General features: G+C 34.5%; 1 protein-coding gene, 1 long non-coding RNA gene and 1 pseudogene across 2 annotated transcripts; all 3 read right to left on the reverse strand.

Moving 5' to 3' along the window:
- Positions 1-7,044: 7,044 nt before the first annotated feature.
- Positions 7,045-8,667, reverse strand: LOC149200658 (phospholipase A(1) DAD1, chloroplastic pseudogene; annotated as a pseudogene).
- A 15,986-nt stretch (positions 8,668-24,653) lies between these two features.
- Positions 24,654-25,941, reverse strand: LOC149200659 (elicitor-responsive protein 3-like). Its single transcript, XM_089399616.1, has 3 exons — positions 25,825-25,941; positions 25,585-25,702; positions 24,654-24,932 (listed from the first exon to the last, which is right to left on the reverse strand). Exons 1-3 carry the CDS (start codon positions 25,869-25,871, stop codon positions 24,864-24,866), a joined length of 234 nt encoding a protein of 77 aa, XP_089255742.1. The 5' UTR covers positions 25,872-25,941; the 3' UTR covers positions 24,654-24,863.
- A 5,232-nt stretch (positions 25,942-31,173) lies between these two features.
- On the reverse strand, positions 31,174-32,206 carry LOC149200660 (uncharacterized). Its single transcript, XR_016253379.1, has 3 exons — positions 32,082-32,206; positions 31,658-31,924; positions 31,174-31,473 (listed from the first exon to the last, which is right to left on the reverse strand). It is a non-coding gene; the product is annotated as an uncharacterized LOC149200660 (long non-coding RNA).
- Between the last annotated feature and the right edge of the window lie 39,883 nt (positions 32,207-72,089).

Raw genomic sequence — 72,089 nt, forward strand, 5'->3', positions numbered from 1 at the left:
TGGTGGAAAATATTTCAGACAATTTTTTTTTGAACTGGCTTCCTCTTATTTACCTTTAGCACCATTCAATTCAGTGACCTTCTGCTTAGAAGTGGTGAGTAGGGGGTCTATATTCTTCTCCTTAGAAGTGGTGAGTAGGGGGTGTATAGTTCTTTGCAAAATAACCCTGATAATGGGAATGCAAGGACAACTGCCACTATGGAGCTAAAGCCAATTTAAGGACACATCAACTGGATATTTGAAATGGGTGCAGAGTAAGAGTTTTGCTTAATGCTTAAGGATGAACACCAAATGGGATTTATCAAACCTTTTGAGACGAGGAATCATTCATTCTCTCAAGATATAATAGGTTGTAGTCTAAAGAGGTAATTTTTTTCCCTTTTCTTAGGCTGAATTTTCAGTTGATTTTATTTGAAATTTAGTTAGAACTTGGGAAAAGTATAGTTGCAAGTTGTTGAATCCATTCATTTCAAAATTTGAAAACAAAATTTAATTAACAATGTTATAAGATTAGTATTTCCTGATTACATAAAAAAAAAAAAAAAAAAAAAAAAAAAAAAAAAAAACCAAAAAGTGGCAACATTTGTCTAGCTTCTATAGTCGCTTTCTTCCAAATGATAGCCTTTTGATTTGAAGACCTTGTTTGACTCTCTTTCTCTAGAAGAGGGTGCAAGTTAGCAGGGAATTTTTGTATTTAAATAAGGCAATTTCCTGGTGTCCATGGTATTCCTCCAAGGTTCATCGAACTAATTTTGTTCTAATTTTAAATGGTCTACTATATTTTTATGAAGAGGCTATATTTGGCAGCAAGGATTTTATAATTTTTTCCTAAAGCCAAATCATAAATTACTATGAATTGCATAGCCATTACGTTGCTTCATGTCATCTTATAAAAATTTTGTATTCTACCAAAGAGGATGTATTGAAATTCTAGGAACAGGTTATATTTGGGGGCACTTTGACTAGAGGTCTTATTCTTACTAAATATATTCCCAAGCCATATGATGGATTAGTTAATGTTTCTAACAAATTTTAAATGTGTAACCCTCAGTGATTATTTTCTGTCAAAGTGGCTTTGTTTTTATGATATTATTCTTTTAGGAACTCTCATTCCTAGTTAAGAGGAAATGTATTAGGTGAAGAATTTTGATTACAATGTTGCTTTAATATTGATAGATTTTGAATAACGTTTTGATATGATTAAATAAGGTTTTTTTTTTTAAATGCTAGGATACAATATACTTAATATTTGGATAAAATTTTACTGTGATCATATTTACTTTAAGGATAGACTTTATTGAATCTAAAATATAAGATTTAAGATTTGAAGAAACTTTATAATAATGATTAGTGTTTTGTTCAAAGATGTTTCTACTCATTTGGAAATTAATGACAAGTTACTAATAATGTTTATCTTCAAAGATCAATCAAACAATGTTGTCTTCTTATTTTAGTGTTTTGTTTCATATGTCGAAGCTCCACATTATGTCTCAAGAGATTTATTTTTAGGGCCCAATTTTATTCTTACCTAATTAGTAAGAGATCCTCCCCTACTAATTTAGATAGAAATGGATTACCCTTCTATATATTACGCCTATAATTGTTTATTTAAGAAATTTGCTACAAAACTCACTAAATGGTATTAAAAGGTTTTTTAAGTGGCATCAAGATTTCAACCATGTTTAGAAGTCATATAATCTTTTCATATCAATTGTGCTTCTTGTTGGTTTTCAACAATTTTTCATTTTAAAAACCAACAATTCTCATTATGGTCATTTTGAAAAAATAATAAGGAACTATTTTATTTAATATTGGGTTGTTTTGTTTCAATTTTCTAGCTCATGGCCTTTCTCAATAAAGGCTGTCGGATACTTGTTAGATTGGAAAGCTCACTAGGTAAGGTGAACAAATTTCTATTTCTTGGGTCAAATGTCAAAGACTTAAGTCATGCTCGCTTTGCAAATGATCCCCCTTCCTCACAAGAAAAAGGAGATTGAGTGTTTAAAAATGTGATGAAATTCCTAGATATCTTTCATATATCCTTATGGTCTAAAGATTCCATCGACCAAAACTATGTCATATAAACAATGCTAACGAGATTCTAAAATAATTAATGTAAGTTGGTTGTAGATTCAATTTAGGTAGATCTTTAAATTTCTAGGTATCCCTTTCTTTTTAGGCCTCAACAAAAGAGTTGTAGCAAGTTTTAATTGAATGAAATGAGCAAATTGTGACAAAATGGATTATGAAGTATAGGTTCTCAGTAGTTAGACATCAAATTTATATGAATGTACTAGCTTCTACGCATGTTTATTATTTCCTATGTTAGTGTTCCTTGGCCTTGATTTATAGTATATTGGAAAAGGTTATGAGATATTTTACAATCTTAAGCCCAATGCATGCCTTGTCATATAAAATCACATTGTCCAAGGTAAATCAGTATGTCAAATAAATTTTGCATCTTTTGGCTAAATTATGTTAGGGTAGGTAGAATTTGCCATGCATATCTTCTCTTGAAATCTTCAACATGCAACCATAAATAACTATGCTAGAAATACCGTCTATATCAATAACATATGATCACATGATGTGTCACCATTGGCATACCACCCAACACCACCCAACAACACTGCATTATGATAATTGCTAGCAATATTATACTCAATGTATATTCGACACTTTTTGTAAAATTATGTTTGATATGAAGAAATGAATCAGGAAGAAATTCAGTATGTCTTATGAAAATGTCACTAACTATCCACGTATGTTTTTGCTATGTATGCACCCTAGATACACTAAACAAAAAATGATACACATCAAATATTTTACTAATCCCCTCTGCTTTTGCATTTGTCCATTTTTCTCTATCAAACACATGCTTGTCACAAAAGGCAAGTAATTTCTTATGGTTGCAGTCACACGGTTTTTTATGAGATGATTTGTAATTAGTGTTACAAAAATCAGTGCAAGAATAGAGTCCATTCGAGAAACAATGGAAACAATTTACATCTCTCACAATAATTCCCTTCTTTGTGATCATCAGAATGAGCTTTGTGGCATTGTGGCAACACCCAAAAACGTGAAGGTTCTTGGTAATCTGGATAGTTGATTTAGGCATCTGTTGATAACCAAAAGCAATGGCAAGCTTCTCGATGTGGCCATAAATTATTTGCTCCTTGTCCTAAGCATATACCTCCTTGACAGAGAGAGACCCTTCTTGTAATTATACCAAACCTTTATCACTATAGTCTCACTGAATTTCTCATTGTTGTACCGAGAAAGAGTTTCACCCTTGACAGTGAGACAAACCTCCCATTTTCTATTGCCACTCATGTACTAAACAATCTCATTGCTTAGTTTCGTCATTTAGTAGACATTAATAAACTTATATTATCTTATATGCATTTATTACTATGTAAATGCACATATAACATGGGGTATGTACTCTATAAGTGATATTTCTTACCTTATCCATTATCTCAAAAGATTCATATCTCAAGGCTTTGATTTTATTCTATGGTCTTATTGACATGGGAAAATGTTTCTTGTCAACTTCACAGGATTATTGAGCAAAAGGCCCAACTATTGAAATAGCAAGCTCGTTGGTTATGGAGCAACTACCATAATCTAGGATTGATGGGCTAAAAATGAAATGCAACTAATAATGCAATGCAAGTGTGCAATATGAAATGTAGCCTAACTAAATCCTATGTAGAAGTAAAGAATAAGTTGACATGAAATGAAACTAAACACAAATGCTAAAAGAAACAATCCACTCACTACAACCTATGATGATGAGGATGGTTGGGCGATGCTCGTCATGAAGCTCGTGTAATCGGTGCATCACGTAGAGTGGGTGTGGACAACTTTCTTGCTTAAAATCATCTAGAATACCTAGAAAAAAGAGGTGAGTCATTTTTTTATCTCGTCATGTGGTTTATAGTTTGTTGGAACTTTGAAATTTATCAATTACACGCTTCCATTGCAGAGGCTCTGAATTTAAGTCTGGAGGAAACTACTAATGCTGATATTAAAATGATGAAATTGACTGCATCTCTAGAAAGAAAGAAGCGAGAATTAAATCTTCCTGAAAGAATATGCAAGTATGGTTGAGCGAAGCTCGATACAACATCCATTTAACTAATTCTAATTTTAACTCGTCCTCCCCAAATATCTATATCCAAACTTTCTTCCTAGATTCCAGGAAGAAAGAGTTTACATAGTGGATATTGTTTTGCCTCTTAAAGTCCCCTTGCCATGATCTCATGTTTGCCTTTATGGATTCCCTCACCTAGATCTAAATCAGTTGAAGAGGAACAAACATATATGGATTTATATATACATGCGAATAACAGGTAGATTGGTTCTAAATGTTATCTAGTAATTTCTATCATATAAATTTGTTACCATCATGTAGGCTCAATATCGTATCATTCAAGGCCAATATACATCAACCTTAAACAAAAGTACCCACACATTTCCCATGTAAAGTATTAATGTATTAACATGAGGCTTAGGCATCACTCGTGAAGCTACCAACAAAATGGAGATGACACCTTGGATGAATAGTTGATTAATGAGCTACCTCCTAGCTTTCATGATGAGGATTCATTTATAGTTTTTAGGGATCTTTTCCTTCTATAACAAAAATTGAATGGAGGCATGAAATTTGCAATTGAAACTACAAACTTAATTGTGCTTAATGTCAAGCAAGCAAACCTAATGGAAATGACACTGTTAAGATAGGAATAACATAGGTTATTAGAGAAACATTTTTTTGAGATGACACAAATTAAAACAAAAAAAGGAGATGATACAAAATTTCATGAATCAAGACTCTTAGTATAAAGTTTTCAAACATATTGTGAATGAATTTGTCCTTTACATTCACAATTGTGAGGAACCAATTGTGCCGCTTATTATTGACTTCTTGAATGATATTCTCACGAACAAGGATTATGATGCCAATATCATCATGGTCAAATAACAATTAGAATGGGGAATTTCACGATTGTGAGGAACCAATTGTGCCACCTATCATTGACTTATTAAATGATATTCTCATGAACAAGGATTGCGATGCCAATATCATCATGATAAAAAACAATTAGAATGGGGAATTCATAAGTGGCGAGAAAGATTCAAGATTTAGATGACATCATCAGATGGTAAGAGCAATACAATTTTACCCCAACCAATGTACACTCCTTGCTACAAAGTGAAATATATTGGTTTTCCTCCAACATTTATTAAACCAAATTTATGAAATGCATTTAAACACATTGAGTCACTATGGAAAGAGAATGATGGGCACTTATTTGAGAATATGAAAATGATTGAGTTAGATAAAATAAAATGGTCTTAAGAGACAAAAAATAATACCATTCTTTTATAGTTTGGACATTTTACATGAGGGAAATAAGGATAAGAAGCAACAAGGAACTAAATTAACAACGTTTACCTTGTTATGAAATGTTTTATTGAAATCATTTACTTATAAAGGTTCTAGAATATTAGTGAAGAGCATTTTCATAAATCCTCCACTTTGAACATATCTTGGTTGGAATCTCCCTGAAACATAACATATGATAAAAAAGAAACACCAGTAAAGAAACAAAATTGCATAAAATTTTGACTTCTTTCTTCTATGCTATTGTTTCTTATGTCATTGCCTTAACCGCATTTCCTTTGCAAGATGTGGTGCAAATGCTAGTTTAATTTAATTTAATTTAATTTAAAAATATTTTTGTGGTGAGAGGTGTTGTAGCCTAGTATGGAGGTGATGTTTTAATGATGTAAATTTTTGTATGATTCAATTAATAATAAAAAATTAAAAGTAATAAAATTCAATTTGTTATAACATAATAATGATTATAATAATAAAATTAAGGATAAATTTATAACATATGAATAGTAGCTATAAATGAAGATTCATTTACCATACAAATTAAATAATGATTTTGTAACATATTTAAATTTATTAATAAGCAAATAAAAACTTAATATTTACAATAAAATTACAAAATAACAAGATTTTTAACTATGGATATTCAGCCCCACCTTACTAGGGATATTATTTACTTGTAGATAGATTTTGTTCCAATACTATTGGCTAATACCATGGCTTATCCATACCAAATGCCCAACAACCATAATACATTTCACAATCAAAATTTTTTATTTTTTAATTACAATTTTTAATTAAATCCAAAAGAAAAAAAAAATCATTAGTTTTGAGATATATCTAAGCCATATATGGTCATTACTACTAAAAATATTTCATCAATATTAAATCAGGGTTTTAATAAAATTAAAAATGAAAATAATTTTTTATATATAGAAATGGTGAAATTTATATAATTGAAATAATATCATTAAAAACCATCATGAATTCATTTAAAAATCTACCAAGTTGTAAGAAAAATCCAATTTATGTAGGAGCAATTTTTTCTTCAATTTTTGCACTCAAAAGAATATTTAAATCTTAAAAAATATGATCGAAAAAAAAAATTAATCTTTAAAAAATTGATCCACTTAAAATTAAAATTAAAATTAAAATAAATACATACTAGTTTTAAAACTAATCCATCATAACTATAAACATTTATCAACCATTTAATTATTACTCAACTACTAATAAAATGCCTTAAATTTATATACCCCTTAAACCACACATACCATACCCTATAGGGATGGGTAGTTCAATAAAACCCGTGCAAAATTGTTATTTACACAAAAACATATACAATATTCAAACTTTGGATGGTCATACGATTTTGTGCCACGACCACATATAGCTTGTCATATAGTCTCGGATGGCTGGATAGATCAGTGAGTTTACTTCGGAGGTAAAGATTAAAGAGGTCCACCATTCCCACTCGAAAGCCACAATTCATATCATATTTCGAAGGTTGCTGTTGCAGACTCACTTTCAGAGGTAAATATTAAAAAGGGGGCCACCATTCGCACCCGAAATTCACAATTCATATTATATTTAGGCGGTTGCTGTACAAGTCACCAAGCCTCTTCTTACACAGAAGGCACTTAAAGCGGAGATAACATAGGGTGATGATTGAAATTGGGACTGAAATCGGTATCATAATGGGCTGACAAATTGTGCCAATTAGCAGGCACCCTAAGTTCATCTTTCAGTAAATTACAGGTTTTATTAACAAGAGAATAATCCCGCTTTGCGTTGGGTCGAAATGGAACTCCAGAGCTTTGAAAGCCATCGACCAGGTGCAGATGGGCTTCCAGATTGTGACAGCAACTCACACCAGCATTCTCTTTCAGATATGGAGAATCCAAGTGATTGATTCTCAGCTCAGCCCCCACATGAGTAAATGACATCCTCTCCATTGCTTCGACCAATGCTGTTGAATTTAATATTTCACGGCACTTCTTATGTAGCCATTCATTCATAAAAATCCCTGGCATTTGAGGGATCCAATCATGGGTATTGACAATTCTCAACGTTTTCACGCCGATCTGCTCAAGCCTCTGTTTGAAATCAGGGTTTCCAACTCTTGGTCCCCCAAAAGAGAACACTGCTACTGGTGTACTATTTGAGGTTGATGCCAAGTTTTCTCCAATCTGATATGCACTTAAGAGCGCCAAAGCTGCTCCTAGACTGTGCCCTGTAATGGTAATACTCAACTCCTCGCCCTCGTATAATTCTAACAGTCTCTCCACCTCTTCCAGAACCTGTTCAGATGCGCTCTTCATGCTATTATTATGAATGTCACTATGGCTATTGCCCTTAGAAGAAGTATACAGACTTAAAAATCCATTTTCCACCTTCGGGTTGAGATCAGAGTGATGAATATTATCAGAGAGTTTAATTGGTATTAAATCTGTCTTGAGATTTTCAGCCCATTCAAGCGGAGTCATGGTGCCTCTCCATGCAATAACTATATCTCTTCGACCTAATCTTTTGATCTCTTCCAAGTTATCACTCACAGCAACAAATCCCATCCAGTTAGACTTCTCACATTTTAGGCTTTCATTCGATAGTTTCGAAAGCCAGTTGGGAACATGGACATTGGGAGTTGCATGGAGATACTTGGTCACCCTGTAACCAGTGTTCCTCAACCCTACTCTTTCAAGAAATGAATTAACTTCACCACATGGGATGCAGCAGCCACCATAAGAGCTCGATTGGGGATCAGAGTTAAAGGCATCATAAGTTGCCTGCGCAAATTCTCCATACTTCACAATCTCTCTTCTTAGGTTTTCATCAAGGGGATCCAGAAGTTCTCTCCACTCGTTGGCACCATGATATTCCCTCCATTTACCCGCCAGACTCTGCTTAGGAGAAGGATAGGGTCTCCGCAGCTTGCTCATCCAATCATCACAGTTCCAAGAATTGCGTATGTCGTTGGATTTCCTCTGATTTGAAAGCGTGGAGTCTAATATTCTGTTCCTGTTAGGACTTCTAGGACTGGAACCTATGAATGTGGCTCCTAAGCCCCTGTCAATTAGGGATGTGATTTCCAGTCGTTTAGACCAAACCAATCTCCTTTGTGAAGGGTTCTTCACCAGATTTAGAGTGGATGAAGAAGCTCTAGAAGTGCAGTTTGATATATTCTTGAGGCCTGTAGTGGAGTTGTGTATTATGGCGGGTAGGGAAGATGAGGTAGCCTGTTTCAAAGACCCAAGGAGTTCCATATGCTGTTGAAAGGATTGACAAATAGGGAATCTCTTTGGGGGATTGCAATGAAGTGTGAAATTAGGGTAGCCATGCCACTGATTATATATTCCGAGTTCGTGCTCTAACAGCATCTGTCCATTACTCGGATTTTACTCGCTTTTAAATCGTTCACGTGAGGATTCAGTTCGCTTTTGAAAACCTAGCGGCTGAACGCGGTACAGGGAATAGAGTGGCACGCGGTGCCGACCACAACATTGATACAGTGAACATAAGTTTGAGAGGAAGCCTATCTACTCCACATATGTGGACCAACTCTTTTATGAGCTCCATCCTCCGCTCACGATCACTTCCACTACGCTGCCAAACAGTTTGGCATACAAATTGAGGTGCCCCCCTTATTAGGGTACCTGCTCAATTATTTTTTGACAAACTCACCTTACGAGAGTATCTCCTCAATTGAAGCATCCGTTTTCATTTTTGTTGGTTGCGTGTCCAAATCTAAATGCATTTAAATTTCACGAGGGACACTTCTCTGTCTCATAAACACGGAACTCTCAGTTTGCAGATATAATTTTTTTGATAATTTAAATTTAACTTTTTTTAAAATTAAGTTATGAAGTAGTTTTCAAATGTTAATTTTATATTTACATATATATTTGTATTTAGACAAATCGGCGATTAAGTTGGGCTAGTACTAATCATTTAAGCTACTATGGAAACTTATTGATATTTTATTACTCCCACAATATAAATGAAATTTAAAATAAAATTGAACAATATTTTTATTCAATTAAATTATAATAAATTAAAAAATATTATTGTTTTTTTAATTATTAAAATAAAATTATAAAAATTTGGTTTAAATAATATTTTTACTTTAAAAAAGTTGTTATAAAAATTATGAAAAAATATTTTTTTATTATTTTTTTCTATATTTATTAGTCTTTGTTAAAATTGGATTTTTATAATAAATTTGCCTACATCGAGCAATGCAAATTATAATATTTAATTTTGAAAAAAATATTGATTTTTCAATATTATTAAAAATATTATTTTTGAAACATTTGATTGGGCCATAACTTGAAAGTATTATTTCAGCCTTAGCATAATATAATACCATGTGGATAACTATTTGGCATATTTTATGTTATAATTGAAGGATATGGTTGCAATATTGATTCATGATTTTTAGATACTGCGATATTTTATTCTTAAGTTTTCCAATTAAGCCATCCAAAAATAAATTATTTCAAAATAGCTTATTCTCAAGTAAAAACACATTTATTATAAGTTGTATGGCACTCCTTGATGTGAAGTCATCGGGGTGATATATTGGCCATGATGAAGATGTTTACTATAAGTTACTTCCCACCATAATTTAAGAAAGTATTTCCTTATTCGCTAATATTCATGGATTTCATGGAAAGTACCCAAAAATTCCTATTGAAATTCAATAAGGGCTTTTGATTTATTAAAGTAATGATAAGTAAATCCATTTCCCACCATATAAATGGAATTATAAAAAAATTAGTCAAATAATTTTTTTATTTACAATTAATTTGTTATAAAAATCATGAAAAAATATTTTCCTTTATAATTATTTTAATAATAAATTTCGTACTCACCACTATCAAATTATATTCTAAACTCTTTGTTACTCAAGTCATTTAAAACTTGACCCTAACTTCTCTAAATAAGAAAAGAAAACAACTTAATAACTCCCTCCTAATGAATAGTTGATCCATCTCTTAAATTAACAAAACTTTCACATAACCCACTCCTTCCACTATCCTACTCCTAACACTAATTTCCCTCATGTATGGAATGTCATGACACATCATGATATTTAGAAGATTTATTAAAAAATAAACATTGAAATTATTTTTAAACCTTGCAATTTTTTTAAGTAGATAGCTTTTCTTACATTGAAATAACTCAAAAGCCAATCAAAATTTATCTCAACGAAAATATAGTTGATATACTTCATGATTGAATCACTAATTCAACTATCTAGGAGCACAGCAAAAGTTTAAATAGATAATTTATTATGACCAAATGAAAATCCTAAAAATGAAGAACCTATTATTCTTATGTTATAATTAATTATAAGAATCTCTTAAACCAGAAAAACAACTTAAGCTTTTTAATTGAGAAGATAGCTACAAGTCTAGTCATTCTTAGGATTCTATTATTAATTCTTGACATCAAGAGACCCTCTCTTTATTTTTAATCTTTTTTTGTAATAAATTCTTATTTAGACTTCATTTTTCTAACTAAATTAGATTTCTAATTTTATTTGCTCCCTCTTTCTTTTATTTATTGAACTTTCTCACCTTTTCTTATTTTCACATTATAACTAATTTATTAATTCTTTTAATAATATAAGTTATATTTTACAAGGAAAATCCATGATATAATTTTTTTTTAAACATTTATGTTAAATTTAATTAAAACTTATATCTATATATTTTAAAATTATATAAAATATTATAATATATCATATGAAATTTATTTTTAAAATTAATAAAAAAATTATGTCTATATATTATTAAATTTTTGGAGAATTAAAGGCTTTCCATGTTCTTCAAATAAATTATATGAAGTATTTTTTAAAATAATCTATATAAATTACTAATTATATAAAATTGAAGTTTGCTAATTTTTGTTATATATTAGGTAGATTTTGTTTTTATATTTTTCTTTTTAATCATATCTGGTAGTACAATAATATTTAATTAATAATACAATGTACATTTAAAGATACACTGTATTAATTAATTAAAGATCATTTCTATGATCATTTTTTAATTTGGAGTTTTAGCGTTTCCGGTTTTAAAATCTTATTTCTCTCGTGAAATCCATTTCTAACTCGATCTATAACAGTTGAAAGGATGAGGATGTATGCATCCGAATTCCTTTTTAAAGTTATGTTAATGTGACATGTATAAAAATCGTGTATTTCACATTCTTTTCGTGTTGAGTGTGCCTGAAGTTAAACAAAACTTCTTTCACGTTGATATTCTGTATGAGATTCGTATTGTAAGTACTGAAAGAAGTGGAGAAAGCAATCATTAGCATGCCAAATACACTCATGGCCCTTTAAAGGGTTACGCATATGAGAGATGCACAAATTTTTTGTTTCATGGCAAATAATATATATATATATGTATATGTGTGTTAAGGTTTTGTGAATTCTTTATTAAATTAGAAAACACTATAAAGTTTTGGAAAATCTTTTAGAAAATTGGAAAATATTGTAAAATGTTTGTTAATCATTGATAACTATATATAATAATTATAGAAAAATTCATTAAATTTGTAATATACTTGTTTTCCATGTTTTGGAAAAGCAATGTCATGGGTTATGTTTGTTGAGCTTTTTAGTATAGAGTGTGATAAATCTCTTTGTATGTTTTAATCATTTTTTTAGGCAAAGGTCTTATTACCACTTAATGGGAAACTAGATGGGCAGGAACCCCCAAAAGTGTGTGACCCTAAACTCCAGAAGTTATTTTGCTTAATCTAGGAGTTGACATATCAAACTAGATGGGTAGGAACCCCCAAAAGTGTGTGACCCTAAACTCCAGAAGTTATTTTGCTCAAACTAGGAGTTGACACATCCAACTTACTTATATTCCATGCAATTCATATTTTAGAGGCTTTCAATGAAAATAAGATATATTATTAGCTATCTCAAAATTGTTAATCTTAATATCAAATTATTTTTCTTTCTTATACATTGCTTCTCTAATAGCTAGATACTTATCCAATTCCTTGGTTTCAAATAAACCAACAGTTTTACGATTTGGTGCTTTGTACGATTTGTAGGTACTTCATCTTCATCTTGGCTCCTAACTATTTTAGTAGTTATAGCACTTTATTCCACAATTCAAAACTCTAATAATGTTTAATCAACAGAGAATTACTGAATAAAGAGAAAAAATGAAAAATACGATTGACGAAAAAATAAATATGCATTAATTTTATTTATTTTTAATGAAGAAGAAAAGGTGATGAAAAATACACAATTTATGAGTTTAAAAATATAACAAATAATTCAAAAAACTACTCTCTCCATATTGTTTACTTGGTAGAAAATGTCACAAATAAAATAGTGCACTAAATATTTTGTTAGCCTCGGCTCATTACATGTGATGCTATTTTAGTGTCGGCATCAAAAGTATAATTACTTTGAAGGAAATCCAGTCTCTTGATAATAAGTCTCCTCTCATCAACAGTTTTCTTAGTTATGAAAAGCTCATTTTCTTTTCTTAATAGCCAATAAACCTTGGCTAAAAAAACAGTATAGACATAATAGATTCTAAAAAGGTAAAAATCAAAATGCTTCAATCATACCACAATAAGAAAAATCAAAATGCTTCAATCATGCCACAATAAGATGATAAGGTAGCCTGTTTCAAAGACCCAAGGAGTTCCATATGTTGTTGAAAGGATTGACAAATAGGGACTCTCTGTGCGGGATTGCAACGAACTGTGAAATTAGGGTAGCCATGCCACTGATTATATATTCCGAGTTCGTGCTCAACAGTAACTGTCCTTTACGCTCATTTTACTCGCTTTTAAATCGTTGGCGTGAGGATTCAGTTCGCTTCTAAAAACCTAGCGGATGAACGCGGTACAAGGAATAGAGTGGCACTCGGTGCCGACCACACCGGTGTGATACTGTGAACATAAGTTTGAGAGGAAGCCTATGTATTCCACATATGTTGACCATCTCTTTTATGAGCTCCATCGTCCGCTCACAATCACCTCCACTACGCTGGCAAACAGTTTGAAGTACAAATTGAGGTGCCCACCTTATGAGGGTACCTCCTCAATTATTGTTTGGCAACTCACCTTACGGGAGTATCTCCTCAATTGAAGCATCTGTTTTCGTTTTTGTTGGTTGCGTGTCCAAATCTAAATGCACTTAATTTTCATTAAAGAGACACTTTTATGTATTCATAAACACCGAACGCTCAGTGTGTAGATATAAAATTTTTGATAATTAAAATTTAAATTATGCAATATGTATGTGTGATTTCTAGATAACTTCTTTGAAAATAGTTTATATTCAAGTAAATAACATATTTATTATAATTTTTCCACAAGGTCTTGGTGCTAGAAACCATTAATTCCAATTAGCTACATTAAATGCATAGTCTAGTTCTTTCTCGAGAATTCAAGAGGAATTTTCGAGAGTCAGATAACTTCCTGAAGAAGCCACTGTCACCAACTACAGAAACTTTTCCACTATGTATAAAAACCATCTTTAGTGATCGAATGAGCAAATTTTTGTGTTTGTGTTCAGTTCTGGTTTTTTGTCTGCGTTCTTTGATTTGGTATCAGAGCTCAGGTGAGTTGTGAGGAGAGGTGAGCTGTGAGGAGAGGCCGAGTGGTAAATAGTTGGGTGAGGCGTTCTTTGTTTTTGGTATCAAAGCGAAGGTACTTTTACGGATGTCCATTAAGGACAACATTATTCCACATATTAGAGAGTGCAAAACATCCAAGGAGACATGGGACACTCTCAAAAATTTGTATGAGATGAAGACTACAAATCGAATATTGTATTTAAAGAGTAAGCTTCTTTCAATTAAGATGGAAGAAAATGAAAGTGTTAGTAATTTTATTTCTAGAATTAAGGATCTAAAGGATAAATTAGGTGACATTGGTGAAACACTATCTTGTACAGACTTGGTTACTCTAACATTGAATGGAATTCTTGATGATTATCAAATGTTTATCGCTGGTTTTTCAGCTAGAGAGAAGGCTCCTACTTTTGGTGAGTTGGCGGGTATACTTATGTAGGAAGAAGAGCGGAGAAGAAGTCTTAAACAAAAATCTCCCAGTTTAGATTTAGCCTTGATGGCTAAAGGGAAGTAGTCCTTCAAAGGCAAATATTGGGAGAAAAATAAAGAAAAAAACCACAAGTAAAATCATTTCAAGGTACACCTCTACCAAGGACAAATGCCAAATCAAGTATTGATGATGTGTGTTATTACTGTGGAAAACCTGGTTATTTTGCTAAGAATTGCATGAAAAGAAGGTCTGATCAATTTAAACAAAGAAGACATTTAGGAAATTATGTTGATAGGGATGAAGCAATTAGTCATGACTTTAGCAATCTTAAATTGTTTGTGTCCAATGTTGCTTTATCAGCAAAAAATGATGATGATAATGCTTGGTTTATAGATTTTGGTGCATCAATGCACATGTGATGCAAAAGAGTTTGGTTTGATACTTATCATGAGATTAATAATGGTGGAAACATCTATTTAGGAGATAATTGTAGGAATTTACAGGGTAAGTTCCTCAGACAGAACACCAAAGGACACCGCTCACAAAGAGATCATAGATCAATACACCAGTATTCTTGACATGGTTAAAACCCTCAAAGAGGGAAACAATCCACGACCTGAGCCAACATGGCCACTTCAAGCAATTTATTAATAAAAGAATGAAAATTTACATAAAATTCTCTCATGAACAGTTACCCTACAAATGACCCTTCGTGCTCTTTAAATAGAGATAACGGACCAATCGGGTGTGAAGCCACGGATCAAGTGTCGATAATACCGAGGAGAGAATGAATTGTCGGATCACTAGATATCATGACCATCGGATTGTAAGTTACAAAAGTACATAGTAAAGAAACACACTTTACCTAACTCTACCATAAGCCAAGTTATACTTAACTATTTCCTATGTGTTGGAATATCCTAACATCCCCCCTTAAGAACAACTTGGGATAGGATTGAAGGATGTACAAATGTGACACAATAGGAAAAAGAAGGAGGCATTAGAGCCTATCCCCCCTTAGTGACAACTTCCTGAACTCCAACCATAAATCGAAGTTTAGAAAACTTTGCCTCTATGAGAGCCTTTGTAAAGATGTCTGCAACTTGATCATCTGTTGAACAATATTGCACTTCAAGAACATGGTCATGAATGAGCTTTCTGATGAAGAGCTTGTGCAGTTCAATGTGTTTGCTACGTTGATGTTGGACTGGATCTTTACATAGTTGAACGGCACTTTTATTATCACACCAAAGTGTAGTCGGATGTTGCTACTAAAAACCAAACTCTGATAGGATCTGACGAAGCCACAGGGCTTCCTTACTAGCTTCTATGGCACCACGATACTCTACTTCTGCTGAAGAAAGAGAAATGGCACTTTGTTTCTTGCAAGCCCATGTAACAGGTCCTTAACCAAGAGTGAACACATAATGTGCAGTATACTTCTGATCATCAGGGTCACCAGCCCAATCAGAATTAGTGAAACCAACCAATAGAGGAGATGCTTCTGAACTGTAATGAATCTAAAACTTAACTATACCTCAAACATAATGAAGTATTCTTTTAGTTTCTTTCCAATGACTTTCATGTGGGTTTTGCATAAACCGAGCAATAAGGCCAATAGCAAAGGAAAGGTTAGGACGAGTATGGGTCAAATACAAAAGTTTTCCTACAAGTTGACGGTATAAGGTAGCATCAACTTCAGGGTAAGTACAAGTGACCGAAAGTTTGGCTTACAGTCTTCCATGTGAAAATGGCGTAGAAGACCACAGACATACTTGGACTGGGAAAGGGAAATACCTTCCTTGGATTGTAAGACTTGAAGACCAACAAAATAATGCAAGTGTCTTAAGTCTGTCATTGCAAACTTATTTTTAAGGCTGGATTTCACATGATTTATAAGGTTGGGATCACCACTAGTAAGGATAAGATCATCGACATAAAGAATAAGAATGATAAGAGACTTTCCCACTTTGTGGTGTAGACATTATTGTCAGAATGACACCTAGAAGAGCCAATTTCTAAAAGAAATCTATCCATTTTGGCATACCAAGCCCGAGGGGCTTGCTTGAGACCATAAAGGGATTTCTTAAGCCAACATACAAGGTTGGAGTCTGTTTGTATAAAGCAGTAGGTTGTTCTATATAGATTTCTTCATGCAAGTCCCCATGCAAGAAGATAGATTTAACATCCATCTGATGGACTTCCCATTTGAAAGAGAGAGGAAGGGAAAGAACAAGGCAAATAGAGTTCATTTTGGCAATAGGGGAGAAGGTTTCAATATAGTCAATGCCTTCTACTTGTGAAAAACACTTAGCAACAAGACAAGATTTATGTTTATCAAATTTTTCATCTGGTCCATACTTGGTTCTGTAAACCCATTTGCATTTAACAAGTTTTTGTCCCTTTGATAGAGGAAGAATATGCTATGTATCATTTGCCAATAATGAACAATATTCTTCATTCATAGCTGCGCCCCAATTTGGATGGCCTAAAGCTTCTGCAAAGGTGTCAACATCATAATTTGCTAAAGCTTGAGCCAGTAAAGAAGAGGCTCTATCGAATTGAGAACGTGTATGTCACTTATCTGTAGGATCACCAGCAAGAGCACTTGCTGCATCCCGAGTAGCATAGACCCATTTTGGAAGCTGAGGAGCTGAAGGAGGATCCTAAGAAGGTGGGGGAGGATTGTCATCCTCGCTGTCATCATCTGAAGAATATATATTTTCAAAAGTAGAAGGGATAGAGAGAAGTGGCACATCCGTAGAACTAGACTCGTAGGCCGATATATTTTCAGGAAACTTTACATCTCTTCTAATGATAACATTTTTGGACTTAAGTGGAATAAGTCTATATCCTTTGACATCTTCAGAATATCCAATAAAAATACATTTTTTCACTCTTAGGTTCTAAAGATTTATGTTTCTCATCTAGAATATGGGCCCATGCTTCACTTCTAAAAACACGAAAGTGACTTACATCTAGTTTAATTGAGCTCCATGCTTCTTTTGGAGTGATATTATTTAAAACCTTGGTAGGAGTGTGATTTACTATGTAATTTGCACAATTAATTGCTTCTGCCCAGAAGGTAAGACTAAGTCCTTTAGATTGAAGCATACAATTAGCCATTTCCTTGAAGGTGTGATTCTGCCTTTCAGCTACACAACTTTGTTGTGGAGTATATGGAATAGTATGTTGCATTTGAATTCCATTCTCAGTGGAAAGGTTGATGAATTTATTGTTAACATATTCTCCACCATTATCAGATCTTAGCTTAAGAATTTGATGTCGAGGTTGTTTTTGAACAAAGGCCTTAAAGGCCAAGAACATGTTAAATACATCACTCTTGAGTTTTAAGAAGTATACCCAACTGCGTATGGAGAAATCATCAATGAAAGTTAAGAAATACTTATAGCCAAAGAATGAAACAACTGGAAGTGAACCACATAAATCATTGTTCACAAGCCGTAAAGGGGTTGAGGCATGCTAGGAGGCACATTTTCAAAGATATCCCGATAATGTTTTCCGAGTACAAATCTAGAACAAACACCATCTCTGCAAGATACCATTGGAAGAGTTGTCACCAGTAGCTCAAATCTGTCTAGGATCTCTTAGGTCCTTAATTACAACAACGTGAGGTGAAAATTCAATGATTTTACCTTCACCTGAATGAGTTATCTAATATACAGTTAGAAGGTTGCAGGATAAGGTTGGAACACATAATACATCATTAAATTGACCATTGCCTATATGAACAGTTCCAGTCCCTACAACAGTAAGAGATCTATCATCACCAACATATATATTTTTGGTGTTACAATCATTTAAAGAAGAAAACATGGCTTTGTTTTTGGCCATGTGATAAGAAGCTCTAGAATCAATGAGCCACTCATGAGAATGAGAGGAATCAAATACATTTAGTGCATATCTAGACCGAGATGCTCGAATACCACATGCAGAAAGTGTTATTCGTGAAGATGAAGTTGAAGTTGAAGAGTGCTCCAAATGGATGTTATGCTTCTTCATTTTTTCTTCCAAGGCTTCCATCTTCTTAAAGCATTTGGATTTTAAGTGGCCAACTCGATTACAAACGTGGCAATGTCTATTAGTCTTATTCCCTTTGTTTTTATTTTCCTTATCATTTTGTTGAAATGACTTTTCATTTTCAGACTGAAATTACTTAGGACCCTTTTTCGGTTTGGGACCATTCTTTTTAGGATACAACTTCTTAGGATTATTTGAATTGGGTTGCTGCTGGGAGGCTAAGGCTTTCTTGGAAGAGTTTCCAAGATTAAGAAGACCAAGATGTAAGAGTTTTTCTTGTTCTCTTATTAAAGAATCACAAAAGGTAGCAAAGGAAGGGAACTTATAGTCTTTTCCTTGAGAAATGAAGGCTTCTCTTGTAGAATGGAAGGTTGAAACAAGCATAGAGTAGGCTGGTCCCAACTTAGTAAGAATAGAATAGATAAGGCTACCATATTCTTTCCTAACCTTAACACCTTCCAAGAGAAGTCTAAGGGTCTTGAACTTGGACAAAAAATATTCAATGGAAGAAAAATTATTGGGGTCCAACGTAACCAACCCATTTTCAAGTTGATGGGCTCTAATTTCATTTTTAATTCCAAAAACTTTAGTGAGTTGTTTCATTGCTTCATTAGGGGTATCAAGTTCTGTGATATGGAATCTAAGGTCTGGAGAAATAGACACCCTATCAACCCATGTGCTTGATCTTGCCTATTTTCACATTTGGATGCCTTATCTTCATCTTTACGTTTGGTTTCTTGGCCTGAGGTATTCTGTAAAGACCTTTACTTCTATGTAAATCCAATGTAGGACCACCATTGGAAGTAATTGTTGTTGTCAAGAATATCTTGGCATGGACTTTCCATTTTAACATAAATTGAAGCTCTAGATGCTAAAAACAAGTGTTCCAATGAAAATATCTTGAAAAAATAAGCTATTAAAAAAAAGCGGCTCTGAAAACGGCTTCCGAATGAAGAAGTTATGGCTTTTTGATTAAAAGTTGTTGAAGATGCCGATGAAGTGCGTGAATGTGCGAAAATGAATGATAATGTTATATTAAAAAAAAACCCCACTTTTCTAGAACTTAATCTAATTAGCTCACTTAAAAAAAGACTTTATGTGACTGACTTTTATAAATAAGTGAAAGTCACTTTTACAATGGTACTTTATGAGCTACCCACTAAATTGTAACTTAAATAATAGATAAAGAGACTTTAGAATTATAAGTGACTCACTTTTTCTAATGGGTGAGAACACTTTTGCATAAAGTAACTTTAAAACATAAGTTACATGTGCTTTTTGAAAAAGTAACTCAACTAAAAGAAGGACTTGAACTCAAGACCTCTATTCTCATAAAGTAACTTTGGACCAACTGAACTAGTTTAAAAGTTCAGTAATTTTTGGAAAAGAATAAGGGTTTTTTTTTTTTTCTTAGTCACTGAAGCTTTGAGGTGCGTGCTTAGTTTAAGAAAGCTCTTTTTTTCCTACAAAACAAAAAACACAAAACCCAACATGGACATACAAAAAAAGATAAACCTTATGGCTTGAAGTTAGCTTTAGCCAGAAACTAAATATTTTCCTCAATGTTTATGATTTTCTGAGATCACACTAAGGCGCAGCGGAAAAGAGCATACGCATGAGAAAAATCATTCCTTTATGTTTCTAATTTGCCTATATCATATAGATTCGCGGGGCAAAGAGCATACGCAGAAATGAAAGGTATAGACCCAGTAATAAAAAATAAATAGCTAAATAAATCGAAATAAACAGAGAGAAAATAAATAAAAACTACAAATAAACATTGTATACCTCCAAATGTTAAAAATGGCGTAGCTAGGGCTACTAGAACCCTTTTCTTGTCAAATGAAAGGGGTTCCTCACTAGAACAGATTATCTTAACACAAAAGAGTAGTCAGAAACAATAGATCTAGGAAACGATAGTCGGATGCACTTCTACCAACTTCAGATTTGGATCACCAATGGATGCGGCCCTCAAATAGCTCTAATACCATGTAGGAATTTACAGGGTAAGTTCCTCAGATAGAACACCAAAGGACACCGCTAACAAACAGATCATAGATCAATAACCAGTATTCTTAGTGTGGTTAAAATGCTCAAAGAGTGAAACAGTCCACGGTATGAGCAAATGCGGCCACTTTAGGCAATTTATTAATAAAAGAACGAAAATTTACATAAGCTTCTCTCAAGAATGGTTACCATACCAATGACCCTCCACGCTCTTTAAATAGATATCATGGACCAATCGGGTGTTAAGTCATGATCAAGTGTCAGTAATACCAAGGAGAGAATGAACTGTCGGATCACTACATATCATAACCGCCGAATTGTAAGTTACAAAACTACATAGTAAGGAAACACACTTTACCTAACTCTACACTAGACCAAGTTATACTTAACTATTTCCTATGTGTTGGAATATCCTAACAATAATAGATCACATGAAATTAAATGATATGGTGATATAAGTGTTATGATGCCTAATGGACAAGAAAAAAAAAATTCAAAATGTGGTGTATGTTCCAGGATTAAAAAAGAACTTAATTTCAGTCTCTACTATTGCAGATCAACATTTAAAAGTTGAATTTGTGAAATCACATTGTTTGGTAAAATATGTACAGGACAACTATAAGGTTGTTGCAAAAAAGGAATAAGAGTTGGAGGATTATACAAGATGGATGTTATGAAGAATGAGCATCAAGATTTCGCATCAACAGACATGTCAAATATAGAGCTTTGGCATCAAACAAAAGAAAAAATGATCCTAATTTATATGTTAGGATAGATATAAATGGGTATATAGTATTACTCTCTATATATGTTGATGATCTAATAATAACAGGGAATGCTGATAAATTGATTAAAGATATAAAAATGAAGTTATCAAGGGAATTTGAGATGAAGGATCTTGGTCAGATAAACTATTGTGTAGGCCTTGCAGTATGGAGAGATGCTCAAAGGACTTTAATCACACCAAGCAAATGTACAAATGAAGTACTAAAAAGATTTCATATGAATGGATGTAAAGTAGTAAGTACTTCATTGGAACAAAATATCAAATTGAGAAGTGAAGATGAAACAAAAGAGGTGAATGGAACATTGTATCAACAATTAGTGGGAAGTCTAAATTATCTCACTACCACTAGACCAGACATTGCTTATTCAGTAAGAATATGTCAATTCATGGCTAAGCCTCATGAAAGCCATTGGATAATTGCAAAAGAGGTCCTTCGATATTTAAAGGGAACTATCAATTTTGGTATTGAATATACTAATGCTTGTAATGTTGAATTGACAAGTCATTTTGATTCTGACTAGGCTGGAAATCTAGATGATAAGAAATCCACCACTGGATTCGTCTTCAATATAGGATCGGGAGCTATATCATGGAGTAGTAAGAAATAGGAAACAATTTCCTTGTCATCAATTGAAGTAGAGTATAAAGCATTATGTACTGCCACCTATGAATCTATATGGCTCAGAAGAATACTTTAAGTTGTTGGTGAAGGTCAACAAGAACCGAGAGTGATCAGATGTGATAATCAAAGCACCATCAAACTGGGGAACAATCTTGTATGTCATGCAAGGTCAAAGCATATAGACACACAATATCATGTTATAAGAGAAAAATTCCAATCACAAGTAATTGCCCTAATAAACTGTAATACAAATGAGAATGTAGCAGACATATTCACTAAGCCACTTGGGAAGGAAAAATTTGAGTTTTGTACAAGTAAGTTATGTGTTGCAGAAAATCAAGATTACGTTGAAAGCCTAGTTGAGACTTAGACCAGCAGGCATGCCAATTAACAGTATGTTTACAGTGTCTTATGTATTGTGCTATAACATATTTTTCATATCGTTGGAATTAAGGGGGAGTGTTAGAAACCATTAATTCCAACCACTTGCATTAAATGCACAGTCTAGTTCCCTCTGGTGAATTCAGGAGGAAGTTTCGAGAGTCATATAGCTTCCTCAAGAAGCCACTGTCACTGACTCGAGAATCTTCTCCACTGTGTATAAAAAGCATCTTTGGCAATCGAATGAGAAAGTTCCTAAGTGTCTGTATTCCGTTCTGGTTTTGTGTCTGCGTTCTCTAATTCTTGGACAAAGGGTGATAGGGTGTTCTATTAAGGCACTCTTTATGTGAAGTGAGTCATTCAATTATGTTCCCTTATTAGCATGATATATTGCACATGATGAAGAGATAGTCCCACCAAGCTTACAACAAAAAAAAATGTTTATTATAAGTTACTTCCCACCATAATTCAAGAAAGTATTTGCTTAAAAAATGGATAGGAATAAGATGAAATAAATATACCTATGAGAAGTTAGTTCCCACCAATATTTATATTTCCTCAACAATTACGTAGGAGTAAAAATATAAATGTGTAGACTTACCAGTGGTTAATATCCACCAAAATTATCCACTTCACATCGCAATTTATTATTTCTTGCTAATGCAAGACTTTATGATTCAATTTGCCTATTGGACAATATTAATTTTGCATTAGCCGATGTAACTTATAACTTTTTATGCAATTTTTTACAAAGCATAATTTCTAACTTTAGTGACATGGACTAAGTTTCCCTATATGTATTAGGAATTTCCCAATTCTACCTTTCCTTATTCGCTAATGTTCATGAATTTCATGGAAAGTACCAAAAGATTCCCATTCAACTTGAATAGGGGCTTCTTGTTTTATTGAGGCAATGATATGTAAATCTACTTCCCACCATATAAATGGAATTCTATAAAAATGATTTAAATATTTTTTTTATTTACAATTAATTTGTTATAAAAAACATGAAAAATTATTTTCCTTTATAATTATTTTAACAATAAATTTCATACCCACAACTATCCAACTAAAATCTATTCTAAACTCTTTCTTGCTCAAGTCATTGACCCCACTTCTCTAAATAAGAAAAGGGAGCATCTTAGTAACTCATTCCTAATCAATAGTTAATCCATCTCTTAAATTAACAAAACTTTCACATAACTTTCTTTTTGAAATCAAGAACATCTCCTTCCACTATGCCACTCCTAGCACAAATTTCCCTCATGTATATCCATGGCATGACACATCGTCATATTTAGAAGATTTATTAAAGAAAAACATTGAAATTATTTTTAAACCTTGCAATTTTTTTAAGAATATAGCTTTTGTGCAAAATCTTACATTGAAAAAACTAGAAAGTAAAATCCTAGAATCAACAACTAATTATTCCTATTTTATAATTAATTATAAAAAACTATTAAAATAAAAACAATTTAAACATTTTAATTGAGAAGATAACTACAAGTCCAATCATTGTTAGAATTCTATTATTAATTCTTGACATCAAGAGTCTTTCCCCTTATTTTTAATCTCCTTTCCAGTAAATCCTTATTCAGTCTTCATTTCCCTAAATTATAATTCTAATCTTATTTACTCATTCTTTTATTTATTGAATTTTCTCTCCTTTTTATTTTTCCTCATATCTTCTTTTCGCATTATAATTGATTTATTGTTTCTTTTAGTAATATAAATTATATTTTACAAAGAAAATCCATAATATAATATTTTTTGGTGAAACCCTTGGGTTAAATTTAATTAAAAATTATACCTATATATTTTAAAATTATATGAAATATTAGAATGTATCATATGAAATTTATTTTTAAAATTTATATCTAAATTAACTAAAAGTTAAGTCTATATCATAAAATTTCTGACCATTAAAGCCTTTCCATATTATTCAAATAAATTCTATGAAATATGTGTAAGAATAATCTATATAAACTATTAGTTATATAATATTAAAATTCGTTAATTTATCTATATATTATGTAGATTTTTTTTATACTTTTCTTTTTAATCAGATTTATTAATATAATAATATTTAATTAATAATACATTATATTTCTACATAATCTTTAAACATATAATGTATTAATTAATTAAAGATAATCTAATAATACAATAATATTTAATTAATAAACTAGCATTTGCAGCAGATGTTGCAAAGAAAACGCCATAAGGCATAAAGTGCGGAAATCCATTCTGTATAGTCTCTAGAGAAATCACAACGTTTCCATGAAGAGTTTCAATGATTGGTAGAAAAGATAAACATCAAACCACACAAAAAGTGTCATAGTCCAAGAACGATGTGGATACACTATTTCAGAATTTATGTGTTAGATGCGACACTAAAAGAGAGTCATAGGCGAGGAAAGATGCAGATATATTCCCAATAAACATTATTTCAGAATGATATACTCCCAATAAACACTATTTCAGAATTTCTTGCGTTTGATGCGACAGTACATTCGATTTCTTTGAAGGTTTTCTATGTTATGTGACCTACTGAACATAACAATTGAAAGGAATGGTCAGTAGGAGCTTGCTTTCCACCCTGCGACCTCCTCCGTTGCTGCTTCCTCACAGCGATCTTCTTCTTCCTACAATTTCCAATCACCATAATATGAAAAAACATATTTAAGTTCATAGGATTGAAGTAATTTGATGGGAATTTATATGAAAAAACACAATTACATGTTAGGGTTATGGAATCTAAATTAATTTGATAATAAATTCTGGGAATATTTTAGAATTTGAGAATATGATAGAATCTGTCTGGTCAATTTGTTTGCCCTGTTTCACCTTAATCTTATTTGTAATCTCTCTAAGATTCTCATATTCTACAATATTCATGGATCTTGAATATACTCAAAACCTACCATATTCATGGCTCCATGAAATTCTAGAAAAGTATTTAACTTTAAAGTTTAAACTTTGTATTGCTCCCTAAGATTTTCAAATTCTATTATTCATATATCTTGAATATTCTCAAAATCTACAATACATCCTTTATATCCATAGATCCTTTATATCCTTAAATCCATTAAATTCTAAAAAGATATTTAACTTTAAAATATCTAGAAGGAATAAGTTTAAACTTTTTATTGAGATTATCTTCTTACATCTGTAAAACAAAATTTGAAAATGAAATTTATAGTGATTGGTCAAGATCCAGAGCTAATATGAATCCATCCTATTACCATGCAAAAAAATGTTTCTGATATAAAGAGCCTATGCATATATAGAATCTACCTTAATAGTGAATGTGAGGCCAACTTTTATCTCCCCACAGTAGTTCTGGTCTGGAAGGACAACATTGTAGGAAGTCGGGGGTAGGCTTCCTTCCATGAATACTCCCTCCAGGGGAATGCTATGCACCACAATCAGAAATATAAAGATATATGATCAAAAAATAGAAATATTGAAAAATGATGAAAGACTGTAGGATCTGAAAAAATGACTGAGATCATAATGCTGGAGACTCATCTGCACCTTGCTTCCCCAACGAAGTCATCCGCGTTTCCACTATCGTTGTCCATTATTTTTAAGGTGAGTTGAGCAACCCCATCGGCTACAATGAAAACAAATTGTTCATTCCATTCGGGATTGCTACCTTTACCTGCAATTTCAGAGATCCGATCTATTAATTTTTAACTCTATATATTTTTGGGGGAAAAATTTGTGAAATCTCCCTACTTCCCCTGCATATAGAAAATATTTGTGTAATTTCTTCTTCCCACAGATAATCCAGAGGCACTCAGTCATAACTAAGACCTCACCACGAACTCTTTCTTAAAACGATGTAACCATTTTCTCCATTGTTTGAAAAGCATTTGAACCCTTGATACCTATAAACAAACTTAAAAATTATGCGAACGGAAGAATTTTATCAGAGATTGGGAATCTATTTATCAGGGACTAGTCAACGATGCTCTCAATAATATATGTTCTCAATACACGACTAAAACCATAGGAATATGCATACTCAAGATAAAAACATTTATATTTTAAAGAAAGGCAAGACAAAATTTCTAGCTGTCTCCCCTGACTTGTTCAGATGGGGGAGCAGAGTTATTGGTTACCTTCTACAAGAGTAAGGGCACAGGGCTTCAAGGTTGCAACATCTGATGAATCCCTCAACCTGTTGCCATGAACCTGGTATAATTCAAGCTTTTACCAAGTCATGGATACTTCAAGAAAACTAAGATGGCCAATGTTGCCATGGTCACACTTAAGCTTTACAAACCAATAATAGAACCAGTTTCACTGTACATAGATATTTCTATCTTGACACAAACATCTGTGTTGTTAATGCAAGTAGGGTCATACCACATAATATATTGAACCGAACCAGTCAATTGCAATCCACCAGCGTGTCAAACAACCCCTTTATTTAATGAGCTTCTGAACTACTGATTTTCTTACCTCATGGGATAAAGAATAGTTGATGAGATGACATGTCCCCACATTCACAGCTAATAATCGACATAAATTAAGAATACGGTCTGTGTAAATTCCCTGTTTCCATAAAAAAAACATATATTAAAATCTACTGTCGAACCAAACATAACTATCCATAGGTCTGGATGCTGCAAGATTGGATTATATTCATCATAATTCTTAAACCTGGATCGAACATCTATGACAAGACTTATGTTACCACCTACCATCATAAGCACTGGATAATATTTTTTATGAGATAGCGTACCTTCAAAATAACCTGAGAATCATCTGGAGTGTTCGTGATGTCTAGCACAGTAGGCAGGACTGCAAGCAACAAACGATACCATATAGTCATTGGTTGCACCATAACAATTTCTTATTTTTAAAAGCAAACGGAGACCTCATATTTGTATTGATATAAAAGTACTAAGATCAGATGAACTTGTGAATAGCCAAGAAGCTGCCCACAGCTGGTCTTTGCCTTTTCAACCAATTAATGACATCGAGATTAGAGAGAACAACCACTAAAACGCAATGACAGGGCATCGGAGAGTAACCACAACACGGCCCATGCGATGCCACAGCCAAAATAATTGGAAAAAGGATACAGAGTATTTCTTGAAAAAGGATACGAAGTATTTCTTGAAGATGTAAATCATAATATGACTCATCACAAATAATTTTTCTGAGATTCAGAGGAGGAGGCAGAGAAATAAAATGTTACAGATGCAATAAGCTGGGACATAGAGATTTTGAGTGCCCAGAGAATGCAGAAACAAAACCGATGCAATTGTTGCTCCAGCTGAGGGAGAGGCACCAGTGGCAGCAGTAACAGAAGAAGTAAATACACCAGAAAGTTGAAGAATCTCCGCAGCTCCTAACATGCGTGATTGATTGCATGTGATATATAATTACCTGTGTATTAAGGCAGCTTGGCGATGGTAAAACCTTATATGCTGTATATACGTGACTGTTTCATTATTCTGTTTGGTCGAATACGGAGTTAGTTTCATTATTCTGCGTGGTTTTCATTAGTGGTTCCTAGCTGTTTGCGCAGAGAGGGCTCTCAACTACGTGTGGTGGCCAGTTGAACTTACAAGTGCGGGCTCAAAAGAGCGTTGCTGCGGTAGATTAATGTGTGCCTAGTCTGTCTGCGGCAGACAGTTCTATTATTTAATTATGATGGTCGGGTGTGAACTCTACTGAAAAGAGCGTTGCTGCGGTAGATTAATGTGTGCCTAGTCTGTCTGCGGCAGACAGTTCTATTATTTAATTATGATGGCCGGGTGTGAACTCTAAACGCTGATCCGCTATTGCATACATTCATAGGGGGTTGTCCGTTGGTATTAAGGCACGATTGTATTAGAATGAAAGTGTATTAAACTGTTGTTGAATCATTTGTAGCGTAAATCCTTTAAAAAGGTTGTCACTAATAATAGATGTATAGTCCCCTTGTAAAGCCTGCGTGAAATTTTTAAATTTGCTGCCTTTGATTATAAATCAGAAAAGTTGTGGCTCGTTGGGAAAGGAATGAAGCTATCAGTTTAATGACTGATACGCCTGAAGACAATACAAGGGAAATAGAGGCGGATATTGAGGAGATTGCAGTCAAATTGTAGAGACTATCCCTAACGTTTGCACCCCTGGAGAATTGTCAAGAAAGTTCAGGAAAAGTGATGGATTTTCTTTGATGGTTTTTTTTGTTTCCGGAGTTCAATGCGTTATGAATTTCTGAATACAAAACATCAAAATTATCATCTCCAAAATGATCATTCATAGACGAACATGACTGCAACGATTTTACACCCTAAATAAAATTTGTCAATGGTATCAATCACTGTTTCTCAATCTCAATAAATCATTTATGCTTTCTTTTCATCCCTGATGAGGGATGATGATGAGTGAAGTGCCAGAAAAGTTGTTTACTGTTTCAGTGATTTTTCCATTCTTTTTGTTTACTAATTGAGCAATGTTTGATATTGTGGGAGCCTTTATCACTGTTGAGGGCAATACCACATTCACTAGGCTTAAAACAACCTCTCCGCTGTCTTTCTGAGGCTGTGTAAATGGAAGCTATTGTTATTAGTTTGGGTATGGAAGTCTTTCATTAAATATTTGGATAGATTTCATTGTCAAAGAGAACCAAGACTCTTATGCTTTGGAGACAGTGTGCATTCTATGAGGCAGCGCAGTAGCAGGAACTTTGGGTATAAAATCTTTTGGGAGATGGTAATATGGTATTCTTGAGGACCTGGTTTGGGTAAACTAAGAAATTGGTGCATATCTTCTCTGTAAAAATTGTATAATAGATTTGAGATTTTAAGAGTGCATATGGATGAATATCTTTTCCAATGTGTGTAAAATGTGCTGAAATTCATTCAAATCTAAAAGATTAGGTTTAGAAGTTTTGTGTAAGCAAGTCACTTTCTGGAATTCATTAAATGGTTATTGGGCAAAGTTGTTGATTAAATCTTCCATGTCTGAAAATAATGAAAGCAGAGGCATTAGATTCATGACTTCAGATGCCTTGGATAAGCACATGGCTCAAAGAAGGGACTACGGATCAGATACTTTTTTGAATACAGCATTGCCACCTCAATAGTACCAAGGTTCACAGAAGTATTAGTCAACCTTATACTACCTGGCTGGTTCGTGGATGGTCCTCTGGCTTTCTGGTACAAAGAAGGGCAATCAGAGAATATGTTGTGGAGAGTTAAGGAAGTGGGTTCTACTGCCAATGAATTTCTAACCAGAGCTTTGGTCAATTCTGATACCGGTAAAAGCCATGTTTGCCAAGTACTAATCTTACGAGGTGTGGTTCAACACCTTAAAAAACTTTTTCTCTATAGTCAGTTGTGTCAATTGATTTGCTCTATTATTTGAGCTGTGATTGATTCTTCTGAAGGAGGCGCTGGAAAATGGGTTTTATGCTATACACTCGAAGGCAACCTCTAAACCAGTGTTGTTGTGATAATTGACAGTCATTAGTATTGGTTTGGGCATGCACTGTTTACAGTTGTATGTGGGGAGATTTCGTTGTCTAATTACTTTATGCTTGTTCCTCAGAGTAGTTTCTCTTAAGACTAAGAGGAAGAGAATGAGTTTCAGCATGCAATATAACATTGTAGTTTGAATGCGACATACAGTTTATTTATATAATTTCTATTCATTCTCACTTGATTGATATAATTTATCTTATGAGTGGTTTACCTTTTCCATTTGAATCTGAGATCAGATGAATCAAATGCATTAAGAAATCGTGATTTAGGTAGTTCCACGTGTCAAAAATAGCGCAAAAAGGTTCTGCCTGAAGCTGCAATAGATATAATCTGATTTTATTTTGCAGAATAATTTGAGCCTAATACCTGTTATGGAGGATAAGTCAAATTTGATATATCGCCCTGGGATGCCTCTGTTGAACATATCTAGCTGCAGTGACTGAGCATAGGAGTCAAACAGCGAAAAGTGAAAACAAGAAGAAGAAAAAGACTATTAAGGAGGGAGACATTCAGATGCCTTGGGGATGATCTCACCGTAATCTAACCGTAACCTACTGCTATATGCTTATGAAAATCTGGACTTTTCTAATGCTGTTTTCTTTTAATCAAATCATTGTTATTTCTTCATTGTAAAGGAGTTGTGTATCATGTCTTTATGATCAATATGAATGTTATTTACTCTGGATGCTATGTTATCCACAGATGTTAATAGTTAGTAGCAAGATATTGTATTCAGTCTTTATTTTTTTCTGTTTTTTATGATCAAACTGCTTCCTCACATCTTCCATATATTGGAGTTATGATACGATTTTCAATTCTTCATTTTACACAATTAATTGGGTTACAAAGATTTTTAATTGGCCTCCTTTGTTACCGATTTATATCTTTTGTGTCTTCTGGGTGATATAAAAATGGAGCCTTGTTGTCTATATAATAAATCCGTATCAGAAAGCTCAACTACAAGCTGCTAATGCATACACACCAATGATTATACACATGAACTTTTAACCCAAGAAAATCATAAGTTTGCAACTTTGTCTTTGGTTTCTTGTTCTTACATAATATAAATCTGTGAACTTCCTAGGACAGAAGTAACTTACTTATTTTTCTGGAAGATGCCCGATGTTTATAAAACTGATCCATGTGTCCCTTCTTTTTTCCTCCATCCTGTTTTCCTTTGCAAACTCTCATGTTCCTTTTCAACAGCTCTCTCTGGTTTTCCCTGCTGTAGGGTGACAATGTGAACATGGAAGAACTTCTACAAGCTGGTGTTGAAACAACGCCCAGTCAACCCAATGGCAAACTGATTAGGTTATGATGGATGTGCCACAATCACAAGCGGATAGACATTGCCACTACACATATAAGTCAACACAAATCCAGAATCTTGCTTAGAATTAAAGACATTGACAGACATTTCAAATCTTGAACATCTAAAATATCTCAACATAAATGGGTGCATCAAGCAGGAAACCGTGAATCCTGAAGGCCTGAGATCACTGGAAAAACTATGCATGGAATTTTTCTTAGAATCAAACACATTGACAGATCTTTCATATCTTGAACATCTTAATTTTCTCAACAAAAATGCGCGTGTCAAACTGGAAACCCTGAATCTTGAAGGTCTGAGATCACTGGAATACCTGATATAGTATCTGATATGAAAAACCAAAGCCAAAGTCAAAACCGTCAATAGCCACTGCATTGAAAAAGGAATCAGATCATTAAAAGATAAGTGAAGATCATTAAAATATATTTACAAACCATTCAAAAGAGGTTAAAAAATAGAAAGTCTAAATCAAGTGTTTGAACGCTGCAAACAAACCATTAAAAGAAAGGAAATTACGGAGCATAAAATCACAGGATGTGATGTAGCCTCTTACCTGAACAGAGGAAGCTGAGAAAAGATACTCGGATAAAACTTGGCCTGAAAAACATAAATGAAAAACTAAATCCTGTTTGGATTTTGGTATTGGCAGGGTGGGGTATGCGAGCAGGCTAATGCTTCCGGGAATGTAAAAACAAAATTCAGGTTCACAGAGGGAACTCAGTTCTACTGGTGACCATTAGATTCCAGCCATTCTCGTATGCCCAAAGCATTCTCAACACACCCAAGAAAGTTTGGATTCAGCAAAGGGCATTGAAGACTCCTGCAGAGGCATAACCACAAAAAAATTAAGCTTGAAAACTATCTAGTGGGCTGGAGAAATTTATCAAGAAGATCTGCTCCTCAAGATTGATTTTGATAAAGTCCTACACAGATTAGAATGGTATATTACTTCAGATATGATGAGATCACTGGAATACCTGATATAGTATCTGATATGAAAAACCAAAGCCAAAGTCAAAACCGTCAATAGCCACTGCATTGAAAAAGGAATCAGATCACTAAAATATAAGTGAAGATCATTAAAAGATATTTACAAACCATTCAAAAGAGGTTAAAAAATAGAAAGTCTAAATCAAGTGTTTGAACGCTGTAAACAAACCATTAAAAGAAAGGAAATTACGGAGCATAAAATCACAGGATGTGATGTAACCTCTTACCTGAACAGAGGAAGTTGAGAAAAGATACTCGGATAAAACTTGGCCTGAAAAACATAAATGAAAAACTAAATCCTGTTTGGATTTTGGTATTGGCAGGGTGGGGTATGCGAGCAGGCTAATGCTTCCGGGAATGCAAAAACAAAACTCAGGTTCGCTGAGGGAACTCAGTTCTACTGGTGACCATTAGATTCCAGCCATTCTCGTATGCCCAAAGCATTCTCAACACACCCAAGAAAGTTTGGATTCAACAAAGGGCATTGAAGACTTCTGCTGAGGCATTAACCACAAAAAAATTAAGCTTGAAAACTATCTAGTGGGCTAGAGAAATTCATCAAGAAGATCTGCTCCTCAAGATTGATTTTGATAAAGTCCTACACAGATTAGAATGGTATATTACTTCAGATATGATGACATGGATTGGTATCCTAAGGTCAAAAAAGCAATGAGGTATAGCGTTGAGAACCTAACCAATCAAGTTATTTTGCAATGGTCCATCAGAAAGGGTTTTCTTTGTCCAATAAAACATTTCATCGCAGCTAATGCTCTAGGTTAGCTAGAGTCAAGTGCAAATCGAAGAAATGATCACTGCAAGATGTTTTAAAATCTTGAACATCTTAATCTTTAAACATATAATGTATTAATTAATTAAAGATAATGTAATAATACAATAATATTTAATTAATAAATTATTATATGTTTACATAATCCTTAAAGATATAATGTATTAATTAATTAAAGATAATTTCTATGATCATTTTTTAATTTGAAGTTTTAGTGTTTCCGGTTTTAAATTCTTATTTCTTAGTAGTCATAATCAGCTCACTTTCTCGAGTTAAATCCATTTCTAACTCGATCTATAAAATTTGAAAGGATGAGGATCTATGCGCAAACATAGTTTGGGTGCATCCGAATGCCTTTTTAAAGTTATGTCAATGTGACATATATAAAAATTGTTTATTTCATTTTTTCCGTGAGGAGTGTGGCTAAAGTTAAACAAACGTCTTTCACGTTGACATTCTGTATGAGATTCGTATTGTAGGTAGAAGTGGAGAAGGCAATGATTACCAGAAGTTTTCTTTAGTCAAAATACACTAATGCCATTTTATAGGGTTACTCATATGAGAGATGCACAAGTTGGATGCATTTCGATCCCTTCTATGTCATCAATGTGGAACATGGGATGTACGTGCATATTATGTCAACGTGGACTTCATTGATCGGTGGTATGAAACTCGCACTTGATATTGCGATGCAATTTGGAAGGGTTGGAATGCGCATAGTTTGTGTATTTGTATATTATTTTATTATGATTTTGGTGAGGTGCAGATGTATATTAATTTTTTATGATTTTGGTAAGAGTCGATTCGTGTTTATTTTTTGAGTCACACAGTATAGCAGGACAATATACTCAATCTGATTTGAATCTTGACCTTGTGGGTTTCACCCAACAAATCAAGCTGTCTCACCATATGTTCTATTTTTTTAAGTACCATGTCTTGTGTTAGAAATGGACTAGTTACATCGTTTATATTTTTATTTGTAAAAATGACATATTCTACATAAGCATTTATTTAAATTTAATAAAGAAATTTTTTTTTCTTGGGAAAGAGCAAATTTTAAGAAACTCTCTTAATAAATCAACCTATTGAATTGTGAGATTTTGATAAATTTTTGTGATTTTTTTATTAAATTATGAAATATTATGAAGTTTTGGAATTTTTTTTACAAAATTAGAAAACATTGTAAAAGTTAGTTAATCATTAATAATATATACAACTATATATAAGAATAATAGAAAATTTCATTAAACTGTAATATACTCATTTTCCATGTTTTAGAAAAGAAATATCATGGGTTATGTTTGTTGAGTTTTTTAGTATACACTGACAAATCTCTTTGTATGTCTTAATCATTTTTCCCGACAAATGTCTTATTAATACCTAATGGGAAACTAGATGGACAAGCAACCCAAAGTGTGTGACCCTGTGAAGTGTAGAGGCTATTTTGCTCAAAGCAGGAGTTGACACATCCAACTCATTCATATTCCACGCAATTCATATTCCAAGGGCTTTGAGTGAAAATAAGGTATATTAGTAGCTATCTCAAAATTGTGAATCTTCATATCATTTTTTTTTCTTTCTTATACATTGCCTCTCTAACACCTAGATACTTATCCAATTCTTTGGTTTCAAATAAACCACAAATTTTAGGATTTAGCGCTTTCGTACTATTTGTAGGTATTTCACATCCATCTTGGCTCCTAACTATTTTAGTAGCTATTGTAGTTTATTCCACAATTCAAAACTCTAATAGCGTTCAATAAACGAACAATTCTTTAAAAAATAAAATGAAAAATGAAATTGACGAGAAAATAAATATATATTAAATTTTATTTTTTTTAAGAAAGAAGAAAAAGTCATTAAAAGTACACAATTTATGAGTTCAAAAATATAACAAATAAATAGAAAAGCTAGTTTCTCCATATTCTTCACTAGGTAGAAAATGTCGTGAAATAATAACCATGAAAGGAGTTTGCACTTCATGAAAGATAGTGCAATAAATATTTTGTCTTCCTCCACTCACTACATGAAATGCTATTCTAGTATTGGCATCAAAAGTATACTTGCTTTAGTGATAATAGACCTCCTATGATGAACACTTTTCTTAGTTATGAAAACCTCATTTCCCCTTCTTAATAACCAACAATCCTTCGCAAAAAAAATACAATATAGACATAATAGATTCTAAAAGGAGAAGAATCAAGATGCTTCAATGATGCAGCAATGTGAAAGAAAATAGAAAAATATTTCCATGAACCATTAAATATATTGAAAATAATAATAATTATTATAATAATGAGAATTGAATCCTCGAAAATAATAAAAGCCATATATATTAATGGTAATACCACATACTTCTCAAATAAACATGTCAAAATGTAAACAAAAGACTTCTTTATTCAACAAAAGTCTTTAGTTTAAAGTTATTCTAATTATTGGCTAAATCATATTTATAATTATATGCTTTAAAATCAACTTATTATCCTATTTTGATATAAAATGATATTTTAACGTCCACCATACTAAAAATAGTTTATGAAACCAATTATACTTGACATAAATAATAATAATGTAAACATTCTTCTATAACATAATATAACACACAATAAAAAACACAAAATAATAATAATAATATATTTTATACAACCACTCCTATATTTATACACACGTTCAGCTTATATACCCATTAAACCATATATATATATATATATATATATATATATATATATATATATATATATATATATATATAACACATGTAAAATTGTTATTTATGTAAAACATATAAAATATTACAACTTTGAATGGTGACATAATTGTGTGCCACTACCACTATATAGATTTTCATCAGTGTCTCTGAGAGCTAGGTGAGGTAGTGAGGAGTTCACTTTCGTAAAGAAGAAAGGGGGCCACCATTCAGACTCGCAAGTCATAATTCCTATTATATTTTGAAGGTTGCTATACAAGCCACCCTTTTCCAGCCTCATTTTTAGAGAGAGAAAGATTAAAAGGGGGCTGTCATTTGCACCTGAAAGTCGTTACTAGTCACTGCCTTTAGTATAATAGGGGCTATAGTGATAGCTAGGTGCTGACGTAGTATTATAAATAAAACACATGTGAAATTGTTATTTACGGAAAACATATAAAATATTACAACTTTGAATGGTGACATAATTGTGTGCCACTACCGCTATATAGATTGACATTAGTGTCTCTAAGAGCTAGGTGAGGTAGTGAGGAGTTCACTTTCATAAAGAAGAAAGGGGGCCACCATTCACACTCGCAAGTCACGATTCATATTATATTTCGAAGGTTGTTGTACAAGCCACCCTTTTCTAGCCTCACGTTCAGAGAGAGAAAGATTAAAAGGGGGTTGTCATTTGCACCCAAAAGTCATTATTAGTCCCTGCCTTCGGCATAATAGGGACTATAGCGATCAATAGGTGTTGACGTAGTATTAAATTAATTTCATCCAGTTATACATTCCATTCTTTAACCAATGTTTAAAAAAAAAAACTCTGCCAAACTAACTTTTATCCAAACTTTCAGTTTGTACATCTTATTTCCAAGGAGAGTATAATTTTGATAAAACTTAGGATAACGCGTTTGAAATTTAAAAAATGCATTACTTTCGAAGCCTTATTGCGAGGTTGTCAACTTTCCACACCCAAAACGAACTTTTATCCAAATTATGAAAAATCACATGTACCTTTTTTTCCCTTTCTATCTAAAAGTTTGAAAATTTTGAAACTACAACATACAAATACACTAAAAATTTTTTATGGGAAGTTTGAAAAGTTCGAAAAACTAGATTCACCTTCTACCCGAAGTGTGAAAAGGCATACATATACATTGAAATAACTATACCACTTGTTCCATTTGTGTCTGACATAACTATACCATTTTTTTCCACTTCCCACCGTTATGGGCCACTGCTTCACTTTTGTCCACCTGCCATAGCTATAGAGCGTCACTTCACTGCCTCTCTCGACAGCTTATTTTCTAGGCCACCACTTCACTTTTGTCAACCTTCCATGGCTATAGACCATCGCTTCACTGCCTCTCTCAACCGCTTACATAATAATTACAGTCACGTCATAATTTTCGATGAGATTTGGATTGTGTTAAAGAGAATGAGGGAATAAATCAATGGCACTAAGAAAAATATATGCATACAAACATTTAAACATCTATACCAAAGAGACAGTCTCAGCAATTAAGGGTACTTTTTGGAGTTTGGAATATTATATAAATCTCTGGCTATTAATATTGTGAGGGCATGAAGAGATATTGAGATAATGGAAGGACAGTTGTGGATTTCTGGTTTTGTAGCATTTTTATATTTATTATTACAGTAGTCGTTGAAGAGATAAGATTTGTATGGTGGAAGCCTCAAAAAAATACAAAATCATTTGGAATCACAGGGAATAAGAAGCCCTCCCTACAAAGCATTCCTTGAAAATTCCAAAGAGATGGTGAAAATGGCACATGAAGCGAGTTCTGAAAATATGGGCTTATCTCACGTTATTATCGCTCGAGTACTCCCATTCTACCATCATTGGATGAAGTCCTATGGTGAAGTATTGTTGCTTCATATATTTATTATTTTCTAATATATTAGAAGATTGAAATTATAGTTGGGAAGGGTCATCTTTAGTGGGTTTTTATTGTTTTTGTATATATAGGTAGCACTTTTCTTATTTGGTTTGGCCCTACAATGTCAAGAGTCACAAGCATAAGATCTTCAGACCACCCAACCCAAAGATCTTCAGACCATGATGACCTGTTTGGAGCAGCGAAACCCTAGAATCCAAAGCTCTTATACCAAATGTTATGAAACCAGCTCAAGAAAAGATAGAAAAGATAGATCAACGCCTTAGAATTCAACCTCTTCGAGGGGGCAACCTCCTTTACATTACATAAATGAACAATTCTTGGATGATTCAAATGACAAAACCTCCTTTCTATATATAGGAGTCTATGGAGTCACAATATAATCCAGCCGACCTAACAATAATAATATAAAGCCACAAAAATAACAATAGAGGGATTCTATGGGCACATTAATAACAATATGGGGGTAATGGGGGCACAACAATATAAATAAGGGGTATAATTACAATAGTAATGGGGTAATCACTAGTATTATAGGGACCCAACAGAGTCAGTGACTGAAAGAGATTGAGAGATTTCAGTAAGGAGAGGGCCAAGAATATCTTCTTGAGAAGCGTCTCAAGAGGCTGAGATAGCCTCAACCTAGTGTGTGAAGGAGGTGGCATTATGAGCCATAAGACAACCTCAGTGCATGAAAGAGGTGGTTGTACGAAACATAAGACAGCCTCAAGCATTAGGTGATATCATAGTGTGATTCATCTCAAGCGTTAGGTGATATCGTAGTGCAATTTGTGTAGTGATAATTTTTCCCAAGATCATACTCATAACCTAACTTATATGCATAACCCTTACTTCTCCATGCACAAAGGATCCAACAATCAATAAGAGAAGGCACATTTGCAGAGGGGGCACATGGGCTTCATGCAAGCCTCCAAATGCTTACCCAACATGTTTTTGGTTGATTGATGCCACATGTTTATTTTAATATTTTAGGTAAGTTAAGCGGTTAAATATTTAACTATGAACTTTACACTCTATTAGGGCCTTGACGTGCAGGTTCAAGTGGATTGCCAATGTATTTTTCTTTGGTTGTGTGCATATGAGTGTATTTTAACTACATCCATTACCCTGCAATCCAAATCAATATATGATCACAATGGGGAAGGATGATTGTTCTTTAGATTCTCAGTGAAATATGTATTTATGAGAGAAAACATAGAACAGGACAAGATTGATCATAATTGGATACTCTTTCGAAAAGAAAACATCGCCTCCCTTTCTGTGAAAAATAACACAAATTTCTCAAACAACAATATAAAAACGATGGAGTTGGCATTGAGATATTCACTGCGCTTGCCATAAACAACTAAAGGCACAAATCTTGTCTACTTAAACTCTTCAGACATGGGTTTACATATATTTTTTCTTCCAAATTTCATACAGTAATTTTAAAAATGATGACTTCAAAAGTTGTTAATGTGAGTTAATTTGAATCTCTCATTACAATGTACACACATCGTACAAATTTGTCTATTCAAGCATCATCACTGAGAGCCAAAGTCAAATCAGCACTCCATCTGTCGTGAACCTATTAGTATTGGAGATGTTGGGATATGACAGAAATTGACCTTTCTACTATGTATCGAATTTTGAGAATGTCCTTTTTCCTGAGTTGGGGAGGAGCACTTGAAATATGAAGTGGATAACACAGATAAAACTTGGTGTAAGTCTTGAAAATGACCAAACCCTACAATTTTGTCATGATCTCTACATGTTGTATGATAAACTGGTCATGTGTATGAAGTAACAATTTCCCTATATATTATTGCAAAAATATACTCCAAAGCAATATGCAAATATTTGAAGTAACATGAATGATTACCTGCAAAAGGAAACATTGCTTCTCTCTGTGCCCTGGTCCCTATGAAAAAGAGCTGCGAGCGCACCATGCAAATCATATTGTCTACTTGAAGCTTTGAAGAGGTGGATCTACTAGTCCTCCAACCGCGATGATGTCTCATACACTGAATCTAATTGTTTTTCTTTTCAAAGTTGTGGCAAACTGATAACAATAAATTTCAAAAGAACTAAAGTTGATATCAAGTTGGTTCTATCATCTAAGTCTGAATTTGTTTAAGTGTTTAACTGATTAACATGGAATTTAATCTTCATCATCATTGAATCAAAATTTGTAAATTATTTTAATGTATCAATATTCTTCGAATTAAAAAAAAAAAAACAAATACACAATAAAATATTCAGGAGTGGCAAGAAAAAAATTCTCTCAATTATTAGAATTTAATCTTCATCATCATTGAATCAAATTTTGTGAATTATTTTAGTGTATCAATATTCTTGGAATTAAAAAAAAAAAAAAACAAACAAACACACAATAAAATATTCATGGGTGGTAAGACTTTTCATATAGTGTTTAGGGATTTTATATAGTGTGAGTTATTTATAAAGAGTGGAAAGTAGAGTGATAAAATCTTTTTATTAAAAAGTGTATGGTGAACAAATTTTGGGTTTTTTTAAAGTTTTTTTGGAGTGATTTATGAAAAAGAGTTTTTTTTTAAGAGAATAAAAAAAAGGAAAAGGGTTTTATTGGCAAGACAATTTAGGGTTATGCAAAAATTTATCTATCTGCACAATTATTTGGTTTTTTGTCAAGCATGACAGTTTTTCGGTGAAGATTGTGACTTAAGGGGGTGCATATTGAAAATCAAATTTTTTTCGGGGGCGATATGGAAGATAGCCTCATGCAATCAGCGAAGTAGCTATAAAAAAGGCATAACAACAGTCATGGGTCACAAAGCGCAACAGAAGCATATTAAGAAAAGAAATCGAAAAGAAGAGGTAAAGATCATTGCCATGGTTAGAGAGGTTTAGAAAGTAGCCGAGGAATTGAGAAGTCTAGCAGAAGACAAAGAAGAAATCGAGGGTGATTGGTGTATCTTTGATCTGCTACCACTTCCTATGTTTACATGTGAATATTTTGATCATTGGGTTATAAAGATGCTAACTTTTATTCGAGCTAAAGAGTTAATTGAGTACGATTCCAATAACCCATATGATGCAGTATGGGATGTTTTAGCATTGAATTTTATAAAACAAGCATTGGATGAGAAGTGCTTGTGCAAGGTAGAAAAAGCTACAACTTCCAAGAAAGCATGGAAATTACTGGAAGTGGAGTTTGGTGGAAGGGGAAATAGCATGGTGCAAGGGGAAATGGCATGCAACATCAGGTTGTCACAAGCAAAGAAGTCAGCATCATATCTGAGAATATATGGAGCAGATCTGAGAATATATGAGCAAGACCCTGAGAGGAAAGAAGAGCTTGGAGAACCACACTCAAAAGTGGATGATAGTTGTCAAGGCCATAAAATTGAAACCCATTATGCATGCAAGCATGCATATGGATAAAGAAAATGTAGCAAATATTGCAAAGAGAAAATTTGAAGCCTCTGTGTGTGAAACGGAAAAAAAGCAAATAAATGATCAAGAAATCCATTGTAACATGGACAAAGGCAATGATGTGTCAGAGGTGGCATGGGAAAGTCTTGTCTTTTCAGAATTCCCTTGTTAACTTTAGAACTATAACGATAATTTTGAAAACAGTAAAATTGATACCTGGCTGGTTTTGTTATTTCACTCTGAATTTGATTTAATTTCAAATATAATTTTCTTCCGCATGGATTTAAATATTATGATTTAAATATTATGATGGCAAAAAAATACGCTCTAAATCTAATTTAAGAATATACCCATATCACACAAATTTAACGGCAAGGTTTCTCCTTTGACATGGCCGGCAGGGACTACCGCTGCCTCCAACACTTGTTCATATTATGTTTCGAAGGTTGCTGCACAAGTCACCAAGCCCCTTTTTGGGCAGAAGGCAACTAAAGTGGATATAGCATTGGGCTATGATTGAAATCGGAACTGAAATCGGTATGATAATGACTTGGCAAATTGTGCCGAGTAGCAGGCACCCTAAGTTCATCTTTCAGTAAATTACAGGTTAACAAGAACATAATCCCGCTTTGCATTGGGTCAAAACGGAACCCCGGAGCTTTGAAAGCGATCGACCAGGTGCAGATGGGCTTCCAAATTGTGACAACAACTCACACCAACGTTCTCTTTTAGATATGGAGAATCAAAGTTAATGATTCTTAATAAATGACATTGTCTCCATTGCTTCCATTAATCCCTTTGAATCTGATATTTCATGAGATTTCTTGTGTAGCCATTCATTCATAGAAATTCTGGGCATTCGAGGGATCCAATCATGCGTATTTACTATTCTCAACGTTTTCACGCCTCTGTTTGAAATCATGGTTTCCAACTCTTGGTCCCCCAAAAGAGAACACTGCTACTGATGTACTAGTTGAGTTTGATGCCAAGTTTTCTCCAATCTGGTATGCACTCAAGAGCGCCAAAGCTGCTCATAGACTATGCCCTGTAATGGTAATACCCTCGTATAATTCTAACAGTCTCTGCACCTCATCCATAACCTGCTCAGATGCGCTCTTCGTGCTATTATTATGATCCTTGCCATCGCTGTTTCGGGTTAAGATCAGAGTTATGAATATTATCACACAGTTTAACTGGTTTTAAATCTGTCTTGAGATTTTCGGCCCATTCAAGCGGATTCATGGTGCCTCTCCATGCAATAACTATATCTCTTCGACCTAATCTTTTGATCTCTTCCAAGTTATTACTAACAGCGAAAAATCCCATCCAGTTAGACTTCTGACATTTTAGGGTTTCATTCGATAGTTTAGAAATCCAATTGGGAACATGGACATTGGGAGTTGCATGGAGATATTTGGTTACCCTGTAGCCAGTGTTCCTCAACTGCTACTCTTTCAAATAATGAATTAACTTCCCCACATGGGAGGCACCAGCCACCATAAGAGCTCGACTGGGGGTCAGAATTAAAAGCGTCATAGGTTTCCAGCGCAAATTCTCCATACTTCACAATCTCTCTCCTTAGGTTTGCATCAAGGGGATCCAGCAGGTCTCTCTAGTCGTTAGCACCATGATATTCCCTCCATTTACCCGCCAGACTCTGCTTAGGGGAAGGATTGGGTCTACGCAGTCTGCTCATCCAATCATCATAGTTCGAAGAATTCTGTATGCCGTTGGATTTCCTGTGATTTGATAGCGGGGAATCTAATATTTTGTTGCTTCCAGGACTACTAGGGCTGGAACCTATGAATTTGGCTGATAAGCCCCTGTCAATTAGGGATTTGATTTCCAGTCGTTTAGACCAAGCTAATCTCTTTTGTGAAGGGTTCTTTACCAGATTTAGAGTGGATGAAGAGCCTCTAGGAGTGCAGTTTGATATATTCTTGAGGCCTGTAGTGGAGTTGTGTGTTATGGTTAGTAAGGAAGATAAGGTAACCTCTTTCAAAGACCCAAGGAGTTCCATATGGTGTGAAAGAAATAATGTTGAAAGGATTGAAAAAAAAACTCATTGGAGGATTGCAATGAACTGTGAAATTAGGGCAGCGATGCCCCTGATTATATATTCCCAGTTCGTGTTCTAACAACTACTGTCCTTTACTCGATTTTATTTCCCTCGCGTGAGGGTTATGTTTTCTTTTGAAAAATCGGTGATGAACGCGGTAGAGAAAACTTAGTAGTACGCGGTGCGGACCACACGATTGATACTGTAAACACAAATTTCAGAGGAAGCCTATGATGACCAACTCTTTTATGAGCTCCATCCTTCGTTGACAATCATTTCCACTACGCTCACAAACAGTTTCCATAGGGTATCTCTTATTTTTAAGCAGGTAGAAACTCACGTTCATAATGGGCAACCTTTGTTTTTGAAGGAGTTCTTTACTGAGGCAGAGCAATTGCCCCCACGGCCAAAAGTGGTTGGAATCTGGGTAAAACATTTCAAAAAATCTTGCAGAGGTAGTGTTTGAATCGTGTTTTTGATAGTGGAAATAGATTCAGCAGCATTAAAAATGTGTAGGACAGCTAAAATTTTGAAGTTTAACAACTATATCTTGGATTTACAAAAATCCTTGTTAGATTTTCTCCTACTATGACCAGAATTTCCATAACTCTCCGAGCAACTCCTCCACCAGCTCATTAAACTACGCGAATTCTAAATGCATTTATTTTCATTAAAAGGACTCTTTTCTATATTCATTAAAAATCAAATGCTTTATAAATACAATTTTTTTAATAAATGAAATTTAAAATTTTTGAAGATTAAGTTTTGAAGTAGTTTTTAAATGTTAAATATATATATATATATATCTATATATATATATTTGTATTTAGGAAAATCTGCATTTAAGTTCGGCAGTTCGGCTGTTAATGAGCACTTGAGCAACTCAGGGTATTTATTGATATTTTATTACTATTCACATATAAATGGAATTAACAATAATAATTGGGAATTTATTGATATTTTATTATTATTAAAATATAAATGGAATTATAGAAGGAACATTTAAGTAGTATTTTTTTTTTTAAATTAATTCTTTATAAAAATAATGAAAAGTTATAGTTTTAATATTTTTATTTATAAGTATTTTAATATTAAATTTTGTTGTATACCTAATTTGCTAATGGTCCATGGAATGTGAATAGTTGTTTAAGAGACTTATTGGTATGTGAAGACCAAGGGACACAAAAAAATGTATAAATGTACATTATTGTGAATAATAAATGCAATGAATGTTTATTTTACCTGTTGTCTTCTCCCGGTGTGTGTCTAGCCTCGTATCAGAAATCTAGCCACTTCTTTCTGTGGCTTACCTCTGCATGTCAGTTCTGGCCTTTGCTCATCAGAATTGTTGTCATACATAGTTTGCTTGTTTTGTGGTCTTCTTGGTACTAAGAACTTTGTTATTATGCACATTACCTTTATGTTTTGACTGTATATTCATAGATTTGTTAAGTGCACTCTATTTCAGTCGTAATTTTCCCTACACACTTCAGCTCCATCCAACTCTGCCATCCCTGTCAAGCAGAAACACCTCTGAGAACATAACCCTTTCTGATTTTCAGGCATGCGGTGTCGCAGTAACTCGAAAGAATCTTCTCACAGAGAAAAGGAAAAAATATGATGTTTTTCCTTAAAAGGCCATTAAGTCGAGATCATGCAACAGAGAATAAAAAATTGACCTACAATTGCACAAACATCACATTTCTGTGAGAAGGCCTCTTTGCATGCCTGAATGGTTCACGTCTGTCCATTATTCGATGGCCATGAACAATTTCAGTGATTTTTATAGTTCCTATTAAATGTGCTCAAGAAGCTGTGGTGAATGGGCATCCCTTCTAAAAAACCCACATCCAGGTTCTCCATAACCTCAACGAGTAGCTCGAGACTGAGGATGTCTTTTACAAGAAGAGAACTAAAATTTGTAAAGGAAAAGGGAATTTATGTGGGAGAAAGTTATAAGCCTTCAAGCTCTAATGTAAAATTTCCTTCGACAACATGTGGAAGAGGATAAATTTGAGGACGACGATGAAAGAAATGGAGGACTTTAACCTTTCAACTTAATTATGAATGTGGTTCTTGATGGTTTTTCCTTCAAAGTTTACACTATGTGTTGGGAATTTCTGATAATTCCAAACAAAACTGAACAAAACAGAACAATACTCTGTTTCAACACAGCGGAAATAAAAATCGTTTGCGAAATACGGTGTTTCAGCAACGCAGTTTCGTCAATTGCTGAATGCAGTGTTTCAGCAACGCTGAAACTGGTGTTTCAGCAACACTCTGTTTTGACGCCGAGAAACTATTTTCTGATTACGGTGTTTCAGCAACACACAAAAAAAACTTGTATTCATTAACAATAAACCAACTGTTACAAAAATGTCTTCCTCACATAGAGGGATTTTCACAAGATATTATGTTGAAGAGCATCTTCCTCTTGACAGAGGGATTACAACAGGAACGCTTCAGTTCCACAAACCAATTTTTCACTATCTCAGAAAATTACAGTTTCAGCACTGCTGTGCGTTACAAAAAAAAACACTCTATCATTCTTCTAACATTAAAAAAGAACTGTTGTTCATTACATTTATATGTTAAAAACATATTTGACTTTAAACAATAAAATAATAAAAATATCTTCTAAAGCTTATCTGCGTATTGAATGCAGCAAGCGGTGATGCCTTTTGAAGAAATGAAGTCGGCTGTTACAGGGGAATTTAATTCTGAAAATTTAATGCACATTAATGTGCAAAATATCAAGCACAACTTTAAGGCATCCAATAGTCTGGAATATCTACAGCAAATCGGATTTCTGTCCAGCGGTTTATGTTGCAGTTGGAATTAAATTCCAACACTCCCCCTTAATTTCAACTGTTGGGTTGTTCTGCATACCCAGGCATTTCTTGAAATGATCAAAACTTTTCTTTCCCAATGGTTTTGTCAAGATGTCAGCTAACTGATCCTCTGTTCTGGAGTGCTGCAAAACAATCTCACCATTGTTAACCAATTCACGTATGAAGTGAAATTCGGTGTCTATGTGCTTTGGCCTTTCATGAAAAACAGAGTTTTTAGACAATGCTATTGCCGAGCTATTGTCACAGTAAATGGTTGTGCCCTTTTCTTGTTCATGACACAAATCTCTGAGAACTCTTCTTAGCCACACTCCTTGGCATGCTGCTGCTGTTGCTGCCACATACTCTGCCTCTGCTATTGACAAAGACACATCTGGTTGCTTCTTGGAACCCCATGAGATGGCTCTCGATCCCATATGAAACACATATCCCGATGTGATTTTCCTATCATCAACACTTCCAGCCCAATCACTGCCAGTGTAACCTGTCAACATGAAACTTTCAGAAGAGGAGTATAAAATACCAAACCCCTTCGTTCCATTCACATACCTTAGAATCCTCTTGGCTTCCTCCCAATGAGTATCTTTCGGTCTTTCCATAAATCTGGAGATTAAACTCACAGCATGCATAATGTCCGGCCTGGTTGCAGTCAAGTACATAAGGCTGCCAACTATGCTCTTGTACAATTTTGGATCAAAATACTTGTTGCTTTCTTCTTTGGTCAATTTCAACCCCATTACAGTTGGAGTCACAACTGCCTTGCTGTCCTGCATGTTAAATCTCTTCAACACTACTTCTACATATTTAACTTGAGAAATGAAAACACCATTTTCACTTTGGTCTACTTCAATTCCAAGAAAATAGCTTAAGAAGCCCAAGTCAGTAATTTCAAATTCACTTTTCATGACTGCTTTAAAATCAGCAATGAGAGAAGCATCATTGCTAGTAAAAATCAAATCATCTACATATAAGACAACAATAAGAATCTTACCGTCATTCTCCTTTATGTAGAGTGTGGGTTCACCATCACACTTATCAAACCCATTCTCAATCAGATAAGCATCTATTCTGCTATACCATGCTCTTGGAGCTTGCTTCAGCCCATAAAGAGCCTTCTTCAGTTTGCAAACTTTATGCTCTTGGCCTTCAACTTCATAGCCTGGAGGTTGTTCAACATAAACCTCTTCTTTTAACACTCCATTCAGGAATTCAGATTTAAAATCCATCTGATAAATCTTCCATTTGTGTTGTGCCGCAATAGACAACATTGTTCTGACTATTTCCATCCTTGCTACTGGTGCAAAGGTTTCATCATAGTCTTTGCCTTGTTGCTGCTTGTAACCTTTCACAACAAGTCTTGCTTTGTGCCTGTCAATCTTGCCTTCAGCATTGCTTTTGGTCTTATAGACCCACTTAACTCCAATGGCATCTTTGCCTTCAGGGAGGTCCACTAACTCCCATGTTTTACTCTTCTCAATTGCACCAATTTCTCCATTCATTGCTTCAATCCATTTATCTTCAATTACAACATCTTTAAAATGAACCAGGTCATCAACATGACAATACAAAGTGAATAATGAATTCAGACTGGTATTGTTACTTACCTCTTCTTGTTCATAAATCTCATTCAGATTTCTGAATCTTGGTCTTCTTGGTGTGCTTGGATTTCTGTTCGAACTTAGGGTATTTTTGATCCATGTGGTGTGCTTGTAGAAGCACTTCCTTGACTTCTCAAGGCTGTTCGAATTCCAGCTTGTGGTGTGGTTTGTTGTACTTGCTGTGGTGGAGGAGGAGCCACCAAGGAAGGATTATTTACTGCTATCCCTTCCTCTTCTTCTTCGTGAGACACAATTGTCTTCACATTCACTGTCTTCTCTAAGCTTCCATCCCAAGCTTCATCTTCAATGAACTGCACATCTCTGCTTACTATCAATTTCTTGGTGGATGGATTATAGAGTTTGTATGCTTTTGACTCATCACAATAGCCAATAAAGACACACTTCTCCCCCTTACTGTCAAGCTTCTTCCTTAGCTGATCTGGTACATGTGCATATGCTACACAACCGAATACTCTCATGTGAGTGACAATTTGCTTTTGACCACTCCATGCTTCTTCTGGTATTTTGTTCATGACAGCTTTAGTTGGGCATCTATTCAAGATGTAAACTGCGCAAGTGATAGCTTCTGCCCAATACTCATGCGGCAAGTGTTTTGCCTTCAACATACTTCTGACCATGTCAAGAATGGTCATATTCTTCCTTTCGGCAACACCGTTTTGCTGAGGTGTATACCTCGCGGTGAACTACTTTTGTATGCCATTCTCTTTGCAAAAACGGAAAAAGTCTTTGGAGATGTACTCTCCTCCTCTATCTGTTCTGAGCACTTTGATATAATGCCCACACTGCTTCTCAACAAGAGTTTTGAAGTGGCGGAATTTCTCAAACAGTTCACTCTTCTGTTTCAGCATATACACCCATGTCTTTCTGGTGTAATCATCAATGAAAGTTAAAAAATATTTATTTCCGGCAAATGATGGTATTTGCATTGGTCCACACGCATCAGAGTGAATAATTTCCAAGGGTGCTTTTGCCCTTATACTCTTTCCTGCTAGAAAGCTTTCTTTGTGTTGCTTGCCCAAGATGCAGCATTCACAAAGGCTGTCCGATTTCTCGATCAATGGAAATCCCTTTACCATTCCCTTTATGTGCAATGGATTCAAGCCTCCGAAATTGAGATGTCCAAATCTCAAGTGCCACAACCAATTCTCGTCTCTCACTTCCTGCAAGACTTCTTGTGTTACAGCTGCAATATTTCTTCCTTCCTTCAAATCTACCCTGAGTTTGAGAGGAAACATTCTATTGCTAGTCATCTGCACCTGTGCAATGATCTTCTTACTTGGAGGTATGTCTCTCATTGTACACATATCATCTTTGAAGAACACATTGTAACCTTTGTCAATGAGTTGTCCAATGCTCAAATGATTACATTTCAGACCAGGTACATAGTATACCTTTGGCACAATCATCTGTTCTCCATTTCCTGCTCAGATACTGACTCTGCCTTTACCCTTGACAGATATCTTACTATCAGTTCCTGTTGTTACCTCAGATTTCACATTTTCATCCAGATTGGCAAACATTTCAATATTTCCAGTCATGTGATTACTACAACCTGAGTCTAAGAACCAAAAATCTTCTTGTTTGTCTTGTGCAATGTTACATGTTAACAGCACAATCTTTGGATTCTTATCTTCTTCATTTGCAAAATTAGCATTCTGCCTACTATTCGTGTCATTTTTTTTTTTCCTACATTCATTGGCGTAGTGCCCATATTTCTTACAATAATGACATTGGACTTGGGATTTGTCATACCTTTGTCCATGAGCTTGTTGTTTGCTTGAACCTTCATCTTGGTTCTGATTGCAGCTCCTTCCGTTTGTGCTTGCAGGATTATTTATGCCTTTGTTTTGGCTTCTTCCACAACCTTTGTTATTTGCTCTACCTCGACCTTTTCCCTGGCCAAAAGACATCTGTGTCTTTAATGCTTGCTCAAAAGAGGAATCTGATCCTCTACTCAGTCTGTGTTCATGAGACATAAGAGAAGCACTCATTTCATCTACTATGAACTGTGAGGGATCCTTTGTTTCTTCTATTGCTACCACAATAACTTCAAACCTTGAGGGTAAACTTGTCAAGATCTTCTCTACAATCCTTCTTTCTTCAAGAATCTCACCATGAGATCTTATCTGGGTTATCAACCCAATAACCTAAGTGAATAATGAATCTATTGTATCAAATTCCTTCATGCTGAGTGTTTCAAAGTCTCTCCTCAACATCTACAACTTTGCAGTGTTTACCTTCTCCATGCCTTGATAGGCAGTTTTGAGAATATCCCATGCCTCCTTGGATTTTGTTGCTGTTGCAATCCGTGGAAAAACACTTTCATGTATTGATTGGAAGAGAAAAAAGAGGGCTTTGGCATCCTTCTTCATGTCGCTCTTCAACTGGTCTCTTTCTGCTAATGTCAAAGCAGCCAATGCTGTTGCATCTGCAGGTTCAACATAACCAGTTTCAACCAGCTCCCATATTCCTTGAGAAGCAAACAATGCTTTCATTGTTATGGACCAATAACTGTGATTTTTCCCATTAAACTGTGGTAGTTGGGAATTTGTCAAACCAGTTCCAGCATCTGCCATCTTAACCTGTATAAGTAAAGAAGAGATACTGACTGTATAATTAAAAACAAGCAAAAAACTTTCTCTGCTGGAGAAAATCTACTCAATAAGCTTCTTACAGCTCCTACAGTGAAAAAACAAACTTTGTTTTTGACTCACTGAGTGCCTAGACCAGCTCTGATACCATGTTGGGAATTTCTGATAATTCCAAACAAAACTGAACAAAACAGAACAATACTCTGTTTCAACACAGCGGAAATAAAAATCGTTTGCGAAATACGGTGTTTCAGCAACGCAGTTTCGTCAATTGCTGAATGCAGTGTTTCAGCAACAGTGTTTCAGCAACGCTGAAACTGGTGTTTCAGCAACACTCTGTTTTGACGCCGAGAAACTATTTTCTGATTACGGTGTTTCAGCAACACACAAAAAAAAACTTGTATTCATTAACAATAAACCAACTGTTACAAAAATGTCTTCCTCACATAGAGGGATTTTCACAAGAGATTATGCTGAAGAGCATCTTCCTCTTGACAGAGGGATTACATCAGGAACGCTTCAGTTCCACAAACCAATTTTTCACTATCTCAGAAAATTACAGTTTCAGCACTGCTGTGCGTTACAAAAAAAACTCTCTATCATTCTTCTAACATAAAAAAGAACTGCTGTTCATTACATTTATATGTTAAAAACATATTTGACTTTAAACAATAAAATAATAAAAATATCTTCTAAAACTTATCTACGTATTGAATGCAGCAAGTGGTGATGCCTTTTGAAGAAATGAAGTCGGCTGTTACAGGGGAATTTAATTCTGAAAATTTAATGCACATTAATGTGCAAGATATCAAGCACGACTTTGAGGCATCCAACAGTCTAGAATATGTACAGCAAATCGGATTTATGTCCAGTTGTTTATGTTGAGTTGGAATTAAATTCCAAAACTATGCCCATGGAGAAATTCGAGTACGCGGAATTGTTGCAGTGTTGAATACTAGCCCTGAACTATGGTTCCTCACTGACTTGTAAAGCCGAACTGCGAAGACCATTGAAGTAGTCTTGTCATGTGCGTTGAATTAATTTATTTGAGTTGTGGAACATTCGTTGAATCATCATTTAAATATTTAAAGACATTGGTACATATTAGATGTCATGTGGCTCATTCTCTATGTTTGACCGTGCGTCTGTGCATTATTTAAAAGGACCAGCTCTTGATATGTGCACCTCATAATGTTCCTTCTCTCCATTGAAAAAATGTATGGTAACATAATATCATAAGTTTTGAAGACTGTATAAGCTGGTTCATTGGCCTTTTAAGATGGGTGGTGTCTTTTGTTCATCATGGTGCATTGGTTACGGTATTTGTTTCAGTCAACTATGTCGTATTGAATGTGTTGCGATGTGTTGCAAACCTGAAGTTGTCATTCCATAAGAGAGCAGTGCCATTTTTTCGCATAGATAATGCGAGTCGAGTGCAACACAATATCTATATTCTGCACTTGTTGCGTCTTTCTCACACCTTCCAAAGCTATTTCTCTCTCGACTGTGAGGATTTGAAGACTCTTCTACTCACTAAATAGGTGGCTGAGTTGTTAGAAAATTCAAGGAGTTAATCTTCTCACCATGTCCATAGAGACAATTGATCATGTCTTCTCATATCATCTAATGTCTACTACATGTTTCTGAAGAGTAAGGTTTGAAAGATCCGGAGTCAAGGTTAATGATTATTCTACCATTAATTTGGAAATTAATATGGTTGATTCATTTTCCAATAATCTGAGAAAGAAAGAGGTCATTCCACCATCGAGGCCAAGCAACTATACAAAGAGACCGATAATGTCATTTTAAAACAATCAATTCCTTTAGCTATGTCCTCGAGACCCAAAGAGGCATACAATATTGATAACAGTAAGTTACTGAATTTTGATCATTCTGAAATCGTTGCTCAAAAGATTAGTCTCATTTGATGGTGTAAATAAACCTTCCTGCATTGAATTCTTCCCCTTCTTGTCGTTGAATTATTTTACTCAAGAAGAGTGGATTAACTAATATTGTCTCGAAACATAAGGTGAAGTTACAACATATTTTTAAAGTTTTAAATGGCTAAAATTGTTCATTTATTAGATTTATTAAGAACTCTAATAGTGTCCACAGTTGAAAGCACAATTAAAATATGCAAGGACACACTTTTTGATATTCAAATATGTCTGTAAGATGCACAAGAAAAGATTGATTTTTGGCAACAAAAATCATAGTTCTAGCAAGATGAGCTTCAACGGAAGCGTAGTTATCATTTTGAACTTGTCATTGTTTAATAAAATCCTCTCTTTTAGATTGAGATAGATTCCCATCAGCTACCAGAAATTAATTAGTCTGAAAAGTAGAAAGTTAGTATACACTTCCCAGTCCATCATCAGACATTGGGAAAAGCTTTATCAACAACAAGCAAAGAACCGATCTTGGATATGACAAGGATATGTCCTTTCATATTCCAGAGTATACCAAGCAAATCCCATTTTAGAGTGTTAGATTTCTACAAGAGGGTTCATATTCACCTAGTCTAGATCCCGCGCCTTCACATTCACAGTAAAAAATTATCAAATGCTAACATTGTTACAGAGTTGGCCATGTGAAAGATCATTGTTTTGATCTTCATCCATGTGAGCATTTTGGTCAGCATAATCATGATTCAAACAGATTCTTCATAAACATGCCTCTTACAAGAACAAAGATTCACCTTGGATGGATCACTTCTTGGCAACGATCTTCAATAACTAAGAACATATTTCACTCGTATTATAGAATTTGTTCTTGAGATTTGAAAAGTCTTCCAGTTGAGTTTTACTCATCTTCTCACCTTGTATCTGAGAGGGGGGGGGGAATGATTGTCATTTACAAGTTTCAAAGCCATATCAAGCGAGCCTGAGCCACAACCCAAACTTGTTGTTTTAGTCTACAACCATATATGGTCATTACCTATATTCAGAGTTGTAGCCAAAGACATAGAAACCCCCTAAAAATTCCTTTGGTTGGTGGTCTTCCTTAGACCATCGTCGTAGACCTCCCTTTTCTAGGTTGAAGGTCTCCCTCTTCTAAACATTAAGGAGCACTTCCTCTAGCAGACGACTTCAACTTCTTGCCAGATATGGAAGAGTTCTGGGAATCACACTAAACGTTCCTTTGGTTGTTGGCCTTCCTTAAACTTCCGTAGGTTGTAAACCTCCCTTTTCTAGGTTCAAGGTCTCCCTCCTTAAAGCATTAAGGAGCACTTCCTATAATAGAAGATTTCAGATTCTTGCCATATTTGGAAGAGTTCGATGAACTACACTAAGCATTCCAATGTTGGTGCTCATCCTTAAAGCACTGCTGGTTAAGACCTTGATTTCTCCTACGTTATGCCATCATCTTAGAGAGAACATTTAGCTTATTGTTGTCATCCATTGTTGTATTTTTGTATTACAACTCTTTTCTTGGACTCGTATATAACCCTTTGGATTAAAGGGGGGAATGTTGGACACCTAATCCTCTAAGGGTTGGTGTGGAATGTGAACAGTCACTGAAGTCCAAGAGACCTCTTAGTATGTGGAGACCAAGGGTCAAAAGGAAATGTATAAAAGTACATTATTGTGAATAATAAATGCAATGAATGTGTGTCTTACCTCTTGTCTTCTCCATGTGTGTGTCTAACATGGCATCAGAGTAGGTGAAATCTAAGCCTGCTCCAATTTGAGGCACTTTTTTTTTGTGGCATTTCTCTGCATGGCAGTTTTGGCCTCTGCTTATTAGAATTGTTGTCATACATGGTCTTATTGTTTTTTTGTCAACCTTGTACTAAGCACTTTGTGATTATGCATGTTACATTTCTGATCTGAATGTATCTTCACAGATTCGTTGAGTGCAGTCCCTTTTAGCCATAACACTCCCTACACACTTGAGATCCATCCATCTCTGCCATCCCTGTCAAGAAGAGATGCCTCCGAGAACAAAACCCTTTTTGATTTCTAGGCTTGGGGTGAAGCATGAAATCCAAAGAATTTTCTCACAGAGAAAAGAAAAAAATATGATGTTTTGCCATAAAATACCATGAGATCGATATTGTGTAGAAAATAATAAAAATTTGACCTACAATTGCATACGTATCGCATTTGTGTGATAAGGCCTCTTTCCATGGCTGAATGATGTGTGTCTGTCCATTATTTGATGGACATGAACAATTTCAACCATTTTCATAGCTCCTGTTGAATGCACTCAAGAAATGTAGACATGCTACAACTATCCATAGAAAACATCATATCAATACATGAAATGTGGACATACTACAACTACAATGTTAGAGGATCCTTAAAAATGGCTAGAACCTGAAATCTTTGAAATTGCAAAGATATGATGACATCTGCTTTCATTGTCAGAGAAAATGAAATGTGGACATGGCCGTCTGAATACCCTATAAATCAATTGTGCTTCTCCAAAGCAATTGGCCAAGAAATTTAGAGGAACATCTTAATAAATATGTAATACTAGGTGCATTTGCTTGGTACATTTTCAATGACTCCTCCTCATCTATCCTAATATAAAATGGAAAATACGTTGAGGAAAAATCTCTCCTTACACCACAACCTAATACACATTTACATCAATGATAGCTCCCTATCACATCGAAACTCCTTCGTCTATAGTAACATTATATCCAATTTTTCTTTACGCCACCAACCAAATATTGGATAGTGTCCAAAGCTATATTTCTCAAAAAATGATTACTTTGGTACATGAAACAACTTTACATACATTCTTTATCTTTTACAACAATCAAAACTTTTCAAAACTTAAAAATGTACCAAGAATACTCACACTAAAATTTATCACCGGAATTATAACTCATAATCATGCTAACTATCAATTAAACATTTCTTTACAAATCGAATAAAACAACCATCTCCAGATTCCTTAGCTCACAAAATGCCTAAAAAGACTTTACACTAAAATCTATCTTTCTTTTTGCACCTTATTCACTATCTATATATATATATATAAGATTTTATTGATTTTATTATTTTTAATAAATTAACAAAAACTTATAATTTTTATATATTAAATTACTTTTAAAACATACAACCATTTTAGAAACACTAATTTTAATTATAAAATTTAATTTTATATAGATAGATATATAACCTATCCATTTTATCGAAATAGATAATTTATGAAATTTTATTCTCTTCGTTAAACTTAGTTTATATAAATATGTGTAGTGTTTAGAATGGCTACAATGCGAAACACAAAATAGCTTTCAAATAAATTTTATTCTCACAAATCGAAGGAAATATTCAAACCATTAGGAGACAACAAACACCATGTTCATGCTCCAAACCAAATGGGGAAATTTTGAATAGCTTCTTTGCTTTCATTGTAAAAATATTTGGTTATCATGTAGGATCCTATGCCACTTTACCTTATAATAAGATATATGCTATATAAATATCTATGAGTAATGGGAATACATGTCATAATTCTTTTTCCTTTCTTTTTCTTTTTTTTGATTTCTGGGTCATTCATATAGATATTTTTAATTATTTCATATATTTATTTTATATATTGTTGCATTATTATTTATTAATTTTAAACTTGTTAGTGTGTATTAAGTTATATAATCATTATTTTATGTTTAAATTTTTTTGGATTACATTTTTATTGAAAACATTTTTGGAGTCTAAAGGTTTAGTTAAAATTAATTTAGATCATTTTTCTTCTATCTATTTCTTTTTAATCTCGGTCTATTTCTAGCTATTGGCAACAACTATGACTATGGCTATTAGATCGAGCTATGAGCTTCAATTTTGGCTAAGTCTTTTGTTGTGGCTCTTGGATTGATTGATTCACATTATCATGGTATTCTCATTGATTCTCAACATTGAGCTATCTTTAGATCTAAACTATTCAATCAAAATTTATTCTCATCTATAGTATGCGAGTCCTTTTCATTTTTAGAGTTATACATGGTCCATGACAGCAGCAACTAAATGTGAAGTCACATTATGATATTCTTTTTTAAATGATATCGTAGCAAGAATTTTCCATTACGAAGAAAGTCTACAAAAAGGGTGTGTTGTCCCCCTTCTTCTAACATAAATGACTTTATATATGGAAGGAAATATTCTTATAGGACACTCCATCTAACAATGTAAACTTTGAAACGTGAACTATAAACTCAAAACGGGAACTCTGGCCAAAAAACCACAAAAAAACATCAAAAACAGTGCTAAAAATGAAAAGTGTGTATACTGGAACGATGATTTTATTTTTTAGGGATCAATTTTGAACATGTTTTAAAAATGATAGTGACTACGAAATTTACTACGAAATTTTCATGCAAAATATAGCTTCAAAACGAAAGTGATGATACTGGAACAATGATTTTTTCTTTTAGGGTCAATTTTCAAACCTTTTAAAAAGTGCTAGTAAAACCAAATTTTTATGTGCCAAATAAAGTTGTTTATGAGGAAAAAAACACATTAATGTTTTTGGTAGGATATCATTTTTCTTTTGTAAGTATAAATTCAACATGTTTTCAACCATAACATGCTAGATACAAAACAAAAATGATTCCAGGAATTGCCCAGCCACCATCCGGGTGGGTGGGCGGGCCACTGGGGTGGCGCTAGCCCAGGCCGCGCCACCCCGGCGGCTAGCCTGCCCACTCGGCTGCTGGCTGGGCAATTCTGGGAATCGACTAGCCACTAGCTGGGTGGGCGGGCAGGCTGCCGGGGTGGCACGACTGGTGACTGGGTGATTCCTGAAATCGGCCAGCCACCAGCTGGGCAGGCGGGCGGGCAGCCGGTGTGGTGCCAGCCCACGCAGTGCCACCCCGGCGGCCTGCCCGCCAGTTGGCTAGGTGATTTCCGGAATCGCCCATCGACCAGCCGGGCAGGCGGCTGGTGGCTGGGCAATTCCCAGAATCACCCAGCCACCAGCCAGGTGGGCGGGTGGGCCGTCGAGGTGGCGCCAGCCAAAGCTGTGCCACCCCGGTGGCCTGACCACCCGCTCAACTCGTGGTTGGGTGATTCCCGGAATCGCCTAGCAACTAGCCGGGTGGGCGTGTGAGCCGCTGGGGTGGCCCGCCCGCCCGCCCGGCTGGTGGCTTGGTGATTTGCGCCACTCCACCTGCCCGACTGGTTGGTGGCTTGGCGATTTCGAGAATCGCCCAGGCACCAGTCGCCCACGCCCGCCTGACTGGTGGCTGGGTGATTCCGGGAATCACCCAGGCAGCTGAAATCACCCAGCCACCAACAGCCCACCCAGCTGGTGGCTAGGTGATTCTCGGAATCGCCCAGCCACCAGCCGAGCGGGCGGGCGGGCCACCGGGGTTGGGCTAGCCCAGGCCGCGCCACCCCGGAGGCCCGCCCACCAGCCGATCAGGTGGGAGGGTCGACGGGGTGGTGCCTGCCTGGCTGGTGGCTGGGTGATTCCTGGAATCACCCAACCACCAGCCGCCCCCAGCTGGGCGGGCGGCTGGTGGCTGGTTGATTCCTGGAATCACCCAGCCACCAGCCGGACGGGCAGCTGGTGGCTGGTTGATTCCCCGAATCACCCAGCCACTAGCTGGGCGGGCGACTGGTTGATTCCGGGAATCTACTAGCCACCAACCGGGCGGGCCCGGAATCAATCAGACACCAGCTGGCCGCTGGTTGATTCCCGTAATCACCCAGCCACTAGCCGAGCGGGCGCTGGTGGCTGCTTGATTCCGGGAATCACCCAGCCACCAGCCGGATGGGTGGCTGGTTGATTCCGGGAATCAACCAACCACTAACTGGGTGGGCAGCTGGTTGATTCCTGGAATCACCCAGCCACCAGCCGAGCAGGCGGCTGGTGGCTGGTTGATTCCCGGAATCAACTAACACCCAGCCGGGCGGCTAGTTGGTGGCTGGTTGATTCCCAGAATCAACCAGCCACCAGCTGCCCACCGGGCTTCACCTAGCCACCAGCCGTCGTTTGATTCCAGAAATCAACCAGGAACCAGGCGGGCAGGCGGCTGGTGGCTGTTGATTCCAGCCGGCTGCCCGGTTAGTGGCTGGTTGATTCCCGACCAGCTAGTGGCTGGTTGATTTCGAGAATCAATCAACCAACCACCAACGACCTGCAGGGCTGGTGGCTGGGTGAAGCCGGGCAGGCGGCTGGTGGCTGGTTGATTCCCGGAATCAACCAGGCACCAGCCGAGCGGCCAGCTGGTAGCTAGTCGGTCGGCTGGTGGCTGGTTGATTACCGGAATCAACCAGACACCAGCAACATGCCCCCGGCTAGTGGTTGGTTGATTCCAGGAATCAACCAGCCACTAACAGGGTGGGCGGCTGGTTGATTCCCGGAATCACCTAGCCACCAGCTGGGTGGGCGGCTGGTGGCTGGTTGATTCCCGGAATCAACCAGCCACCAGTCGGACGGCGGAATCAACCAGCTGCCCGCCTGGCTAGTGACTAGTTGATTCCGAGAATCAACCAGCCACAATCTAGGTGGCCGGTAGGTGGCTTGTTGATTCCGGGAATCAAACAGCCACCAGCTGGCCGCCCGAATGGTGGTTAGTTGATTCTGGGAATCAACCAGCTAACATCCGCCCGCCCGGCTTCACCCAACCACCATCCGGGTGGGCGGCTGGTGGCTGGTTGATTCTAGGAATCAACCAGCCACGATTCCTGGTTGATTTCGGGAATCAACCAGCCACCAGCTGCCCGCCCGGCCGGTGGCTGGTTTATTCCCGGAATCAACCAAAGACCAGCTAGGCGGCCAACTGGTTGCTGGTTGATTCCCGGAATCAACTCGTGGCTGGTGGCTGGGTAATTCCAGGAATCAACCAACCACTAGCTGGCAGCCCGGCTGGTGGCTGGCTGATTCCCGGAATCAACTAGCCACTAGCTGGCCGCTAGGCTGGTGGCTGGTTGATTCCAGGAATCAACCAGCCACCAGCAGCCCGCCCCCGGTTGGTGGCTGGTTGATTCCGGGAATCAACCAGCCACCAGCCGCCCACCCGGCTGGTGGCTGGGTGAAGCCGAGCGGGCGGCTGGTGGCTGGTTGATTCTCGGAAAATCCAGGCGGGCAGCTGGTGGCTGGTTGATTCCCGGAATCAACTAGCTGATTCCCAGAATCAACCAGCCACCAGCTGGCGGCCTGGCCCAGCTGGTGGCTAGTTGATTCTTGGAATCAACCAGCCACTAGCCGCCCAGAATCACCCAGCCACCAGCCTCCTGGAATCAACCAGCCAGCAGCCGGGCGGGCGGTTGGTTAATTCCGGGAATCAACCAGCCACCAGTCACGCGGGCGGCTGGTGGCTGGGTGATTCCGGAGCCACCAACCACCCGCCCGGCTGGTGGCTGGTTGATTCCTAGAATCACCCAGCCACCAGCTGCCCGTCCTGCTGGTGGCTGGGTAATTCCGGGAATGAACCAGTCGCGCACCCAGCTGGTGGGAATCACCCAGCCACCAGCTGCCTGCCCGGCTGGTCACTGGTTGATTCCTGGAATCAAAAGAAAAAGGAGAGATAGTTAACATTTATCAAAAACCACAATTATTGATTAACTATCTTATAGACATTTGTTCAGATGAAGGAGATTGGGTTCTGGATTTATTTTCTGGCTCAGGTAAGTTTTATTATATGGAATTGAATTTCAATATGTTATTTTTTAATTAATATGTCATTGTACTAATTTAGTTCATTATTTATTTTGTGTTTTATAATTAAGTGCAATGCTAGCATGTTGCCTTCAAAAAGGAAGAAATTGCATTGCAATTGAAAAATATCCAGTGTAGTGCAATTTCGTTCAGCAAAGAATTAATGATCTTCAATTTCTTCCAGATGCAATGCAAGAAATTGGGTTGAATAAAGGGGACTTTAGTGAATCACGTGTGGCAAAAAGGGCAAAGGAACCCCAACCACCATTACATGGAATGTTTGGAAAGATATACATTGGGAGATTCGCAGACATCAAAGACCCATTAGAGGAGGAAAGTGAGCAAAAGGAAACAGAAAATTTTGTGGAAGAAGACAATGATGAAACCCTAGAGGACGAAGAGTTTGGATTACGTGACATTGTTGATTAAATTTAAGTTATGCTTGTAAATCAAGCTTTGCAATGTTTTGACTTTGACATTTTATAAGAAGAATAAACACTCAATTAGGGTTGTTATATGTTCAATATTTGTAATATGTGATTTTCGCATTGATTTTTAAGTTAATCATTATTTTTTGAAGAAAAAAAGTGATTATAATTATTTTTTTACATGAAATTCATAAAAAAAAGCTATTATTTAACAATTCTTAATTAAAATTATTGTATAAAAATTGTGATTTTGACATGTCAATTCTAGCAAAAAATTATCAAAACGTGTAGTTTTTTAGTCATATTTATGTTAAAAATGGTTATTTTTATGTCCATTGTTAAAAAATATTGTTTTTTAGAAACAATTATTTCATGTGGATTGAAAAATTAATTAAGGATGTATAAATATGTAGAATATCGAAAATTCTAAATATCGACCTCCTAATTTAAAAATGCAAAACAATAAAAACCTCACTAAAAAAAGAAGTTAAAATTAAAATAAAAAACAAGAAAATGTGAAGAAAACGACCACTTCAAAAATGATCAAATTTACAAAATAATTATTTACATTTTATACATTAGAAAATTTAAAGCCAAAACACAGGTCTTTTAAAAAAGGAGGTGATGCAGAATACTCACTTTTTTAAATCAGCATGAAAATCACTACCATTCTAAAACGATTCTAAAACGTAATGTACATAAAAAGAATTAAAGTGCCAAAAACTATGCTCTAAAAAAAACATGTTCGTTCTGCATCACCCCTTTTCAAAATCAGGTCACTTTTTTGCTATCTCTACGAAACGGGTAGCAGTATCAGTTCCCGTTTCAAAGTTTACATTGTTATCTCTTTAGCGATTCCAATTTGAATGATAACATTTGTGTGCAAATATGACCTTCATGAGTTATTTAGAAAATATTTTCTTTGATACTTATCAAGGATTTCAAAGGAATCCCCAAGGGAATTTAACTCTATGCAAGACTCTTAAATACATGTCAAAGAAGGGAGTGCTCTTATAGAGTACAATGGAAACAATTGAATAAGGGCTTGCCAAAATGTCAGTGTTAAGTTAATTTTGACATTAACCATTGGTGCTACTATAGCTCCCTATAAATTATTTGCTCCTTGGTTTGAGGATGCATGTAACTCTTCATCTTCTCTACTTTTAATTGTGGAAAAAATTCTCTTCTTTCTAAAACTTTTGGGTTGAAGCTCTAGCTAAGGCCTCCAACACTCTATGTTCTAATTCCATTATATTTATATTGTTGGAAAAGGTCTTAATATAGATTACTTCACATCATTTTTCTCTCCATATGATTTTTGGTTGATATTAGATTAGGGAAGTCTTATTTCCATTCTTCTTCTAAAAGTAATCTAGCTTGTGCCATGTTGCTTACTTCTCCTAGAAAGATGTCTCAAGATGGTCATTCTTCCCATAGAATGAACTTGCTTATGAACATCAATTTATGGAAGCTCTATGGACTTTCTGCTTGCAGTAGTAACCTACATGGGATACCTTACTTGATCCATACATTTTGGTACTCTTTAGTATATATATTGACCAATAGCTCTAAGTGTTGGTGTGGGTTAAATCCACACTTTTTTCCTTACTACCCTTATGCAATTTGATACAAGAAGGACGGAGTGGTGGCGTGCTAATGCCATTTCTTGTTACTATATTTTTCTTCAAATGAATAGGCAAATTCTACCATGTACTTTAGTTTCACAAATGTGATATTTGTGGACATTTATTTCTTCCATGAAAACTTACGCTGCCATGCTTGACACTTAATTTAAACTATAATGGGACTTGAGATTCCTAGTCTTCTCTCTCTTAACCCTTATCCATAGTAACCTGTCTAGTTTAACAAATTCAAACCAATGTCTCTTGTATCTTGTCCAATATTATATCAACATGTTCTTAGGGAATATTGGGAAAGGATGAACTTTCCATTCTCGATTTCTTCATGGTGTAGGATTTTGTATTGCAATAGAAGGAGCTTACTTAGTGTCTTGGATGACTTCTTAGAGATTGGCCAATGCTTCCTAATTTTATGTCAATTTTCGTTATAGCTATCCCATCATTTTAGTGAAAGTCTCCTCTTTCCAAATATCTAATTCAATAGTTTTCTCCCCTAACTACATAACCCAAACTATGAACTTGTCTAAATTAACTATAACAACTACCAATGTGTCTTCACATTTAATAATCTCATTCTTTGGCAATGGAATTAGTACTGTAAAGGCCCCAAAGACTTTTTTCATTTAAGTATCCATTCTCTTCGTAAATATATATGTTGGTGGCCTATAAGTCTTCCAACATTTCTCTACTTTTCACTTTACCCATGAAAAGTGTTTTTTCTCTTCAAATTTTTGGTACCTACATCACCCTCAAAGGTTAAATTACTATGGTACCTATTATTCTATTCATTATCATGGATAAATTGCATAATTTAATTGTGCCCTATCTTCCTAATATTTCTTATATATATATATATATATATATATATATATATAAATGAAAAAATGCCTTTATTCTCAATGCAATTTTGAGTGAATACTACTCCACAACACTAATTTAATTGGCGAGAAGCCATTTCTCTTGCATACAACTAACTAATGAAAATCCTAGCAACAATTAGGACTCTACAATTACTTAGTGTATCCTACACACAATAAACTACTAGGATTCTATCAACTAGTTGACACTACCAATAACAACTAGGATTCTATCAACTAGTTGACACTGCTAATAACAACTAGGATTCTATCTCACTAAGAATCTGTGTTTGGTGAAACTCTTATTAAATGTGAATATCCAACCATATTAAATCTAGAAAGGGAAAAGGTCCAAAATATTACTATGTCTTTGAGAGTGTGTTTAGTTCCAATTATAGTAGTTTGTTTGATAAATTGAACATTGTCCCAAATGTCCAATGCTTTAGGTAAAACATCCTCACAGATTATGCTACCTATTGATTAAGCTTATTAAAGTTAAGCATCAAATACCAATCTTCATACCAACATGTTTATAATTATATGCTTAAGCATAGCATGCTTGATATGTATTTAAACTCAACTCAATTAACCAATGCAGCATAATGTTTATTTATATGTTTAAGTCTTCCACATAAATAATAATATTGTAAATCAAACACTTTTCTAAAAAAATAATATAATACACAATGACATTTATAATATAATACACAATGAACACACTAAAAATAATTACATATTTCTTACAACATCTCTTATATTTATTTTTATAGGGGAATCTATTTTGGAATATAGATTCCAAAATTTTAATTGAATTATCAATAATTATTAGGTGGAAGGTAAACATTTAACCTTTTAATAGTTTTCACAAATTAAATGTTGAGATTTATTTCAAAACTAATTATTCCATTTATGTTTTTTAATTAAATTAATTAATTAATCTTTTTCATATAAACAAATGTCATATAAAATAAATTATGGTTATTAAACATGTGATATAGATAAACTATAATATTATAAGCAAACCTATTTACAAATTAAAAATCCCGATAATAACATAAACAGTATAAATATATTTAAGTCACATATTAAATTTTATAATAATTAATAATAATCTAATATAAAATTATAATTTGATTAAATTTAAAATTAATATTTATTAATATTTTCAACTCATATTAATATCTATGACATTTATGAATAATTTAATAATAAAATCCTTTCCACTTACATACCCATCAAACCAGCATATATGAATTGGTAGCTCAATAAAACACATGTAAAACTGTTCCTTATGGAAAAAATATAAAATATTACAACTTTGGATGGTCATACAATTTTGTGCCACGGCCACTATAGAGCTTGTCATGACAGGCTCGGATAGCTAGACAAGACAAGGTAAGTTCTGGATATACTCGTGAGGAGCGGATATACTCGTGAGGAGTTCTGTTCAGAGGTAAAGATTAAAGAGGTCCACCATTTCCACTGGAAAGCCACTATTCAAATTATATTTAGAAGGTTGCTGTACAAGCCACCATGATCCAAACTCACTTTCAGAGGTAAAGATTGAAAAGGGGCCAACATTCGCACCCCACAGTCACAATTCATTTTATATTTAGGAGGTTGCTGTAGAAGTCACCAAGCTGCTACTCAGACAAAAGGCACTTAAAGCTGAGATAACCTACGGTGATGATTGAAATTGGAAGTGAAATCGGTATCATAATGAGTTGACAAATTGTGCCAATTAGCAGGCACCCTAAGTTCATCTTTAAGTAAATTACAGATCATAATCCCGCTTTGCGTTGGGCCGAAACGGAACCCTAGAGTTTTGAAAGCCATCTACCAGTTGCAGATGGGCTTCCAGATTATGACAGCAACTCACACCAGCATTCTCTTCTAGATATTGAGAATCCAAGTGATTGATTCTCAGCTCACACCCGACATGAGTAAATGACATCGTATCCATTGCTTCCATCAATCCCTTTGAATTTAATAAATCATGGCACTTCTTATGTATCCATTCATTCATAAAAATCTCGGGCATTTGAGGGATCCAATCATGGCTATTGACTATTGTCAACGTTTTCACGCCGATCTCCTCAAGCCTCTGTTTGAAATCATGGTTTACAACTCTTTGTCCCCCAAAAGAGAACATTGCTACCGGTGTACTATTTGAGTTTGATGCCAAGTTTTCTCCAATCTGGTATGCACTCAAGAACGCCAAAGCTGCTCCTAGACTGTGCCCTGTAATGGTAATAGTCAACTTCTCGCCCTCGTATAATTCTAGTAGTCTTTGCACCTCTTCCAGAACGTGTTCAGATGCGCTCTTCATGCTATTATTATGATCGTCACCATGGCTGTTTCCCTTGGAAGTATACACACTTAAAAATCCATTTTCCACCTTCGGATTAAGATCAGAGTGATGACTATTATCTGAGAGCTTAATTGGTTTTAAACCTGTCTTGAGGATGTCAGCCCATTCAAGTGGAGTCATGGCGCCTCTCCATGCAATAACTATATCTCTTCGACCTAATCTTTTGATCTCTTCGAAGTTATAACTCACAGCAACAAATTCTATCCAGGTAGACTTCTGACATTTTAGGGTATCATTCGATAGTCTCGAAAGCCAATTCGGAACATGGACATTGGGAGTTGCATGGGGATACTTGGTGGCCCTGTAGCCAGTGTTCCAAAGCCCCACTCTTATAGGAAATGAATTAACTTCACCACATGGGATGCAACAGCCACCATAAGAGCTCGATTGGGGGTCGGAGTTAAAAGCATCATAGGTTGCCTAGGCAAATTCCCCATACTTAACAATCTCTCTTCTTAGGTTTTCATCAAGGGGATCAAGCAGGTCTCTCCAGTCATTGGCACCATGATATTCCCTCCATTTTCCCGCCAGACTCTGCTTAGGAGAAGGATTGGGTCTACAAAGCCTGCTCATCCAATCATCATAGTTCCAGAAATTGCGCATGTCGTTCGAATTCCTCTGATTTAAAAGCGGGGAGTCTAATATTCTGTTCCTGATAGGACTTCTAGGACTGGAACCTATGAATGTGGCTGATAAGCCCCTGTCAATTAGGGATGTGATTTCCAGTCGTTTAGACCAAACTAATCTCTCTTGTGAAGGGTTCTTCACCAGATTTAGAGTGGATGGAGAGCGTCTAGGAGTGAAGTTTGATATATTCTTGAGGCCTGTGTTTTATGGAGTTGTGTTTCATGGCTAGATGATAAGGTAGCCCGTTTCAAAGACCCAAGGAGTTCCATATGCTGTGAAATAAATAATGTTGAAAGGATTGAAAATACACTCTCTTTGGGGGATTGCAAGGAATTGTGAAATTAGGGCAGCGATGCCACTGATGATATATTCACAGTTCGTGCTCTAAAAGTAACTGTCATTTACTCGCTTTTGATTCATTCGCGTGAGGATTTTGAAAACTAGGTGACGAATTCGGTGCAGGAAATAAAGTAGCACGCGGTGCGGACCTCACGATTGGTACTGTAAACATAAATTTCATGATCTCCACATATGTTTCATGAGCTAGATTCTTCGCTGACAATCACCTCCACTACGCTGGCAAACAGTTTGACATACAAATTGAAGCGCACAGCTTCTGAGGGTATCTCAATTATTTTTGACAAACTCACATGTGCTGCATTCATTTTCATTTTCATTTCCATATCTGTTGGTTGCGTGTGCAAATCTAAATGCATTTCTTTTCGGAAAAGAGACTGTTTGCCGTATTTGCTGCATTCACAAAAATCGAATGCTTATAAATATAAAAATTTTAATAGCTAAAATTTTAAAATTTTAAAAATTAAATTAAGAAGTAATTTTTAAATGTTCAATTTATATTTACATACATATTTATATTTATATTTAGAAAAAATGGGAAATTGAGCTGGGCCGGTACTTGTCCATTTAGCTGGGAATTTATTGATATTTTATTAATATAGAAATATAAATAAATTATAAAGAAATAATTTAACTGATATATTTATTTAATTAAATTATTATAAAAAAATATATTTTTTTTATTATTAAAATATAAATAAAATTAGAAAAAGTTTATTTAAATAATATTAATTTATTTGTTATGAAAATCATGATTTTTTTCACATTTTCATTTGTAATTATTTTAATAATACATTTATAGATCAAATTTACTTTAAAATCATATAAATAAATAAATTTGATACCTATTATTATTTAGCTAAAATTTATTTTAAAATCTTTGTTACTCAATCATTTAAAATTTAATCTTCATTTTCCTAAAAAAGGAAAGTGATTATCTTAATAACTTGTTCTAACCCATAATTAATCTATTTATAAAATTGAGAAAATACTTTCGCTTAACCCTTTCTTTGAAATCACAAATCCGCTGTCCCATTACTAGCACTAATTTCCCTCCTATATTTCCATGGCATGAATCATCATCATATTTAGGAGTTTTATCAAAAAAAAAACAATATTAAAGTTATTGTTAAACCTTGGAAAAACATTTCCTTATATAACTTTTATGCAAAATCCTACATGGAAAAAATAGGAAAGTCAATCAAAATCTATCTCAAAGAAAATACGCTTCATGATTGTATCGCTAAGTCAAAGAAAATACGCTTCATGATTGTATCGCTAAGTCAACTATTAAGGAGCACCACAAAAGTTAAAATAGTTTGGTGTTTTTTGACCAAAAGAAAATCTTAGAATTACAAACCTTAGGAGTAATAGTCGATTTTAGAATTCTATGATCCATTCTTGACATAAGAGTCCCTCCCCTTCTGTCTAATCTTCCTTTTAAACTCTTTTTCACCCTTTATTTTTCTAACTCTAATTAAAACATATTTTTAATCTTATTTTCTTCACCTTCTCTCCTTATTTTCTTCTTTAACTTATTTCCTTTTATATTTAAATTATTCTTTCTTTTAATAAATAGAGTATAAATTATATTGAAAAAAAATCGATAATATAATATTCATTCTCTCACATAACACATATTTCATTAAATTTGGAAGTATTCTATTACAAGGCCTCCAACAACATTCATTTTTTTTGTAAATTTCCATATTAAATTGATTCAACATTAAAATAATTTGCAAGTAATTTCTAACCAATTATAGATCATGAATAGGTCAAACATGGGGTTGTTATGTATAATAGTATCAATACAAAATAGGAGTGTGAAATCAAACTCTTAGAAGAAATTGATTTAAGTTAAATCATATTCGTATGTCAAACATCCAATCAAGATATTATAGTTATGGATAACATGCTAGATTTATCGATGTTTAAATTTTATGTCTCGCAACTCTAACCCCGTTTCCCCCAACCTACAAGGGATTTGTTGATTGAATGATGGTGATGTGAGGATCTTCCTGTAAATGACAAGGATAGGTGTCTCTTGCATTGCATTGAAACTAGTCTATTAAAACCTTAGTAAAATGTTCTTGTGCTCAATTTCATACGGCCCCTTTGTGCATTTATGAAGCACTAATGAGGGGGTCATCATTCATCTTCATAGAATGGAGGCATATACTATAAAGGTTATACATTGTTGATCTACGTATTTCAAGAAGGTTAGGCACCATTGGTCTATCTCCACTCAAATCCAAGTACATCAAATGAGAGTTCTTAAATTGGTATTCAGGTCATTCCATTATGATGGACAGTGTCACAAAATGAAGTAAACAAGAAACTTTAGTGGTGAATTCTTGTAAGTAGTGGAGGCAGGGGTTTTCAAATATTAGCACGATTGATGGTCGTGTGGATATTGATATCTCCTTGTAAACATTGTCAAAACCAATAATAGTCTCGATGTAAATTTAGTGTCAACCAATAGTATGGAAAACCATGATTGACCATTACTTTCACTAAGAAGAGAAAATGATAAGCATTTTTAATGGGGAAGAAATAAATGTGAAATGTAACTCATGTATTTTAGTTGAAATTTATATAAGTCCCCGTGTTCTTTCATTATTAAATACTTAATGTAAATACTTCTAAATTATCATTAAGATATTGATTTTGAAGATTAAATGTGTATTAAAAGGCATTCATCTATGACATTGGATTTTTCATGTAGCATGAATAAACCACTTAAAGCTAATTATCAATTAATCTTAAATAGTTTTGTATAAGATATATCTTTACTTGCATTAATAGATTTATTTCAAAAATAAATTACATTTTTAAACTTGTATGAATACATAAAACTAAATAAAATTCAATAAATAACTTCCGAGTCTTGTTGGATTCTATGAGATTATTTTAAGTATAAATAGTTTATTTAAGATTTGAAATTTACAAAATGTTAATATTGATGGTGAAAGCATGTCATATGGTGTAAAAAGTTTAAAGGCATCCATTTATGGCCCATCTGTTGAATGAGCTTAAATAGTTTACTTAATGCTCATGGTGAATTCATTAATCCATGTTTTATTAGAAAATTCATTTTCTTTACATGGTTTTTATTCTAGAAATAACAATTTCACATTTGTACATTCATATTAAACCACATGATAGTTAAATAGAAATTTAATTAGTCATTAAAACTATTGAGATGAGGTGTCCCTTGCATTGCATTGAAACTAGTCTATTAAAACCTTAGTAAAATGTTCTTGTGCTCAATTTCCTACGGCCCCTTTGTTAGTCATCTCATCTCATCTCATTTAATTAAATTAATCCATGATAGTATCTAATCAAACCTTGATAAGCCACTTATCAATCGTTATCCTCATACATATGTTTTTTTAAGAAATGCAAAATTATTTACAATATAATTTTATCTAAAGAATTACACATCACATTTATGCACTCATATTAGTGCATTTTATATGTAAACAATGAATAACTAACTTTGTGCCTTATTGATTTTCAATATGATATGATTGCAGTTACAACCATTAATTGATTTAAGCATATAAATTTATGAAAACTATCAATTGAGAAATCACATATCTTATGATTCAAAAAGATCAAATCATTTACCTATGGCACATTTCTCGTTAACCTTAATAGTGAATAATGCATTGTGAATAGTGAATAATGCACATAACATTTATCAAGTAAATTGTTATAATTTCTTTAGTAAGAATAGCACCTTTGTTTGCAAGGAGTTCTATTTGAAAACTTATATTTCACATTTATATATGATTATTGATACATATAATTAAACATAAGTCATCAAAAAAATCATTATAAGATGGTTCATATAAGATAATTTGAATGGCAAACAATTCATTTAAGAACATGTGCACGCACACACACATCTTAGAAAAAAATCGATACAGCAGTCATTGCAAAAACATTTATAAATAATAAGAAATAAACATATTAATATAATTGGCAAATTCCATCTATTTCAAAAAATATAAAATCATACAAATTGATTCAACAAAAACTATGTCTAAAATGTATTGAAAATTTGGAATGTACTTTTCAACAAATTTATAAAAGAAATTATCTCCATGAACTACAATGAAGTACATGTTCTATTGAACATTCGAATGTACTCATGTTTTTGTTTGATACAATGAAGTGTCTTAAGAAAGGGGAATAAAACTTGCATAAGCCACGTATCTTGCTCTTTTCCTGTATACGATTTTATCAAGATGTGGTTTGATCGATATCCCATGAATTGAGAAGTATGTTTTTCTGTATCTATTAGCAATACATTTGATTCTTCATAATTATCTCCATATTGGCACCACACATCAATCAACTTTTTCTCATAAAATTGTCTTGTTCTCCCTGCTTCCAATTTTGTTTGCAAATGACAATGAGATCTGTCCCATGCAAATTTAAAGTCCTCTATATCAATATTTGATTTTTCAAGTACTTTTCGGATGTACTTGTCAGTGACATTTAATGTCGATATTGCGGCATCATAATTTATTAAGCAATATTTTAATACTTTTGAATAAAAAGGCCTTAAAAAATAGGACCTATCACCAAACTGCCAGTCTGGTTCTCTTTGAATATGAAAATCTTGTTCATCTTTGGTGTATGATTGGAAGAATACTCCTTCCATTTTGAATATCAACAACATCTTTTGACTTGTAGTAATTCCCATCTGCATTTGCACTGCAACCACATGTATGATATTAACATATCTCCACTTCAACACTTCATTGCTTAAGGACATAAAAACCTATCATTTTAAAAATGATGTTAACATTTATTATGAACAGTTTCCATTTGTATGCAAAGGCAATTTTACAATGAGTTCAAAGTATCACAAAATACAAATACAATTGCTCCATTAAAATGAACAAACAAATAATATGTTTACTTTATACATACAACCTAATACCTTTATTTAATTTGTATGGAACAAAAGTATTATAAGAAAGCATTGACCCACCATTTAGATCCTTAATTTTAAGACTTAAATGATTTATATAATTGCAATTGAAAAATATAATTATAATGGTCTAGCGCAACTAAACAAACTAATTTTTTATTAATTTTCACATACAATATAACACAATTTTTAAATTTCAAACCTGATTAATTATATGTTAATTTATAGAGTTTCTACCTTAGTTTTTGTTTGTGCTTCTTTGAGTGCAAATTGTATGTTTATTGTTGGTGTTACATACAACTTAATATAATTTTTCAACTTATATGGAATAAATAGGGTTATAAGAATGCAATGGGTCATCCTTCAAATTACTAATTTCTAAGAGGTATAACAATAACTTAAACCGCATTTAAAGCAAATAATTGTAATGATCTAATTAAAACCAATAGAACAATTACCTATTAATTTTATATACAATGTAATCCATTGTAAAACAAGAAATATAGACTGGGAAATTTTGATATGAAAATATTAAATGACCATTCATCTCACCAAAAATAAATAAAATTAAAATATTTGATTTTTAGAAATGACAAACCAAATCAACAGTTCTTTTATTAGTGTTTTGAAATAAAAGTAATCAATCATGATGTCATACATATAACATCATGATATAGACATATGTAATCTTAAGGTACTTCTAAATATAATTGGACATCCTTCAAAATAGCTCGCACATCCGTAGCCTTGTTGAGTTTATGCAATATTCTCCATAGCTCATGGATCAACCAATTATGCCCTTGATTTGCTCCAATGAATGGAGGGGCAAGAATCACATTTTCTTTTGGATTCTCTTTCACTCTCTCAATTAAACAATCAACTATAATAGTAGTGGTTGCATCATATTGGGTATGCATTTCCCACACTTTTTTCAATGATTTAGTGTGTATAACTTTCGTTGAATTGTCAATGACCTTATGTCCCTTTTGTGGCTTACAGTCTGAAGCAGTCCACTTAAACAGAAATTTATCTTGTAATCCTTTTGAAACCAACTTTTTTAGAAATCTTGTTGTGCTTTGTTTCAAAGCTGTTGTCCAAATTGCAATGTCAAGAGATTCATTTTTGAAACACATTTCAAAAAATGATTTTGCATGTGGATGAATCCAAAATAGTTTTTTCTCTATTGTGTAATCAACATCAACTCCCATTTTCTCAATATGCC

This window comes from Pinus tabuliformis, chromosome 2_1 (genome assembly GCF_031772625.1).
Source record: "Pinus tabuliformis cultivar Carrire ecotype Pingquan chromosome 2_1, CPIR1, whole genome shotgun sequence".
In the NCBI taxonomy this organism is placed as follows: domain Eukaryota; kingdom Viridiplantae; phylum Streptophyta; class Pinopsida; order Pinales; family Pinaceae; genus Pinus; species Pinus tabuliformis.

Coding starts and splice junctions, on each gene's coding strand:
- LOC149200659 (XM_089399616.1), bottom strand. CDS start 25,871: ATGGACAACGATAGTGGAAACGCGGATGACTTCGTTGGGGAAGCAAG. Junction 25,703..25,824: donor GACTTCGTTGGGGAAGCAAG/GTGCAGATGAGT, acceptor TGTGGTGCATAG/CATTCCCCTGGAGGGAGTAT. Junction 24,933..25,584: donor GCCTCACATTCACTATTAAG/GTAGATTCTATA, acceptor TGGAAATTGTAG/GAAGAAGAAGATCGCTGTGA.